This window comes from Gymnodraco acuticeps, unplaced genomic scaffold, assembly GCF_902827175.1.
Source record: "Gymnodraco acuticeps unplaced genomic scaffold, fGymAcu1.1, whole genome shotgun sequence".
NCBI lineage: Eukaryota > Metazoa > Chordata > Actinopteri > Perciformes > Bathydraconidae > Gymnodraco > Gymnodraco acuticeps.
The window spans coordinates 168455-240543 of NW_022991117.1; the positions used below are offsets into that span (position 1 = coordinate 168455).

Here is a 72089-nt window from a genome sequence, read left to right on the forward strand (position 1 = left end):
CAGAGTCTTCAGTCTGTGCTGCTGAGATACCCTTGAAGCCTGAGACATGTTGGTACTCAGGACCAGAGTCCAGCCGATGGGGAGAAAAGACAACATGACTCAATTTAAAACAGGCTTTCTGTTAGATTTGATCTAAAAATGTGTTATACGTTTAATAAACCACCTTTCATGATTCTCTAACCTTCACACTGTACACAGGGTCATTCGATACGATACGATATACTTTATTGTCCCCGTAAGGAAATTTGTTCTGGGCTCCGTCCTGCAGTTCAGCATACATGTACATATACAAACATAGTGGACATTAAGAGACATACACATATCATCAGTCATACACCGTTTGAACAAACACAATCCACATACTGACAATGGCGACCTATTGCACGACCCCTCATCGCTTCATTGGGGGAGTCCAGAGTGTTCTTCTTCCTGGATTTAATTTGTCACAAACAATTTATGATTTAGAAATCTTGAAAATAAATCTATCTTAGTCTTACAACGCTATTAATTGCCTTACAAAAAAGGACAGAACTGAGGTAGGTTTTACGTTATGTCCACAAAGACAAATTATTTAAAGGTGAAATGATTTACCTCCTGCAACAACACAGAAGAAGAACAGCTATCAGGATCAGAGCCAGCAGCGTCACAATTATGACTACAATAATAATTAGTATTATTATAGGTGTATCTAGAAATGCAGAAAGACATGCATTAGTTTAATGGTTGCCTTAATAAATCATTTTTTCAGTAAACCCTTAAGATTCTGACAGAAAATGTTAAATCTTCTTATTCATTTTCAGATCGGTATAAATCAATCAATCAATGTTTATTTATATAGCCCAATATCACAAATGTTACATTTGTCTCAGTGGTCTTCACAGTGTGTACAGAATATCAGTAGGACAATACGACACCCTCTGTCCTTAGACCCTCTGTCCTTAGACCCTCACATCGTACAAGGAAACACTTCCAGAGAAAACCCACAGTTTAAAGGGAACATGGGAGAAACCTCAGGGAGAGCAACAGAGGAGGGATCCCTCTCCCAGGACGGACAGACGTGCAATAGATGCCGTGTGTAATAAACATCATTGGTGTTTGTAATGTCCTTCAGAAATAATGCATTAACAAAAACTGGACCACTTCAGGTATAAAGAAGCATTTCAGAGTTTCTAACCGTTAAGATTCTGACTTTTTCTCAGAATCACATTTTTCTAAAAAGTCAGACTTTCACTTCTTTCACAAAATTCTGAGTTTTCACAATTTTACTTTTTCTTGGAAAAAAAACGTTTTCCCCAAATGATGACTTTTTCTCAGAATAACATTTTTCTAAAAAGTCTGACTTTTTGGGGAATTCTGTGAATTTATACTTTTTCACAAAATTCAGACTTTCTCAGATTTGACTTTCTTCAACAAAAACAACTGTTATCCAAATTATGACTTTTTCTCAGATGAATTCTGAATTTTCTTAACATTTTCTCAGAATTCTGACGTTTTTTGTCAACCAAAAATGTTCACATGATGTCCTTATCCTCTCCCATACAATTTGAATGAATTATTAGGTTTATTTCTTTGCTAACTAAAAATAAGTACATCAAAAGTTGTTTCAGGTTGAATTCTTTTTTTTGTATCCAGCTCTGTTATTCAATTTTACAAAAGAGGATTAGGACCACACGTGGCATGTTGTCGATATCTGACCAATAGTGAGAATTCAGATGTTTAGCTCAGTTTGGAAGTCAGAATATTTTCTCTTGGGAACATTTTTCAAAATTCTGAGTTTTTCCTCAAAATTCTGACTATTTGTCATTCTTAGAAAACATTTAAGCTTTTTTAATTTAAAGCTTAAATTAGACAGATAAAATACATTTATAAAGTTACAGTGCTGTGTAAGACACAAATAGTTAATTGGACTGAGGTGATCGTAAAAGTGTTTAAATATGCCACATCAACAAAAATGTATTAATAAATGTTCAGGAGCCGGCGCTTGAAGAGTTTCTGCAGAAAAATTAAGCGGAGGCGAAAGCAGGCAGAAAAGTGTCTTCACTGTAAGAAAGCAGGAAGTATGACTAAGTTAGACTTTGTGCAACACACCGACAAGCCTCTCTTGAAAAAATGAAGCCAGGCTGAAAGATTTGCAAAAATATTTGTATTCATAACAATAATTTTATTTCCAATGTTGCTGTGGGAATAAAAACTTTTCTCAAATCGATGAGCATTCAGCACGCCAGCGTGTACGACTGATACGGGTCAGGTGATTGGTCAGAGCAGAAAACACTGTGAGGACAAACTGAGGGCAGGTGAGGGGCGGCAGGGTCTGAAACAAGAGAGGTATAATGTTCACAGTGTCTACCATCACAGTTTAGCAAGCTAGCATGCATGTAAATCCCCCTGAGATAAATGTGTAAATTACAATATAGTGCTATATAAATACAATTGATAAGGCAAGGCAAGTTTACTTTAGCACCTTTCAACACAAGGCAATTCAACATGCTTTACAAAAATGAAAGACAAAAATGGCCTTTAAAAACAGTCATTAAAAATCAAAGATAATCAAATAAACATTAAAAGAAAAAATACATGAATAAAAGTTACAGTGCAGTGTAGAATATGAACAGTTCAATTAAATAGCTAGAGTACGGTTTCAGAAGATCAGACAAATTACAATTAATTGCTGAGATATGTGATTAAAACAAGAACCTTATGATGGCGCGACAGAACATTTAAAATAATGTATTTTCCGACTCAGAGCAACCCAGTAAATGTTCCACCCTACAGCCATTGAGCTAGCATAGCATAGCATACATCTTTCAACTCTTCCTCTCACCTGTGCCATGCTGTTCAGTCTCTGTCTGAGCTTGTGCCGTTGATTGGTCAAACTGTATCTTCTTGATAATGGTGGTGAAAAAATACAATTAAAACATTTTATTATAATTGCTGAATTGTTAGTGTTAGTTAGTATAGTCATAGTAAAGCTCACCTAGTCCGCAGATAGGCAGAGAGGATGATGATGATGATGAACAGGAGGAAACCGAGTGTTATCCCAATGTGTGACCTCGATGCATCTGTGCAATAAAAGGAATTTCAATACAGGATGTTTAAGTCCGTTAAACTGTTCTGCTTTAATGCAATTGTAAACCTACCTTCCGGATGGTCTGGATGTAAACTGGAATTATGACTTCCTGGTTGCTCTCTGCTTTCATGGTCAGAAAGGCTGCGATAGGCCTCTCTAACTGGATAGAAAAGGAAAAGGGTACTAAATGGCTGTTAAACGTCCCCTGATACTCTTTTCATCAATATATTATAGGTCTCAGATATATACAAAACATGTCTCTGATTGGCTGAAACACCAAACAGATCATTACAGCATTACCCATAATCCATTCTGTTTCAGCCCTGTTTCAAAAGTGCTGATTCTCTGTCTGTTACTTTAGATCAGTGTTTCTCAAATTTTTTCATACCAAGGACCACTTAACCAATAAAAAAACACTCGCGGACCACCTCACTCCACAAATATCCAAAAACACATCGTTTTTTACAAATCGCCTGAAAATGGTACAAACAAGTGGCCACATGTGTGATGAAGGTGTTTATCTGGGCTATATCATGCAATCGAAAGTGAAACTTAAGCTCGCTCCATTGCGGAGATATTCCCGCGAGAGTGCGAAAAACTTTAATTAATTAATTAAAAATGTGAAATGTTACCAATATACTCACGGACCACTAGGGGGCGCTCACGGACCACCAGTGGTCCGCGGACCACACTTTGAGAAGCACTGCTTTAGATCAGGGATGGGCAACTTTGATGGTGGTGGGGGCCACATAATTGATGTACTGGCCACCAGGGGGCCGCAGATTCACTTGGAACACACACACAAATTCCATGTGTTGTATGTAATTATTAACAAATATACTAAGTCTGACATCTTCATTGACATTTTACAATCAAAGGGAACATCCTCTACTAAGCTCACTAAACAAATATCAGTTCACAGAAATGTTATTTAATTTTTACAAGTGGCATGTTTGCATTGAACAGGTTATTAAACAGTGGAATAAAACTATTTTACATTATTGGAAAGCACGGAAAATGTGTGTGTATTGAGAGATTAACCATTAGATGACATACACATGAAGTCATGAACACTAACCCAGACATTAGTTTTTTTTGAATTAATTACGTTGTTTATAAATTAATCTGAGGGCCGCAAAAAGAGGAGGTGCGGGCCACTACCCACGCCCCTAGGAGGAGATTCAGGTGATAGGGGGTATCTTGGTTGCTGATTGGCTAATGGTTACACAAGCCAAAAAAACATTATGACATCACAAAGTGGCCAAAATCTGAACAGCTCATTTTCAGACAGGTTTTTATAGAAATGGATCAAAAAGAGAGAGAATCTTTGTTCCTGAAACTTTCAGAGTCTCTTTCCACAGAGGGGACACATGTTGATGTAGAAGAGACATGAAGAAGAGGGGACACATGTTGATGTAGAAGAGACATGAAGAAGAGGGGACACATGTTGATGTAGAAGAGACATGAAGAAGAGGGGACACATGTTGATGTAGAAGAGACATGAAGAAGAGGGGACACATGTTGATGTAGAAGAGACATGAAGAAGAGGGGACACATGTTGATGTAGAAGAGACATGAAGAAGAGGGGACACATGTTGATGTAGAAGAGACATGAAGAAGAGGGGACACATGTTGATGTAGAAGAGACATGAAGAAGAGGGGACACATGTTGATGTAGAGGAGACATGAAGAAGAGGGGACACATGTTGATGCAGAAGAGACATGAAGAAGAGGGGACACATGTTGATGTAGAAGAGACATGAAGAAGAGGGGACACATGTTGATGTAGAAGAGACATGAAGAAGAGGGGACACATGTTGATGTAGAAGAGACATGAAGAAGAGGGGACACATGTTGATGCAGAAGAGACATGAAGAAGAGGGGACACATGTTGATGTAGAAGAGACATGAAGAAGAGGGGACACATGTTGATGTAGAAGAGACATGAAGAAGAGGAGACACATGTTGATGTAGAAGAGACATGGAGAAGAGGAGACACATGTTGATGTAGAAGAGACATGGAGAAGAGGGGACACATGTTGATGTAGAAGAGACATGAAGAAGAGGGGACACATGTTGATGTAGAAGAGACATGAAGAAGAGGGGACACATGTTGATGTAGAAGAGACATGAAGAAGAGGGGACACATGTTGATGTAGAAGAGACATGAAGAAGAGGGGACACATGTTGATGTAGAAGAGACATGAAGGAGTGGATTTAGCATAATATGTGACCTTTAAGTTATGTTAAATACATGACTCCCATGAGTATGACTTACCTTTCACAACACTCAGATTTAAGGTGGAGTTGCTACATCCTAACTTGTTCTCGGCTCCACAGGAATAACTCCCACTGTGTTCAGCTCTGAAGTCAGTGATGTTGAAGATCTGTCCTGAAGCCTTTGGAGAGTCTTCATCCTCCTTGTACCAGGTGTAGTTAGCTGCTGGGTTAGCATCACTGCTACAGGTCAGAGTCACTGAACTGCCCTCCTTTATCTCAGCAGAGGGACTCACTGACACAGAGGGGAGCTTTGGAGCATCTGGAAGATAAATGCTTAAATGTTATGACAGAAATTCAACTGTTTTAAGACACTCATAGTTCTGTTTTACATTTAAAAAAGGTGCTGTTTCTCTCACATTTTACATTGATAAAGACGTGTTTAGAAATCCTCCCCAGCTTGTTCTCAGCTGTACAGAAATACTCTGCAGAGTCAGAGGACTGGATGGAGCTGAAGACAAGCTGTGGTCCTTCATTCAGAGATATAAAGTTTCCATCCTTCTTGTACCAGGTGTAGTTAGCTGCTGGGTTAGCATCACTGCTACAGGTCAGAGTCACTGAACTGCCCTCCTCTATCTCAGCAGAGGGACTCACTGACACAGAGGGGAGCTTTGGAGCATCTGGAAGAGAAGAAGTTAACATTAACTAACATAAACACGATCATATAATGAACAAAATATATTTTAACATTGTTATTAGTTCATAATTTGTGGATAAAACGTTATCATGGCCTGATCGTTCCCAGTAGTCACAGTCGCTGTCCAGATTGCTGATCCCGAAACTCTGGGATCATTTCACTTCACATAGGAAGTGTTAAAGTTTAATATCAGCAGGAACATCTTTCTAAAGTGTTCATAAGAAGGCATGCTGTCTCTGTCCATAGCATTGCACTAATTTGTCAGTTTTTCTAAATTGGGGGCATGCCGAGCCGCCATCTATCACTTCAGGGGACATTACATTGACTTACATGCATTTCCTGGAGACTTATCCTAACCTTAACCATAACCAACACATGCCTAACCCTAACCAAGTCTTCACTCTAAAATTAATGATTCCCCTTATGGGGACCTCCATTTTGTCCCCATAAGGGAGGCGAGTCCCAGATTTAGGTCCCCACAAGTATAGTAATGCTAGGACACACACACACACACACACACACACACACACACACACACACACACACACACACACACACACACACACACACACACACACACACACACACACACACACACACACACACACACACACACACACACACACACACACACACACACACACACACACACACACACACACACACACACACACACACACACACACACACACACACACACACACACACACACACACACACACACACACACACACACACACACACACACACACACACACACACACACACACACACACACACACACACACACACACACACACACACACACACACACACACACACACACACACACACACTTAATTTCCTTGCTGTGCGACAAGTAAAGGATTTCTGATTTTGATACAACCCCACTTCAAAACATCTACTTTAAATATATCCTATCATGCTATTTTTGGGCATTTATTATCAGCTCCGTTCTACCCCCGTTTTTAGAGATGTGGGTACGGAGGAAAAGAGAGAGGGTTTTATTTTCACTTTGTGAGTCTCCTGACACACATTTATGTATAAAAGACGTCAAAAAGTGCATTTTGCATGATAGGAGACCTTTAATGACTGTGTTTAAACTCACACAGTGATGGAGAGCGGGAAGCCTCGTGTCCTTTGAAAGCACAGGAGATGTTGTCTCCGGAATAAAAGAAATCTGCATAATTAGAAGTTTCCTCCGTCGTGTTTCTCTGAAGGTTCTTGAACCAGACGTAGAGACCGGCAGCCGGACTGCAGCTGCTGCGACAATGCAGCTCTGCATAGGTGGAGAACTGGTGCTCTGTCACTCTGATCACCTGCACCTGCAGAGCTGAAGAAGATAATCAAAATAAATGGCAAAGAATTATAAAAATAATACTACAAAAAAATTAAATAATAATAGAAATAATAGTAATAATAATAATAATAATAGATAACAAAATAAATAAAAACGCATTCAATTTATAAAACCCATTTATAAATACCGTAAAGCACTAATAATAATACAAGTTAAGTAACTCTTTAATAAATACTGTAGGATGCTTTGTAATAAAACAATAATGCCAATAAACATATAATAAAATAAAAACCTAACCAAAATGGAAACAAAAGCCTTAATAATTGAATTCAAACACCAACTCGTATTTAACCGAACATCATCATAAGGTCTCATTTTTCGAACATGTTTTAAATTAACTGTGGTTTTCTGAATCAGTGTGTGTTGGTCAGTACCTGTGACAGTCAGAGTTGTTCCAGGTAAATCACTCCTCCATTCAAAGCTTGGTGTTTTGAATGTGAAGAGATACTGAGCTGAATCTGAGTCTCTCAGGTCAGAGATCCTCAGAGTGGAGTGTCCTCTCCATGGTGAAAAGATCTGAACACGACCTGCATACTGGGAGTCTTTACTAAGGTCCTCGGGTTGAGAGGGATTCTGTCCCTGATGACTACGTTCAGGAATGAACCAGAACTTTGATTTAATACCTTCACTACTGCTGTACGTGCAGTAAATGTCCACTGATGATCCTTTGGGGGCGCAGATGCTTCTCTCAGTGTAAATCACTCTGTTGCAGGTTTGACTGTTGACACCTGAAATATAAAGTGATTTTTAATCAGTGAAAACTGTGACAAAGCTCCAGCCGATGGCCTCATGTCGATAAAAGACTGCAGTAAACTCACACACTGAAGGAGCAGGGAAGTCCTCATGTCCTCTAACAGCACAGGAATAACTGTCTGCAGGAATAAAGTAGTCTGAATAAGAGGAAGATGTTTCCTCCTGAATCTTCTGTCCGTTCTTGTACCAGATAAATGAAGGACGATCAGGTAGATGACACGAGCTTCTGCACTGCAGCTCTACCCAGGAAATATACAATCTGCTCACTTGCACCTGCACATCTGGACCTGTGGAGCAGGATAAACACACAATAATTAACATCATTCAGTGATTCAAGATGCAAGGCTTTTATTGTCATTTGTACATAGCTACAGTGTAGTTATGACAATGAACATCTTACTTGCAGTATCTTATCTGTTTTATTGTGTTGCACTGTTGGAGGAGCCTGTGACCTACGCTTTTCATTGTCATAACTACGCTGCAGCTATGTACACATGACAATAAAAGCCTTGAAACTTGAAACTAAAGTTAAGGTTTCCTAAAATGTTTCCTAGATGGCGCACATTTTACAAATACAAAACGTGTTACCTGTGACAGATAAAGTGACTCCTGATTGGGTGAATCTCTTGCTGGGTTTGTCCTTGAATTTGAACTTGTACTCAGCTGAGTCGCTCTCCCTCAGGTCTGAGATCCTTAAGGTGCAGGTGGTCTTGTCGCAGTAATACTTCACTCGCCCTGCATACTCCGAGTCTGAGCTCAGGTCCACAGGTCCCTCCTCCTGAGTGTCAGTAAACCAGAGGACGTTCTTCACTGAGACAGAGCTTCTCTTCCCTGTGGACGGAGCCCTGTAGCTGCAGCGTATGTCCACTGTTGATCCTCTCACTGCACACATCTCAACAGAAATGTAACCCTTCCTGCTTTGTACCACTGCAACACAGAGCGAAGCAAACGAGATTCAAAGGTTTTATTGTCATATGCACAAAGCTACGGTGTCTTCCCATTTCGGCCCTAAATTATTCCCATTTCGCCCCTTCTTCATTTTGCCCCTTTCCCATCTCACCCCTTCCCAATTCGCCCCATTGCCACATCGCCCCTTTCCCATCTCGCCCCTTCCCAATTTGCCCCATTGCCCCTTTTCCATCTCGCCCCTTCCCAATTCGCCCCATATCGCCCCTTCCCAATTCGCCCCATTGCCACATCGCCCCTTTCCCATCTCGCCCCTTCCCAATTCGCCCCATTGCCCCTTTCCCATTTCGCCCCATATCGCCCCTTTCCCATTTCGCCCCTTCTCCATTTTGCCCCTTTCCCATCTCGCCCCTTCCCAATTTTCCCCATTGTCAAATCGCCCCTTTCCCATCTCGCCCCTTCCCAATTCGCCCCATTGTCACATCGCCCCTTTCCCATCTCGCCCCTTCCCAATTCTCCCCATTGTCACATCGCCCCTTTCCCATCTCGCCCCTTCCCAATTTCCCCATTGCCACATCGCCCCTTTCCCATCTCGCCCCTTCCCAATTCGCCCCATTGCTACATCACCCCTTTCCCATCTCGCCCCTTCCCAATTCGCCCCATTGTCACATCGCCCCTTTCCCATCTCGCCCCTTCCCAATTCGCCCCATTGTCACATCACCCCTTTCCCATCTCGCCCCTTCCCAATTCGCCCCATTGCCACATCGCCCCTTTCCCATCTAGCCCCTTCCCAATTCTCCCCATTGCCACATCACCCCTTTCCCATCTCGCCCCTTCCCAATTTGCCCCATTGCCACATCGCCCCTTTCCCATCTCGCCCCTTCCCAATTCGCCCCATTGCCACAACGCCCCTTTCCCATCTCGCTCCTTCCAATTTGCCCCATTGCCACATCGCCCCTTTCCCATTTCGCCCCTTCCCATCTCGTCCCTTCCCAATTCTCCCCATTGCCATCTCGCCCCTTTCCCATCTCCTCCCTTCCCAATTCGCCCCATTGCCACATCGCCCCTTTCCCATCTCCTCCCTTCCCAATTTGCCCCATTGCCACATCGCCCCTTTCCCATCTCCTCCCTTCCCAATTTGCCCCATTGCCACATCGCCCCTTTCCCATCTCCTCCCTTCCCAATTTGCCCCATTGCCACATCGCCCCTTTCCCATCTCCTCCCTTCCCAATTTGCCCCATTGCCCCTTTTCCATCTCCTCCCTTCCCAATTCGCCCCATTGCCACAACGCCCCTTTCCCATCTCGCTCCTTCCCAATTTTCCCCATTGCCACAACGCCCCTTTCCCATTTCGCCCCTTCCCATCTCGTCCCTTCCCAATTCTCCCCATTGCCATCTCGCCCCTTTCCCATCTCCTCCCTTCCCAATTCGCCCCATTGCCACATCGCCCCTTTCCCATCTCCTCCCTTCCCAATTTGCCCCATTGCCACATCGCCCCTTTCCCATCTCCTCCCTTCCCAATTTGCCCCATTGCCACATCGCCCCTTTCCCATCTCCTCCCTTCCCAATTTGCCCCATTGCCACATCGCCCCTTTCCCATCTCCTCCCTTCCCAATTTTCCCCATTGCCACATCGCCCCTTTCCCATCTCCTCCCTTCCCAATTTTCCCCATTGCCACATCGCCCCTTTCCATCTCCTCCCTTCCCCAATTTTCCCCATTGCCACATCACCCCTTTCCCATCTCGCCCCTTCCCAATTCGCCTCATTGCCACATTGCCACTTTCCCATTTCGCCCCTTTTTTACATTAGGCCACAACAATTATACTTGTTTTGCTTGGTCGTGGGTCTTAGGGTTAGAGTTTATAGATCTAATGATGCATCCCATGAAGCATTGCATGAAGTCTGTTGACGAATCAGAGGCTGTTGTTGGGGCTGCATGGGACAGGGCGCGAGATGGGAAAGGGCGCAAGATGGGAAAGGGCGCGAGATGGGACAGGGCGCGAGATGGGAAAGGGCGCGAGATGGGAAAGGGGCGAAATGGGAATAGATTGGGGGCGAAGCGAGAATAAACCCAAAGCTACAGTGTAGAAATGGCAATGAAATTATTTAGACCTGAGCTCCTCCAAAAATGCAACATATAATAAAATACAAAATTAAAAGTAGTGCAAGAAGTCTATATACATGTAAATAGAATATGATATGTACAAGAACAGAATATGAAATTAAATAATGTAAATTAAGACAAAATTAAATCCGGTTTATTGCATTGATAACTATTTATATAGATAAGAAAGTAAACACATCAGAAACCACAGTCACATTTAACATATGTAACATTAGATGCCTATCGAAGTATACCAAGATGATTTGAGGTAAAGACATTTTTTTTTGATTTCCTGCCACTGTCAATCTTTAAAAAAAAGGTAATGGATGTGCTATATGTTACTTTTCAGCATTAAAATGTCTAAAATCCCTTCACCTATGCTATGTTTTGTTGAGCTGTGTACTAACATCATCCCAAAGGTTTCCTATCATTTATAAAACCTATAGAAATCTGTGTTTTTAATCAAAATAACAGTTTGTTTAATTGTACATTCTGTAATATCGGCATTTTCACTTTTAAGCATGCATCAGCGTTGTGGTTGTCTACCAAAAGAGGTCATAGATTTGCTTTTTATCCAATTTTAGGCCACATTTTTCTGATACACTTTACACTACATATACATTACACTATTTTAATCAGATGAAGGATTTTAGCAATCGGATGTCTGGATCTTAAAGTGTGAAAAAGACTGGCTGTAAACTAACAGGGTGGGAGGTTTATAAAATAAAATGAAAACTTAAAGGTCCCCTATTATACTGTTTTTCATCAATATATCACAGGTCTCAGATATATCCAGAGCCTGTCTCTGATTGGCTGAAACACCAAACAGATCATTGTAGCATTACCCATAATCCCCTCTGTTTCAGCCCTGTTTCCAAAGTGCTGATTCTCTGTCTGTTACTTTAGATGAAAATAAGGAGCCCCTCCCCACGCCCCTCTGAGAGAGATTTGGTTACAAAGAACTCAATGGTGCTCTAGGAGGAGATTCAGGTGATAAGGGGGGGGGGGGGTTACCTTGGTTGCTGATTGGCTAATGGTTACACAAGCCAAAACATCGTTATGACATCATAAAGTGGCAATTATTCTACATTTGGTTTTGCGTACCATGAGCGGGACAAATAAAAATGAAATGAAATAAAGTGGCCAAAATCTGATCAGCTCATTTTCAGACAGGTTTTTATAGAAATTGATCAAAAAGAGAGAGAATCTTTGTTCCTGAAACTTTCAGAGTCTCTTTCCACAGAGGGGACACATGTTGATGTAGAAGAGACATGAAGAAGAGGGGACACATGTTGATGTAGAAGAGACATGAAGAAGAGGGGACACATGTTGATGTAGAAGAGACATGAAGAAGAGGGGACACATGTTGATGTAGAAGAGACATGAAGAAGAGGGGACACATGTTGATGTAGAAGAGACATGAAGAAGAGGGGACACATGTTGATGTAGAAGAGACATGAAGAAGAGGGGACACGTGTTGATGTAGAAGAGACATGAAGAAGAGGGGACACGTGTTGATGTAGAAGAGAAATGAAGAAGAGGGGATACGTGTTGATGTAGAAGAGACATGAAGAAGAGGGGACACATGTTGATGTAGAAGAGACATGAAGAAGAGGGGACACATGTTGATGTAGAAGAGACATGAAGAAGAGGGGACACGTGTTGATGTAGAAGAGACATGAAGAAGAGGGGACACGTGTTGATGTAGAAGAGACATGAAGAAGAGGGGATACATGTTGATGTAGAAGAGACACGAAGAAGAGGGGACACATGTTGATGTAGAAGAGACATGAAGAAGAGGGGATACATGTTGATGTAGAAGAGACATGAAGAAGAGGGGACACATGTTGATGTAGAAGAGACATGGAGAAGAGGGGACACATGTTGATGTAGAAGAGACATGAAGAAGAGGGGACACATGTTGATGTAGAAGAGACATGAAGAAGAGGGGACACATGTTGATGTAGAAGAGACATGAAGAAGAGGGGACACATGTTGATGTAGAAGAGACATGAAGAAGAGGGGACACATGTTGATGTAGAAGAGACATGAAGAAGAGGGGACATGTTGATGTAGAAGAGACATGAAGAAGAGGGGACACATGTTGATGTAGAAGAGACATGAAGAAGAGGGGACACATGTTAATGTAGAAGAGACATGAAGAAGAGGGGACACATGTTGATGTAGAAGAGACATGAAGAAGAGGGGACACATGTTGATGTAGAAGAGACATGAAGAAGAGGGGACACATGTTGATGTAGAAGAGACATGAAGAAGAGGGGACACATGTTGATGAAGAAGAGACATGAAGAAGAGGGGACACATGTTGATGTAGAAGAAACATGGAGAAGAGGGGACACATGTTGATGTAGAAGAGACATGAAGAAGAGGGGACACATGTTGATGTAGAAGAGACATGAAGAGAGGAGACACATGTTGATGTAGAAGAGACATGAAGAAGAGGGGACACATGTTGATGTAGAAGAGACATGAAGAAGAGGGGACACATGTTGATGTAGAAGAGACATGAAGAAGAGGGGACACATGTTGATGAAGAAGAGACATGGAGAAGAGGGGACACATGTTGATGTAGAAGAGACATGAAGAAGAGGGGACACGTGTTGATGTAGAAGAGACATGAAGAAGAGGGGACACATGTTGATGTAGAAGAGACATGAAGAAGAGGGGACACATGTTGATGTAGAAGAGACATGAAGAAGAGGGGACACATGTTGATGTAGAAGAGACATGAAGAAGAGGGGACACATGTTGATGTAGAAGAGACATGAAGAAGAGGGGACACATGTTGATGTAGAAGAGACATGAAGAAGAGGGGGACACATGTTGATGTAGAAGAGACATGAAGAAGAGGGGACACACGTTGATGTAGAAGAGACATGAAGAAGAGGGGACACATGTTGATGTAGAAGAGACATGAAGAAGAGGGGACACATGTTGATGTAGAAGAGACATGAAGAAGAGGGGACACATGTTGATGTAGAAGAGACATGAAGAAGAGGGGACACATGTTGATGTAGAAGAGACACGAAGAAGAGGGGACACGTGTTGATGTAGAAGAGACATGAAGAAGAGGGGACACGTGTTGATGTAGAAGAGACATGAAGAAGAGGGGACACGTGTTGATGTAGAAGAGACATGAAGAAGAGGGGATACATGTTGATGTAGAAGAGACACGAAGAAGAGGGGATACATGTTGATGTAGAAGAGACATGAAGAAGAGGGGACACGTGTTGATGTAGAAGAGACATGAAGAAGAGGGGACACGTGTTGATGTAGAAGAGACATGAAGAAGAGGGGACACGTGTTGATGTAGAAGAGACATGAAGAAGAGGGGACACGTGTTGATGTAGAAGAGACATGAAGAAGAGGGGACACATGTTGATGTAGAAGAGACATGAAGAAGAGGGGACACATGTTGATGTAGAAGAGACATGAAGAAGAGGGGACACATGTTGATGTAGAAGAGACATGAAGAAGAGGGGACACATGTTGATGTAGAAGAGACATGAAGAAGAGGGGACACATGTTGATGTAGAAGAGACATGAAGAAGAGAGGACACATGTTGATGTAGAAGAGACATGAAGAAGAGGGGACACATGTTGATGTAGAAGAGACATGAAGAAGAGGGGACACATGTTGATGTAGAAGAGACATGAAGAAGAGGAGACACATGTTGATGTAGAAGAGACATGAAGAAGAGGGGACACATGTTGATGTAGAAGAGACATGAAGAAGAGGGGACACATGTTGATGTAGAAGAGACATGAAGAAGAGGAGACACATGTTGATGTAGAAGAGACATGAAGAAGAGGGGACACATGTTGATGTAGAAGAGACATGAAGAAGAGGAGACACATGTTGATGTAGAAGAGACATGAAGAAGAGGGGACACATGTTGATGTAGAAGAGACATGAAGAAGAGGAGACACATGTTGATGTAGAAGAGACATGAAGAAGAGGGGACACACGTTGATGTAGAAGAGACATGAAGAAGAGGGGACACATGTTGATGTAGAAGAGACGTGAAGAAGAGGGGACACATGTTGATGTAGAAGAGACATGAAGAAGAGGGGACACATGTTGATGTAGAAGAGACATGAAGAAGAGGGGACACATGTTGATGTAGAAGAGACGTGAAGAAGAGGGGACACATGTTGATGTAGAAGAGACATGAAGAAGAGGGGACACATGTTGATGTAGAAGAGACATGAAGAAGAGGGGACACATGTTGATGTAGAAGAGACATGAAGAAGAGGGGACACATGTTGATGAAGAAGAGACATGAAGAAGAGGGGACACATGTTGATGAAGAAGAGACATGAAGAAGAGGGGACACATGTTGATGAAGAAGAGACATGAAGAAGAGGGGACACATGTTGATGAAGAAGAGACATGAAGAAGAGGGGACACATGTTGATGTAGAAGAGACATGAAGAAGAGGGGACACATGTTGATGTAGAAGAGACATGAAGAAGAGGGGACACATGTTGATGAAGAAGAGACATGAAGAAGAGGGGACACATGTTGATGAAGAAGAGACATGAAGAAGTGGATTTTGCATAATACTTAATACATGATGCAATATTGGCAGGAAATATTTAACTACACTTCACAGACTTGCCTTTATTCTGCTCATAGTTGGGTTGTACAGATCATTCGGTTGTCTGCACTGTTATGGTTATGCATTGAATAAATAAGGGACATTTCCATAAAATGCATCACTTAGTCAAGAGTGGACAGTTTTCTCAGTGATAGGATAACGGGTTGGGATCACTGATCTAAATGACGCTTGTTTATTCCCTCTTACGTCAAAACTTATCACAACAAAAACAAATAAATATCTTAGCATGCAAATAATCTTTTTGCACCACAGCCTGTTTCCTGTCTGTTCCTCAGCGTAGACTCAGACAGTGTGTGGTTTGCAGGCTTGACGTCACTTTGATTTCCGCTGAACTGTAGCTAGAAAGCAACACGGGGATTTACGTTGTCGAATTAAAACATGTATTATAACACAAACTATACTTTGTTTCTTAAAATGTTCTCACTTCACACATCAGTGACTATATTCTACAAGGAATTGTCTCAGGTTGGGCTGTGATGACGACATCTAAACATTTCTAAGCTCTATTCATCATTTAACACCGGATATCATTGTGTTATTGGAGGATGAAGCACTGACATTCTTAGATCCTTATAACTAATGAGGTGACACAAGTGTAAAGCTTGTTGTTGGCGACTTTGGGCTGAAGGTCAGACTTTTCAGACTATATTGTTACATTTTAATCAGTAAGTTAAACCAGTTTACCCAATACTAAAAGTGCAATACCATATCCTGCATACCTTACAGATAAGGCAACCTTTAAAGCAGAGCAATTGAATATTTGTCATAGATTGGTTCTGTCTTTGAATAGTTTGGTTTCCATAAATACAACATAACATTTGAAGGAAGACACTGCATGTGTTCTTAATCCAGTCATCAAATTGGTTTACATCACGCTGCTGCTTTCACATCGTATGGAAGTTGCTCTAACATATGTTACATAACACTTGGAAAGAGGCCCATCTTTATGGATCAGAAAGGATCACAAAATCCACTTTTTTAGTTGTTGTCTATAGTCAAAATGTGTAGATTGACCTTTTCCAGGTGAAAGGATACAGTGAGGTGTAAAACACTGAAACAGAAGGACAAGTGCAACACACTTCATCTCATTGCACATTAAATCTAGAAAGTTTGATTTCAAACCAATCCTCCTCTAGACATCTTCAAATGATCAGAGTTAGTGTGATAAATGCTCTAAAGTGTTAGAGTCGATGTACAGTACCTGACACGGAGAGAAAGAAGACAACAAATCCACCGGTTGCTGCTGACGGTCCCATAGCTGCTGCTCTCATGTCTGTTAAAACACATTATCAGGTATATCGTGTGGAGGGAAGCGAATAATGTGCATCAACGTCTGAAGGATGTGGTCGGGGTGTGTTGATTGTGGTTGGCAGTGTTTTCAAACCTGGCACGGCTTTCTGTTTCAAGAAAACAAAACTTAAGAGATCTTTCTTGGCCTGTAGGCACCTGCAATGAACAAACTGTATATAAACCACCCTAAAACATGGGGACAATACTATTTGAAGACGTGTTTTTTGTCAATCCGGTTCCTGTTGTGAAGTTTCAGATTAAATGTAAAACCATTTCTATACGTTGTTAATATTTATATGTAGAATAGCAAAGCATCAAATTATAAAACACAACAAAAGGACGGGGAGAATACAATGTCTGTAAGTACCACTGGATTAGGTGTTATTGTAACTCTTTGACAAATCAACAAGAAAATGTAAAGAAAAATGGCAGCCAGAGGTAATAAATGATCTAGCATGCTCATAGCGGCATTTAACTTCTCTTGATCCTCAGACTGAACGATAACTCTGTCTGTGGTCTCTCTCTCAGCCGATTGAAGCTCCTTCTTTAAGGGAAGCGACACGTTTTGGGACAAATTCCACCCAATCAAACAGTTAAACCAGGGGTGTCCAAACCTTTTTCACCGAGGGCCACATATAGAAAAATACTAGAGGTATACTGCCTCATAAGTTCAGTTATAAGTTAGCAAAATCAACCAAATGAAGGTAAATTATGCTTACTACTTGAATATGCTTTAAGAAAAAAAACAGCCTCACAGCTCTCCAGAGGGTTTACTTTATTGTGTTGGCAGCTCATTCCTTAAAACAGAAGCCTCAGATTTATTATCATAAGAGGAAATATGAAGGGTTTATTTCAAGCTTGATATGTAAATAAGTCATTAGGCTATTTTCTTATCAACTTAGATTTAATAGAAAACTATTTCAACTTGAACTGACTGAATTTATTTGAAAAGTGGTCTTCTTAACATATGAATACTGTGTAATATCTGTTTTCATCTATATGGAAGAAGTACAAGACAAGCACAAGTTTAATCTGTGGGCCATATTCCATTATACTTTTTGAATTTGCTGAGGGCCGATTCAAAATGACCCACAGGCCGCATTTGGCCCCCGGGCCATAGTTTGGACACCCCTGAGTTACAGGAACTGTCCCAACTATTCCTAACCAGGTTTTCCATTTGCCATTTCTTGGACCAAGAAAATAAATAATAATAATTGTAATACAATTCAAAAATGTTTAAGTCTTTTGTAAACTTCATCAAATTAACCGTTTTCTAGACTAGACACGAGTACATACATAATAATAATAAATGCAACCTTTCTATTTGTTTACATCTGTAGGGCAATATAACAATTCTTTCACGTTTTGCAGTTTACTAGTACTATTAACTTACTGTTTTTACACAGCTGGTTAATCCGGACGGATGCAGACTTCCTGTTGGAGGGTAACTTCCTGTTGGAGGGTAACTTCCTGTTGGAGGGTAACTTCCTGGTGGAGGGTAACTTCCTGGTGGAGGGTAACTTCCTGGTGGAGGGTAAATTCCTGTTGGAGGGTAAATTCCTGTTGGCGGGTAACTTCCTGTTGGCGGGTAACTTCCTGTTGGCGGGTAACTTCCTGTTGGAGGGTAAATTCCTGTTGGCAGGTAACTTCCTGTTGGAGGGTAACTTCCTGTTGACGGGTAACTTCCTGTTGGAGGGTAAATTCCTGTTGGCGGGTAACTTCCTGTTGGAGGGTAACTTCCTGTTGGCGGGTAACTTCCTGTTGGCGGGTAACTTCCTGGTGGAGGGTAACTTCAGCCCAATTCCAATCCACCCCCTACACACTACCTCTCCGTTTGCGCTCAGGGTCCTCCACATTAAGTGCTGTTCCAAACCAATGAGTGTGGAGGGGGAGTGGGTTATCAAGCCCTCTAACAGCGAGTCTGCATTGGTGCTGACTTCACCTGCTGCCCTACCTGCGGACTCAACGCTGTGTGTGTCCGTCATGAAACAAGCTGTGTACAAGTAGTTCCAGCAAACATCCGCTGATAAATTGCGATGTTAAAAACCTCATGATAACCTCATATTTGTTAACATAGGATCATACCTGTGCATTTTTATTATAAAGTTGTGTATATTTACAAACGGTTGCAAAAACTAAGAAGCTTATAAACATCAGGTTTAAAACTAAAAGAGCTTTACAAAAAAGTAACACAATTAAAGATGTTTGGAGTTTTATTTGAGTTATTAATTGTATTTTGTTGTCTAAGAGATGCTGATTTGAAACCGTTGTTACACACAGTTACGGCATTTCCTGTTTCTGCCGGAGAGAGGGGAGTTTGCCCCAAAGCTTGCCGCTGTATTTACTCCCTCCATCTGACAGGAGGGAGCCTCGTTGAGCTGCGAGTGTCACTCCACGGAGTTCACTCCGTCACGGAGTGGGAGTGGGTAGGGTATGGTTTGGAATTGGGCCTGAGGCTCCCTTCTTTCAGGTGGAGGGTGCAAATACAGTGGCAAGCTTTGGGACGAACTCCCCTCTCTCCAGCTGAAACAGGAAATGCCATAATGTTTGTAACAACGGTTTAAAATCAGCATCTCTTGGATTGAAAATAACAAAAATAAAACTCTAAAAAAAAATGTATGGCATGTTTTCTGTAAACATATTTTTGTTTTAAAATCTGATGTTTATAAGCTGCTTAGTTTTAGAAAAAGTCCATGTAAATATACACAACTTTGACCATTTTCTAGACTAGACATGAGTAGATGATCCTAAATTTAAACAAATACAAGGTAACCATCAAGTTGTTAACATCTGTATGAAGATATTAAATAGCTCTTGCTGTGCAGTTTATCAATGAATGTTTCCACGGAACTGTTTGTAAACAGCGTGTTTCCTGACGGACACACACAGCGTTGAGTCCTGTCAGGAAGAGACCGGTCTCAAGTCAGCACCGATGCAGACTCGCTGTTTGAGGGCTTGATTACCCACTCCCCCTCCACACTCGTTGGTTTGGAACAGCACTTAATGTGGCGGACCCTCCTCGCGAACTTGCAAACGGAGGGGTAGTGTGCAGCGGGTGGTTTGGAATTGAGCCTTACTGGTGGAGGGTAACTTCAGTTGGAGGGTAACTTCCTGTTGGAGGGTAACTTCCTGTTGGAGGGTAACTTCCTGTTGGAGGATAACTTACTGTTGGAGGGTAACTTCCTGTTGGAGGGTAACTTCAGTTGGAGGGTAACTTCCTGTTGGAGGATAACTTACTGTTGGAGGATAACTTACTGTTGGAGGGTAACTTACTGTTGGAGGGTAACTTCAGTTGGAGGGTAACTTCCTGTTGGAGGGTAACTTACTGTTGGAGGGTAACTTCCTGTTGGAGGGTAACTTCCTGTTGGAGGGTAACTTACTGTTGGAGGGTAACTTCCTGTTGGAGGGTAACTTCCTGTTGGAGGGTAACTTCCTGTTGGAGGGTAACTTCAGTTGGAGGGTAACTTCCTGTTGGAGGGTAACTTCCTGTTGGAGGGTAACTTCCTGTTGGAGGATAACTTACTGTTGGAGGGTAACTTCAGTTGGAGGGTAACTTCCTGTTGGAGGGTAACTTCAGTTGGAGGGTAACTTCCTGTTGGAGGGTAACTTCCTGTTGGAGGGTAACTTCAGTTGGAGGGTAGCTTAACACTTAGACAAAGCACCAACAGATTAGTATGTGACTCTGCATTAGTTAACGTTAGTAACTCATTTTGTTCCACATTCATTGCAAGAATCATAACAACAGCTGCGAGATTCTTGCAATTCCTGATGTAGAAGTTAGGATTGAAACTACTTTAAACTATTGAAGATGTTGAGTGAACACGAAAAACATATAATTCATTTTTTCATTTGTTTATTGCTTTGTCCACATAATTAAAACCATTTATTGAAAAGCTAAGAAAATACCTGTCTTGACCTTAAAGCAATGCAACCGTGGTGTACAGGAGATAAAGTCACTGAGCTTTGTGTTGATAGTGTTTCCAAAATGCTCCAACCAAACTCAGTTTTCCTTTTGAAGATCCTCTGGATGAAATATTCCTCACAGAGCAGGGTCTCCGTGTTCATCATCGCATTTAATCCCTTCAAAGAGTTCCTCACATCAGAAGTGTTGTGTTGAATTTCAGCAGGTTTGTCTCTGTGAAATTCTTCAGTCACCTGTCCCTGAACATACCATAATGTGTTTCTCTTCCTCACACATTCAGCTGTCAGTGTTCTCCTCCTTCTCCTCCCTGATCCTCTTCCTTCTTTGGTTTAGGGTTGTGTTGGGACAGTTACGGTTGCCATGTCTTTTTGTCTCGACCTTGATGGTCTGGTATGTGTTTTAAGCGGCACTTGTCGCCATAGAAACAGCCCGTGGTCCGCCAGTAGAAGCACTCGTCTCCGGCGATAGGGACACACTGTCTGGACCTGCATCACGGTCACAGAAAAATTACATTTATTATAATGCTTTTGGGGGTTTTGAGCATGTGAATGGTCGGCAAAGGCTACAATCTCAATGTTCCCTCAGAGTGAGTTTGTATTGTATTAACATCTGCTTGCCTCTTTATTTAACCCTCCTGTTGTCTTCGGGTCAAATCTGACAGATTTACTACTTTCATCAATCATAACTTTTTTGTTTTACATTCGATGCATTAAGGCTTTTTGATATCCTTCACGTTAGACATTTACACACACACACACACACACACACACACACACACACACACACACACACACACACACACACACACACACACACACACACACACACACACACACACACACACACACACACACACACACACACACACACACACACACACACACACACACACACACACACACACACACACACCACACACACACACACACACACACACACACACACACACACACACACACACACACACACACACACACACACACACACACACACACACACACACACCACACACACACACACACACACACACACACACACACACACACACACACACACACCACACACACACACACACACACACACACACACACACACACACACACAACAATTTGATACATTTCCCACTCTTATGTGCCCATCCCCCCACATGGATCACACCCACATGGATCAAACCTGGCACACACAATACATGTTCAGTGTCTATTCTTTGTATATTTACTGCAGTGTTTCATGTATACCAGTAGTCTGATACAATATTTACAGTTTGAAAGGGTGTTAAATGAAATTTGGTGATGATTAATGGTGTTTGTGTTAATGTAATAGCAGTTAAAACAGGACCGGTCTAATTTGACCGCGAACACCAAAGTAAGGGGAAAACTAAGACAATAGGAGGGTTAATATGTTGTGACAATGTTAATGTCCCCGCTGTGGGACAAGTTAATTCGAATGATTCTGATTAACATTCAGGCTCCTTGAATGTAGGAAAGACTTGAGGAACGTCTCCTGTTATATCCACATGTATATTTTTTAATGCTATTTTATTTCTATTTGAGACAGTTACATTTTGGATTGTTTATTTCTTTACATTTTTCCAATCTACAATGCCTTGTCTTTTTATGCTGCTGCGACGCAACAATTTCCCAAATTGGGATCAATAAAGTATCTTCTTATCTTATCTTAAACAGTTTAGTGCTGTCCTTCTGTTTAGAGTCAGTTTCGTGTTTCATCGAATTGGACCTGATCCTCTTTGGATATCTATCTTGTAAAGATCATCAATGATCACAATACATTTCCTAAACGTCACCTTCTGTACCTCACACAGACCTGTCAACTAAAATCTTTACCCTCACGTTAACCAGGACGTCATCTCTTTTCTCTGAACCTTTAAGGCCCTGACACACCAGGCCGAAATCGGCCGTTTTCGTTAGTCGGACGACGAAGCGTGTCCTGTCGCCCAAACTCAATTTGGTGTGTCCCGCACCGTCGGCCGTGACACGCCTTATTTGGCCTTTCATGGCCGACGCACGGCCACAGGCAGTCGGACAAAGAAATCACTCTGATTGGCTGTTCAGCTAGCGAATCAGTGCATGAGAAGCGAAACGGTTGCTTGAGAATGTCATCCACAAGCAACACTCCAATGGCTGATAGCTCCAGTACCGCACGAAACATGTTTTCGATAGACGAGAGTGAAAATGGAACGCACACGCTATTTGTTGTTTGTTTATATCACGCAGTCTGTTCTTCTTCTCTGTCTTCCGGTTGTTGCCTCTTTTGAATGACGAATACACACTACCGCCGCCTGCTGGTAAGGAGAGTTATTGCCTCTCACGCATGGGCAGTTCGTACGTGCTCGGCTGAAGTCTTTGCGGTGTGTTCCAGTGAGACACATGGCCAAGACGCAGGAGAACACGCCGACGCAGCAGTCGGCTTCGGCGAGTTCTCTGGTGACTGCTTGGTGTGTCAGGGCCTTTAAACGACTCTAAAGGGGCCTACACACCAAACTGACACCACAGAACACGTCCCGACGGAACACGATTGTTGTGTCGCCTCACGTCTCCTGCGTCTCGGCCATAGACTGTATATATAAATGGACGTAGTGTCCGTGACGTCACCCATAGGATTCTGCAGAGTTGACGAGAAGCCCTTAGTAGGCGGAGTCGGCCACTAACGGCTCGACTGTGACGTCAGAGTCTAATCCCGCCTGCTCCAAATAAGGACAAAGAGGCGGGACCTGCTGCCTCCGAACTGGAAGTAAACAGAGCTAGCTCAGGCTAAGAAGCTAAGCTAACATGAAATACATGCATACCAAGTTACTGCTAACAGTGTAGTTCCCCTATATAAACGTTACATTCATAATCAAATGAGACAATCTGCAAGAGAATTAGCTATATTTTGTTATTCTTAATGCTTGTCATTCACACGTTAAGAAAATAAGTACCGATACATAGCAGAACAATTGTGGCGATGTTCAGCTTAATAAGCCTTGTTCAACATGATTTATTTAGCTAATACTACAGCAGGCGAACCAAGTCTGCGTTTCGCTGCATTCCTTGATCTCCAGTTATAACGACGGACTCCACCGCCCGGACCTAACGGAGCCGCAATGGGCTAGCTCCGGGACGCCGGCTGGAGCTAGCCCCCTGCGGCTCCGTTAGCTCCGGCGGCCACTACTGGGATAATTGGGTCCCCTATTAACATTTGCTCCCGTTTAGCATTATGGGCGTCATAGCCATAGACTATAAAAGTCTTACCCAAGGCTGAATCATAAACTAAAATGTATATGTATGCATAAAGGGTTACGTCCTTAGCTGGCTAATAAGTAACAAGCTAAGCTACCAAGCACACAAACACCTGCGAACGGGGTTAACATGTATAATATTATCATTTTAGACTTCTTGGAAGTTCTGTTAGTACATTCAAGCGCACAGCACGACATTTTAATTGTCTGGTATTTGTAACAATATTCCCTAAAAGGCACAATCACCACGAACACGGCTAAAGCTAAAGGGTCAAGTACAGTACTATGACTAACTAACGTTGTAGCCTAGCAGAGTGGACAAGTTGCTGTTAGCTGTCAGTGAGGAATGCACGTGTCCATCAAAGTGACCACGCCCTAATTTATGCAAAAACGTTAAGACCTAATATAAATAAAAGGGTCGTGTTAGAAAATAATTCACTCACAGATTCATAATCATGAAGGTGGAATCTAACTATATCGATAATAAAATGTATGGAGCCAGGGGTAGAAACATGTTTTTTTCTGCTGTAAAGTTGGGCATTTTAACATGGGGGTCTATGGAAATTGCTCCTTTCTGCAGCCAGTCCCTAGTGGCCCATGTATGAACTGCAGTGTGTGGCACTTCCGTATTGGCGTCCCGGCTATTCCCCAGAGTTTGCCGCTTGGTCTCGGCCAACAGTCGCACTGGAACACACCGCAAAGACTTCAGCCGACGGCCAATTGGCACGTACGAACTGCGCATGCGTGTGTGGCAATAACTCTCCTTACCAGCAGACGGCGGTAGTGTGTATTCGTCGTTCGAAAGACTCAACAACCGGAAGACAGACTGCGTGATACACTGATTCGCTAAGCTGAATAGCCAATCAGAGTGATTTCTTTAGCTGACAGCCTACCAATTCAATGTCGAATCGGCGGCCGAAGGTGTCGGCACGGCCGAAAAGACACGACGGGGCGGGACACACCAATCTGAGTAGGGCGACACGACGCTCATCGACATCTATCGACGGCCAAAATCGGCTTGGTGTGTAAGGGACATAAGGATCACTGGCAGTGAACGTAGGGGATTACTTTAGTCGTTGTTATTGTTTGTTTGTGTTTTTCTTGTTGTTGTTTTTTCTTTTTTACATACAATCAGCACAGACCAATGGCTCATTTGTATTGGCATATATTATGTTTACCATTACTATATGACAAACACTGCTTATGCATTGTCGAAACTAAATAAAAATATTTTTGATTTGGAAAAAGAAAATTCAAAAACCTTGAATCTTTGGAATCAGAGTGGGGGTGCCTTGCTACATGCTATGAGTCAGTTGTTTGTTACCCTGTGGCGGCTAAGTTCAGCTGAGGTTCTGAGCAGTTGGAGCTGAGGCTGCTGTTGGTCCTCTGTGGGGGGGGCAGGGTGCGCTGGATCCAGCGGTCGGGGTACCTCATCACCAGCCGGCTGCCCCCCATCTCCACCCCCTGAACGGGAGGAAACAGACCGTTAGGACACAGACACATCACCATGATGAGTGTGTCCTTCTGAAGAAGAGCCTTCTCTCACCTGCAGCTTCTCCAGAGCTCTGGTGGCCATGTTGGCATTCTTGAAGTTAACGAAGGCACAGAAACGCTCGTGAAGAACTCGGATGCTCTCTACCTCTCCAAACCTGTCACCATGCAAAGAGAGCATCAAACCTATTACTATTGCTACTACTACTACTCCTATTATTACTACTACTACTCCTCCTACTCCTATTATTACTACTACTACTCCTCCTCCTACTCCTATTATTATTACTACTACTACTCCTCCTACTCCTATTATTACTACTACTACTCCTCCTCCTACTCCTATTATTACTACTACTACTACTCCTCCTACTCCTATTATTATTACTACTACTACTCCTCCTACTCCTATTATTACTACTACTACTCCTCCTCCTACTCCTATTATTATTACTACTACTACTCCTCCTACTCCTATTATTACTACTACTACTACTCCTCCTACTCCTATTATTACTACTACTACTACTCCTCCTACTCCTATTATTACTACTACTACTCCTCCTACTCCTATTATTACTAGTACTACTACTACTACTCCTCCTACTCCTATTATTATTACTACTACTACTACTCCTCCTACTCCTATTATTACTACTACTACTACTACTCCTCCTACTCCTATTATTACTACTACTACTACTACTCCTCCTACTCCTATTATTACTACTACTACTACTACTCCTCCTACTCCTATTATTACTACTACTACTCCTCCTACTCCTATTATTACTACTACTACTACTCCTCCTACTCCTATTATTACTACTACTACTACTCCTCCTACTCCTATTATTACTACTACTACTACTCCTCCTACTCCTATTATTACTAGTACTACTACTACTACTCCTACTCCTATTATTACTAGTACTACTACTACTCCTCCTACTCCTATTATTACTACTACTACTCCTCCTACTCCTATTATTACTACTACTACTACTACTCCTCCTACTCCTATTATTACTACTACTACTACTACTCCTCCTACTCCTATTATTACTACTACTACTACTCCTCCTACTCCTATTATTACTACTACTACTACTCCTCCTACTCCTATTATTACTACTACTACTCCTCCTACTCCTATTATTACTAGTACTACTACTACTCCTCCTACTCCTATTATTATTACTACTACTACTACTCCTCCTACTCCTATTATTACTACTACTACTACTACTCCTCCTACTCCTATTATTACTACTACTCCTCCTACTCCTATTATTACTACTACTACTACTCCTCCTACTCCTATTATTACTACTACTACTACTACTCCTCCTACTCCTATTATTACTACTACTACTACTACTCCTCCTACTCCTATTATTACTACTACTACTACTCCACCTACTCCTATTATTACTACTACTACTACTACTCCTCCTACTCCTATTATTACTACTACTACTACTACTCCTCCTACTCCTATTATTACTACTACTCCACCTACTCCTATTATTACTACTACTACTACTCCACCTACTCCTATTATTACTACTACTACTACTCCTCCTACTCCTATTATTACTACTACTACTACTACTACTACTACTAGTACTACTCCCACTACTACTATTAAATACAGCTCTATCTTCCCTAGTGACTGTACAGCTGTGATGCATCATTCAGATGTCCTTTGTTCTGATTATTAAGATGTACTGTTTCTGAAACACAGAGTATGAAAACAGTTGGGAGTAGAAACATTGGTATCTGCATCTACTGCTGCTCTTACAGTTTGTGCTATTTTACCATTAATGAAACATGAGTACATGAGTCACGCATGTTAGTGTAGCTGAACTGATTTAACTAGATAGCACTGTTTTTCAAAAGAAAAGTGTGCATAATAAAAACAATTGATTACTATTATTATTACTTTAGTTGACTGAATGTTGTTCAATAGTCCTAAAAGCTGAATTCCTTCATTTGCACAGTGTTTTTACATTTTGAAGAGATCCAAGAGGTCTTTCTCAGTTACTTCCACCGTAACGTTCCCGACCCACAGAGAGTGACAGCTCCTGGAGGGAAGGGAAGACAGCAGAGAGAACAGGACGTTAAACAGAGAGGATAATATGAGACAAGTTCAAAATACATAGTTTTTTATTTTCAAAATGCCATGTTATACTAAAAGATTATAGATGCTATATATATGTCCTTTTAACAGAAAGCCACACAACATACCCACTCTGGTCCTGCTGTGATTGTTGCTTCAGAGCTGAATTTAAGAGAAACAGGAAGTAGAAATCACGTAATTATTCATCAAGACTATGCAACAAAAACATTTCTTTAAGAGTTCATGGTAATTCAGGGTGGGACATTTAAAAAGACATTATTATTTTGTGGTTAAAGTAAATAACTTAAAGTCTTGATGTCACTACGTATGTACTGTCAATGTGTTCCTGCTATTTCTGTCTGATATATAGACTTCTTACACTATTTTTATTTGTATTATATAAAAATATATGTTGCATCGTTGGAGGAGCTTCATTGCCATATCTACACTGTAGTTTATGTGCATATAACAATAAAACCTTTGAATCTTGAGTCTTTGATTATTAAATCTTGATATGAGTGAAACAGAGCAATGCTGCCCAGGTGTGGACAGATGTGGTACTGCAGCTCTTACTCTGGGCCTCAGGTGAGGTGGTGACGGCCTGAACTGTGGTGAACTTCTCCAGCAGCTCTTTACTCTGATCTTCCTCAAAACCCAACTCCTAGAGTAAAAAAATCAAATAATACATTGAAATCTCAAATTGTCAGTGCATTGAAGTTTTCTCATGTTGTCAAATGACCTGAAAAAAGATACAACATTTGGACAAGGATAACACTCAGCTCTCACCAATTGGTAATGTAACCGGTTTGAGATTGTGAAAATAAATCAACTCCACGCGAAACACTCAGCAATGGTGCACTAATCTGTAGATCTAAACTAAAAAGCCTGATACTAGTTATCAAAGCTACAAAACAATCTATGCTCTTGACATATTAACAGCCACATGTCATGTTTGCCACAGTAAATGTTGTTTTGATAGTGTTCTTACATCACACATCTCAATACCACACACACAATAAGTACAGGGCTGATTGTTGGGCCTCCTCACCATGAGCTGCAGGATTCGACAGGTGAACAGTTTACTGGAAGCTTCCTTGCAGTTCTGATCCAACTTCAACACCTGCTCCATGGCCACCTCTGCCTCAATGTACCTCTGCAAACACACATATACACACATCAGCGTCTAGAAATGTGACAAGACAAACGACATACACCACATCGTAAAGGATTACAGTGTGCTGTATTTATACCCAGGTTTGTTTATAAAAGAAAAATGTAAGGGTCACTCAGACCTAAATGTCTTATCTGCCAATGTAAACAAAAGCGAAATATAATGGGTTTATCTTTGCCATGATTCAAATGATGTCCAAAATGTATTCGGTTTTTACGACAACCAGGAGAGTAGTTTTGATACTGCTGACAAACAAGACAATGAAACAAACAAAAACAAAACCTCCTTGGACGAGGTAATAAAATACAATTTAGGTCCAAATGCTAAATCACAGAAATTCAATTTTAAGTTTTTTGTTGAAACTTATATGTGTGTTAAACAGCAGGTGCTGACCTTTAACCCCATCAGAGCACACCCCTTACGGAAGTACCCCTTCGGCCAATCAGGAGCCAGCTGAATGGACCTCCAAGCGTCTGAGAGGGCGGAGGAGAACTCCTCCTGACACCAGTAACAGTACGAGCGGTTTCCATAGAACCTGAGCCAGATACAGACAGACAGGGGAGATGTTTGTTAAAAGCAAAGTGAATCTGAAGGGGACAGAGGACAGAGACGTGATAGGGTTAGTGTGTTTGAGTTCAAAGGTCAGACCTGTGGTCGTTGGGGTCACAGTAGATGGCTTCTGTAAACATGTCCACCGCCCGGCTGTACAGAGCCTGCCCGAACATCTGGATGCCCTGCACTGGAGAGAGTACACACAGGTACACATTTACACTCTAACCCAGGGGGGTCAAACTGAAACACACAGTGGGCCAAAATTAAGAAATGGGTACTAGTGGAGGGCCGGACTGGTTCAATGTTTATTGCAGAACGTATTGAAATGAACTTATTGCACATATTAAACCTGGAACTAACAAAGCTTCAATGATTGCCTATAAAAACAACATTAAACATTAAATAATCAGTTGCATTCATTTCTTATGGCTCTATCTGCAGCTTCATTTCTTATGATTACATTTTCCCACAGAACAACAACAGCTTCAACAAAACTATTCCCCTCAAAGAGAAAACCAAACATGCCCTGTTGTCCTGAGAGAGAAAGTGCAGAAGGAAACATCCATTGAACTCAGTGAGCTGCTCTGAGTTGGTCCCCAGGCCTTGAGTTTGACACATGTGCTAAACTATGAGGGACTTTCACTGGCATCATATATTTCCTCACCAACGTGTTTCTACCCAGGAAATATTCTCCAATTAATTTCATAGAATCATTTGCAAAGTCATTTTTAGTATGCAGGACACAGTTTTTGAATATAAACACTTTGAAACCTCTAGAATGTATTTGTTTTCCCAGCACACAAATACAATATGTTACTACGTTATGCTTTCTTGACTTATTTCCACTCTATGATTTTACTAAACATAATTCTACACATTTTAAGGGGGAATGCAAAATGGGATGAGGTATTAAATGTGCAATATATTGGGTAAGGAATTTACCTCAACATTTTGATGATGTGAATCTTCTCCACGAGAGTTACAGTATGAAGAGAACAGATACACAGTGTGTGTGAGGGATAGTAAGAACATGGGTTAACCTGTCAGAGACTCCCCCTTCCTCTTCATTTCTTCTGTGCTCTCCACCTGCAATTACAACACACAGTTTCGTCTCATATTGTATATTTTGCTGGTTTAGATCGATTTATACATCGACAGCAACAACTAACATCAGACAAATAAATAAAATATGCTGAAGAATAACATTTGACATAATACCCCCAAAACAGAGGGAAGAAAGGGTGGATAAATGGCCTCTTAACAGATGTGTGTGTGTGTGTGTGTGTGTGTGTGTGTGTGTGTGTGTGTGTGTGTGTGTGTGTGTGTGTGTGTGTGTGTGTGTGTGCACCTGGATGCTCCTCGCCTCGTTCTCCTTGTTCTCTCTGGAGATGGTTCTGCTCTTCAGAGTTTTCAGTTTGATGTGGCTCGCAGCGTTGGCCACGAACGCACTGCTGGCGTCCCACTCTGGCTCCTGAGAGAACAGGAAGTAACACAGTGAAGTTTGGTTTATCCACACAGGTCCACGATAACTACATCATAATATTTTTGCTGACCTCACTATTGCTCGTTGTGTTTACCTGCGTGTTTGTTTACCAACATTTCAGCAAACATGATGCCAGAAGAAGAAGGGTTTCATAGAGCCATAGAGACATTTCATTTATTGTTTTGAATGTGTGTTTTTATAAATGTATTTAGGATTTTATTATACTTTCTGCACTTTCCATTGTGAAAAGTGCATTGTTGTTTATAAGGGTGAACTTCCTAACTATATAAGTGACACAAAATGAGGAGTTCTTTCATAATATTTGACCATGAAAGAATATCTCGTTAACAACCAAACTGATCTATCATCATCTTAATCCACTGTTGCCTTGGTTCTCAGTAAACATTTCAGACTCGACACAAGACTCGTGTGAAAGGCGTTGGCTATCATTCCTAAACATGACTGAATCCTACTAAGAATTTAGATTTGCTCAATGCTCAGTAAGGGTGTGTTCATACAGTGTGTAGAAATGTATAAAAGCTCTGCAGTGTTAGCTTATCTTGTTTGGACAGTCAAGTAAGTCAAATGTATTTATGAAGCGCTTTTCCCAGACATAGTCACAGAGTGCTCGACAAAGCATGAAAACATCATACGAATCATAACAAATGAAATGACCACACGTGTTAAAGGTGGGGTAGGTAATTCACGCCAGAAACTTTTTGTTATATTCCATGGAATGCTCTTAACATCCCGATAGCAATGAATACATGAAATGCTTTGACAATAAATACATACAAATATTTCATCTGTGGAAGCCGTGGCGCTGTAAAAAGCACGACCAATTATTTGCCTTCGGCCCGCGGCACATAACTGGATGGCCTACCTGCCTGTCAGCCTTCCATCTCGTGCACAAACTTATCTCGTGCCCTCATTGGTCATGTGCGCGTTCGTGTGTGTTGGAGGAGGGGCTCTGTAAGGAAGTGGCAGATTTTTTTCGGTTGTGTATTTTCAAATTCTAGCGCACTCGAGCTGCTTTCTCCATTCTTTCTTACCCTACCTTTAAGAAGTGCTAAAAACACAATAAAAACATAGAATAAAAGCACACAAGTTACCCAAACAGGAATGTCTTTAGATGACATTTGAACCCTGGCTGAACACTTTGCAGGAGTATCTCTGTTGTTTCACAGGCCTTGCTCACTACTTAATTATGTCTTGTATTTTTAAGGAATTGATTATATAATAAGCTCCCCCTCACCTCCTCTGAGGTCCGGTGGGGCAGCTGGCTGAGGCTCCTCCCCCCCGCTGTCTCGAGAGCAGGGATTGGCTCGGAGTGGCTTTTGTTTCTGGGGCGTACGGCGGTCCATTTCTCCTCCTCCTGTTTCAATTCCTCCTCGCTGTCACTATCTGACCCCGCGCCAGCCGCTTCCTCTTCCTGTTCAAAAGGAGAAGCATTGCTGCAAAGTCATCCCAGAAGGAGAAGTCCGGGGTTGATAGTGGTGTTATGTAACAACATGGGCAAAAGCTAGAGCATGAACATTGGGTTTTCAAAAGAGAGGGTTTGGAAATGCATTTCAAGTAACAAGCAGAGGAGTGAGTGATTTATTGTTAGTAAAATGTACTTAGACACCTGTTGGAAGAAACCCCTGTTGGATGTGTAAGAATGTTTTGATATATTTGTTTTTAATTATTATTTCTCTTGCCTATTTTACCTCCTTTTATTCTTTGAAGTCTTATGTACATATTCTGTTCCATTTAAAGGTCCCATGTCATGCTTTTCCGGTTATTACCCGTCCTCTGCAGAGTCACAAACCCTCAAAGTACACCCTGTAGGGCAGGGGTGCCCAACCTTTTTTGAACCGAGAGCTACTTTTAAAGTTGCCAGTCTGCCGCGATCTACCAGTCCAAATAGAGAGGCGTAGCCATTACTGACAGCCTACTACCAGGTAAATACACACTTCTACTTGTATAAAACTGACCTTTGTACGATGAATACTTCATAAAATACTGCAGATCCTTTATCTTACCTCTTTCTAATCTACACACATACAAGTATTTAACTGAAGTTACACAACAGTGTTGTTGATACAGAGTTGGAGTTTATTCACACGTCACTACAGTGGGTAATGTTTTCAAGAAACATTGAACAGTGCTACCACATATGACACAGGAAAAAAGAAAAGACTCTGAACCCTTTCTTTGCCATTATATAACAATAGTTTTGCTACAAAAGTATAAATGAGGCTTACTAATAAGACAACTCAGATCTGAAGCTACACAGGAATCTGCTGCCAAAGTGCAATAAAAAAGACAAAATGAATAGAATCAAACCCTTTTTTTGTTGCATTTTAGTAGAGTATAAAAATAAATAGGATGCAAGCAACACTAGTTTCTTAACCTGAATTGATAATAGACTATAATCAATTTAAGTTTACATTCTTATACCATTTTGTACAATAATGATAATGAATAAATTCAGACAAACTAAAACTTACAGCTGATTAATAACGGTATCTAACTTGAGATTTTATTATATCAAAAACCTGTTGAAATGCTACTGTTATTTTTACAGTCCCCCAAAAGCGTGTCGGCAGCCTCCAGGAATGCTTCTTACACAACTTCGCCGTCTTTGAAAGACTTCATGTGTTTCGCAAGAACGTGACTGACACGATAAGATGCTCTGGTAGCAGCCTTGCTCTTGTTGTTGGGCCTGGTGAAAATGGACTGCTGTGCATTTAGCTGTCCTTTCAGGCCCCTCCCCTTTTGGGAGCGTAGGGCAGAATTAGGAGGGAATTCCGTCTCGTAGCGTTTGTGCACTGTTTTGAAATGCCGCTCCTAAATTACCCTTCTTCGATAAAGCCACGCTCGCATTGCAGATGAGACAGATGGACTTTGAATTGGAATATACAAAAATAATCATCCTCCCACTCGGAGTGAAAATTATATATTTTGGGCTTTTTTGCTTCTGCCATAATTGCGGTCTTGTGTGTGTGCGGACTGTCACTCCTGTTGACGGTTGACACGGTTGACACGGACAACGTCAGCGAAATAGCCACGCCCCGACACATGGGGTCATGCCAACCAATCACAAAGCTTTGATGCGTTCAAGTGCATTATTCTGGCACAGGAAGATTATGTTATAGGACATTAACGATAAAACAGAATATGGTTGTTCTATTTTTAGACACATCTCGCGATCGACTGGGAATCTCCCCGCGATCGACCGGTCGATCGCGATCGACTGGTTGGGCACCCCTGCTGTAGGGTGTAAAACTCTAACACAGAAAAGACCTGTCTATGCTGCCCCAGAACGCCTCGTTGGAGATTTCTCTTTTTCTTCCTGGGTCCAGTGACGTATTTGGGTATAGTGACTTAACGTAACGTCCGCGGAGTCTCACACACACACACACTCAATCTTTTCTCAGCTCCGCCTGAGACGGCGGGACGCGGCGAGGCTGTGAGTCACATCAACTCCCAGCCAGGCTGCGGGTGTGTGTGTGCTCGGGCTGGGTTTCGCTGTGTCTCGGGGGCAGGAGCTCCCACAAGCCGTTTAGGACAGAGAGTGAATACACATACTATACAGAGATGCTGTATGAGAAACCAATATGAGTTTGGAACAGTGAACAATGTAAATCTATTCTAGTAGACCTCCACAATGGAATTATAATTAGTAGAAATGGCCATGACATGGGACCTTTAAAGTTTGACATGTCCTGAATTTCTTGTTTTCTGTTTATCTTGTGTTGTTGAACACTTGGAGCTGCACCTTGTGTATGAAAAGTGCTATACCAACATGTCTTTATTACAAAGTAACTTCATGTTGCATTTGGTTTTTCAGAAGACACACATTTTTTTTAAATTGACAGGAAGCTTTTTTCACTATATCTTCTGTCAAAGATAGTTAAAAATGCACTGAATTCACACTTTATTTTGAAGAAATATCAGGAAAAACTTGCGTAATTTGTGCAAACTTAATTTGTGAATTGAAAGTATATGCAAGCAGGCATTAATACAGTACACATGCACAGAAGAGAGAGAGTTTGGCAATGCCTTTAAAACATATTTGCATTCAGATTAGTGAGTAATCGTGCGTTTATTGTTAGTGAGATTTACATAATTATATTTCCTAAGAGTCACCTGTTGGTAGAAACACCTGTTGGATGTGTAAGAATGTTTTCATGCTGCATTTGTTTTTACTTCATCTTCTGTTAAAGTCATTTATTAAAAACCTACACTGAATTAACATTTTATTTTGAAGAATTATCAGGAAAAACTTTTTTTCGGCAAACTTAATTTGTGAATGTAACGTATACATAAGCAGACATTCATGCACATGCACAGTCTCTCTCTGTGTGCACTTTATGTTCCCACCTGCTCCGAAGCATCCTCCATCCTGTCGCCTCTCTCCAGCTTCTTGCGTTGTTTCTGCCTCTGAAAGGAGAGCATGGACATGGTGGCTGTGGGATGGTTTAAATAAACATGTATGGACAAAGGTGTGGAAGTCAGGTGTGTCACAAAAGGTGAGAACCGGGTGTGGTGAAATTTTTTGAAGAAAGGGACACACTGTAGCAGCTGTGAAAAAGGAGTGAAGACAGGTGGGTGACATGAGTAAATAAAGGTGTGGTGGTGTAAGAAACATTACAATCAGTTAGTAGAGCAATTAGACATGAATGCAACATATAATTATCATTATATTTTAGGGATGTAACGATATACCGAATATCGCGGTGAATAAACGTCCCAATACCGTTGTGAGCCTGACAAAATCTATTGCGATTTTTTTTTTTAAACACTTTTTTTTGTTTTAAACCTTTATTTAACCAGATGGTCCCATTGAGATCATCGATCTCTTTTGTCATGCCTAAACAGCGACATTTTACACGATAAATACGGGTTTAAATAGCAGCATTTGCCACGGAAGGCGAGTGGCAGCTACAGTAAATCTTCTCTTACTCTGGCATCTTGTGGCAACTCCCGTTGAGCAGCAGCAGATGCCTCGGCAAGTTGTGGCATCGGTGGCATATGCCGGAAGTACTTGCCACAGATACCACAGAGTAGCGGCCTCTGTGGCATATGCCGGAAGTACTTGCCACTGCCTGCAGATGCCACGAAATGCGCTTGCTGTCTCTCCTCGCGGGAGCGCACACAGCGTAAAGCAAAACCTCCCAGACATGTATTGATCTGTATGGCAAAGTACGGTTTGGAAACTATATCATTTCCTTTTGGAGGGCATGCATAACACGGCATAACACCAGAGCCTCGCTGCGGGGAAACGTTGGCGCTGTTCCGAGTTTGTTCTAATCTGTCAAAATGACAGACTGCTTTCAGATTTTTCCGTCATTGATAAATAAAATATTCGGTTAACGCGACCACTGCTGACCCAGCAACATCAGTACCAAGCGAGAGGGTTTTTTCCAGAGCAGGGGATATTGTAAATGCCCAAACATCCCAGCTTATAAATACCTGGAAATGTGGACATTCTCATATTCCTAAAAACCTGTCTGATGATGAGTGAGTGACTAGTGAGTTTGAGTTGAGTTACTTGAAAAACTAAAGTGAAACTTGATTTATTTTATTGCAGGGTCTGATTATTAAATGTCCTTGTTTATTTGTGAGATGCAGTGGCACAAAGAAAATGCCTACTTTGTTTGGTAGTACTATAAGTACAAAAACACTTTTCTTGTTCCAGTCTGTTACTGTCACTTTGTTTTTGACACTTTAAAATACTGCTATCCTACTAAAATGCTGTACAAATCAGATTTATTATTTAATAAAGAAACATTTTCCGAGTAAAAAAAAAGTTTATTGAAAAAAAAAAAATTGAATTATTATTTTTTTCTTTAATATTCAATATCGCGATAAATACCGTACCGTGGACTTGTTATCGCGATATTATCGTACCGTGAGTTTTTGGTATCGTTACATCCCTATTATATTTCCATTGTGTTACTTGTTTTGTACGTGTTTATTATAGAGCAATCAGCCCTGAATGCTTTGCGTGATCAAAGTAGCAGCAAAACAATGGTGTTGTTGGAGATGTGTTACTGTATTTAATTGACGATGAATCGCACTATTACTTCAAATATCCCTTTCCTTTGAATACAAATTATACAGGATATATCTATCCGTCTATCTATCTATCTATCCATCTATCTATCTATCTATCTATCTGTCTATCTATCCATCTATCTCTCTATCTGTCCATCTATCTATCTATCTATTGTACACACTTTTTTGAATCTTCAGCAGCCAAGTGTTAAGTTAGACTTGAAGTGTTTGGTCGTGTCAGTCGTGTTTATTTCTCGTCACTCACTTTCCTTTTAGCTTTCCTCCTCTCGGCTCTCCTTCTGGTTTTCTCCTCATCATCCAAACCTTCCTCACTGCTCAGCATCTGTTTGAGAAATAGTTTCACAGACCGGGGAAAGTCAGCATAGCTGCCAGTGACTTTTAAACTGTTCCACACAAAACGATTTAGCTTACAGGGATAATTCAAAGAGATAGAAGAACGTTTTAGAGACAAAATATATTGGAGATTTTTTTTTATGGCATCAAATGTTTTTTTTTTTCATTCAACATTTTGCGACCTTTACAAACTCTTTGCAAAAGAAAAGAAATAAGTCCAATATAGTATTTTTTTGTTTTAATAACAGTGATCGTTCAGCCTACCTGTGATGAGCCTTGGTCTGTTCTTCTGTCTTTCAGGTCAGAAGCTCCATTCTGGACCTCCATATTCTCCTCACATGGCCCTCCTACACACAAACACACACATACCATCTATACATCACTTCAGGGGACATTACATTGACAAGCATTTCCTGGAGACTTATCCTAGCCTTAACCATAACCAACACATGCCTAACCCTTACCCTTACCCTAAACAAGTCTTCACCCTAAAGTTCATGATTCCCCTCATGGGGACCTCCATTTTGTCCCCATGAGGGAGGCGAGTCCCCACACGTGACTGTGTAAACAGATGTAGGTCCCCACAAGTATAGTAATGCTAGGACACACACACACACTAGGGCTACTCAATTAATCGTATTTTAATCGCAATTACGATATTGGCTTGCAACGATTATGAAAACATAATCGAAATAAAACGATTATTTATTTTATTTTAATTTGTTGTTATAATTTTTTTTTTATTGGTTTTTCAGTTGAATTATACTTAAAGTTCAGGGTAATCAACTGTTAAAAACATACTGTTTAAAAAAAATGTTTTCAATAAATGGATGTTTTCAAAGAAAATGGATAATCGTTTTTTAATAATCGTGATATCAATTATTGACCCAAATAATCGAGATTATGATTGTTGCCATAATCGAGCACACACACGCTTTATAATTGTGATTTGCTGCATGGGATGAAACACATGGTATAAAATGGAAAGATACACCTTGTTTTTATTCGAAATGCGTTGGTGTGCGTGTGTGTATTGAGTATTACATTTCCTATGCAAAGCTACACAGGTGAACTTGTGGCAGCTTGTGATTGGACGATGCTCACAGAGAGGGAGAGTGTGAACTTCATCTCAGTGTGCTCGTTTCCCCCTCGTATTTTTAAAGAATGCAAATGTTCAGATTGTTGTGCAGCTGTAGTGAAACAAGTTAACTTAAATAAAAGCCTGCTTATTCAAATCATGCAAACAAATACTGACTTTTAAACAAATATCATCCAGATGGTTCATAATTTATCATAGATAAAGTCAGGGTAATAATAGGTACGAGTACTTTAAGATAACACGTTTATTCAGCTAATCTGCAGCAAATATGAGCTGTAGCTGTTTTAATGCTGTAATTTCACTTAAATCTGAGGTCAGTCGATAAGGAATATATTGAAAGATATAGTCATTGTTCAGTGATTACTCATTCCAAGTTAAATTCTATAAGCAAACTATAATGGCAAGTTTGAAAAGTAAAAAAAGTCATACATCATCGAATATCAAAATAGACTCATAAGTCAGACCAAACTATTTTATGTTGCCTGTTAACTAAAGCACCAGCAGGCGTAAGAGTTAGAGGGAAACCTCCTCCCTCCCTTTATAGTAAACTAAGAGGTCTCCATGCCAAAAATATCCGCGGGCGCCTGGACAGAAATAGCGCTCAGGTACGCAGAGGCCCTCTACAAATATTTCACCCTCGTATTCAAATATCAACTGAACCAAGTTATCCAAAAGAGATTCAGTCTAAAAATAAACATTTACAGACCAGCCTTTGGTGAAACCCAGATCCATTAGCACAAATTGAATGGTGGTAAATGTTCACTCCGCTGATGATACTCTCTCTGCAGAAACAGATCAGTGACCATGAACTCCCAGCAGCAGAAAGACAAACAACAGCTGTGCCGGGAGTCTTTACTTTCGTGTTATTATAATAATAGTAGTATTTCAGACGCCGCCGTCTATTTACATCAGTCCTCAGTGAACAAGCAGGAGGACGACTTCAGAGGCTGCAGGCAGGATTAACAAAAAGCTTAGACTGATGAATATCAACGAGAAAATAAATAGACATAAGATATTTTTGTAAAATTAAAGTGTCACAGGAGAATTAATGTATATATTGGTCCATTAAGGTTTGAGGCAACCACAGAAAGTAGTTTGCATTGCGATGCATTTACACCTGTCGTCATTACATAGTTGGCCCAATTTAAAGCGCTGACAAGTATATTCTTCACCTGTAATATGTCCAGCTCCAGTGTCAGTTTCTAATAACAGTGAATACAGCTAGAATATACAATCAATCTATTATGGTTTACTACAGACAGTCCAGATGAACACATTAAAGAAGAATGGGTGGAAGTGGTAACGTTTTTTGACCCCAAGCCCTTTCGGTTATTGTTGGAATAAACCACTAACACTTTCTGTAGATTTTTTAATAGAGGATGTTTATATTGATCCTTTATATGTGTAAACTGCCCACCACGATTGCACGATCTCCACATTTGTTTGGAAGGACAGTGGCTTTTTTACTTACATTTGTTTTACTAAAATGCCACTTACACTTAGGAGGAGATAGTATCAGAAATTCTTCAGATCTGACATCCAATAATATAAAGATTGACCATGTCATTCCGAGGTTGATGAAAACATAACATGTTATGGGCCCAATGGACTGTAAGAAAACATCCCAAAGACTTAGGAAAAAGAAATAGATCCCAAAGTTCTTTCCAGGACAATAAAGACAGGAACGTTTGAGAACAATACCCACATTTAAAATGAAGCACATTGTATCAGATATTATTAAGATGTACATTTCCATGATGGACACAATCTTGTCAGGTACTGAGTTTCCCAAACTTTACCAGGAAGAACAAAAGAGCCTCTATCTCCAATTTGCTCCAAAAGGAACTGAAAAGGCCATAACTTCCTTATAATCTGTCTAACCACAGAGATAGTTTACCAGCGTTTCCGCCAGGGGGGCGTCTTGCCGTCATTTGACGCCCTTATTCAGCTCGGAACGCCCTGAACTCGAGCCGAGGACGTCCACATTTTTTTTTAGAATTCGAGAGAAGATCGAGAGTTTTTATCGCTTGAAATGACGAAAAGGAAAAAGGACAAGGACATCCCTCTGTTGGAGGGGCAAAGGAGTCTGGTGGGATTCTTTTCGGAGTATTGAAGATCGTTTCCCCGACATCGGCGGTGCCTGCCACAGGACAAAATGGAACGTGCGCGATTTGGACACGATGAGCGTGGGGGGGGGGGGGGGGGGTGCTAGTGGAGCACGCGAGTGAACTGCGAGCGCCAGAGCATCGCCGCGGCGAAACTGGCTCTGTGGTAAACTGTGGTAACATGAAGAGCTCCATTTAGAAAACACGCATTTTAAAAGGGTTTTTCGCCTGCCGTCTGTCTGCAGACTTGTCAAAGCATTAATTCATGGTTTTTACTAACCGGTATCAGTATGTTGTTACTTCGGCATCATTTTGAAACGTGTATTACAATTAAATCACGGTCAAATATGTTCATCTTGTTGTAGTTGTAGTTGTAGCCCCCTTGCCAGCGATTCTCTCTCTAGTTTAGCATACTCAGCCTGTTCCTGGCCCTAGAACCACGATTTTATGGGGCCAGAAAAACTGTGAATTAGGACCCGCTAGCCGGTACTAGGCCAAGTGGAAACGCAACCAAAAACGGGCCCCGCACGGCTCGGCACGCTTAAAGCGAGCTACCCGCTGCAGTGGAAACGCGCCATAAGAGAGCCGAGCCAAATGATCCGGCTCACTAACGTAAAGAGATAGTATCTATAAAATTCAATTAGAGTAAGAGTTTTATGATCAGCTGTTGATTCCTCTTCTTTTGTACGTTATTAGTCTCGCATTTAAAACTCAAAGCCTCCTATTCCCTCTGGCTGTAATGACTTTGGTTCCTAAAAGGAAAGCAGTCCCGATACATTGGTTTTCCTTTTCGGCCCATTTCTGGATTCAGACTATTAGTTGATCTCTCAAGCTCTGACAACTAAGCCAAACCCTTTCCAAACTGATAAAAAGACAACAGACGAGCCTCAATTTGAAACAATCCTCTGCCAGTAATCTGTGCCGGCTCTTTAATATCATCCACTTGGCGGGCAGGGTTGTTACTCTCGATGCTGAGAAGGTTTTTGACAGTCTCAAGTGGTCTTATCTGTTCAGGGGTCTTGGCTAAGTTTGGATCTGGCCGCTACTTTTATCAATTAGGTCAACATGCTAAAAAAACTCAAGCTAGAATGATCCCTTATTTGCACAAGTCAAACGTTCCCCTGGTAGGATGTAGCATAGAGGTTTGCAACTTGTTTTAATGAGCATTTCTTTAAATGACAAAAGTGTTTAACTATTCACTTTTATTTCTCAGATGACATTTTGGCCATAGGACCTTCTTCCACATGAAAAAAAAAGCCTACTGTCTATTCGTAAGTCTACTTTCAGTAATCAGAAAATCACTACCAATCTTGATTTGCATTACAAACTCTCTCTCAGAAGGTGATAGTTTGATCCCCTTCCCCTTAGTTCTACATGTTGAGGCAAAAAAGAGTTCCTTCAAAACTCTTAATATACACATTCAAGAATTCCCATGAAAACTCCTGTGTACACGTCCATATATGGGAATATTTTTGAATAACCACCACATGTCGAATGCAACATGTGTAAATCCATTCATCAGAACATGTTGCATTGGTTTTTCTCAAATAATACAGAGGTCGTATGTTTTCAATCAATAACAGATCAAGAGTCCTTGGAGAGAGAATGCTGTTCAGTCTCCAGACAATATTCTTCTCTCTCAAACACAAGATGACGACAGGCGGAGAAAACTCTGTCCAAGAATAGTTCCTCTTCCTTTCAGAAACTTCTGGAATGAACAGAAACTAAATATGTTTGGCATTAAGAGCCACAACACAACCTGAGCCACAGAAAGACTGAAGGCAGATGAAAAGCAGGAATAACTACAGACCGAGGAATATGCTTGTTTTGGATAAACACATATAGCCAATGTCAAATTATAGGTTTGAGACTGAGACAAGTTTCCCATCCACACAACTTAAAAATACTAACAGAAGCCTATAGAATACTTGCTATTGTGTATGGAGATCTTGAGCATGGCGATTTAAATTGTGACGGTGAATATTCTTCAACAGGTGCAACAAAAACACTGAGGGAAGTGAGGGGGGTGTCAAACAATCTGCACACATTCACACGGTCTACAGAGGTGTTATCACGTGGAAAAAACACCTGTGAAGGTTTGAAGGTTTTTCTCCTGATTTTTTATCAGTCTTTTCCCAGAATTATTAGGATTTCAGGCCATAAATGAAGTTAAATGTTGAACGCAGAGCTGCAGACAATCATAAAACCGTTTTAATTGAAATAGTCTGATGTGGATGCATTATGTTGCAATAAAACAATAAATGTATACTCATTTGGAGGTCTACTTAAAATACACAATTTGAAGACATCGATGACCATTTTGAAAGTTCAGATTTGAGGGCAATAGAAATGTGTGATTTGAGAAGCAGGTTTATTGTTGGAGGTTTTAATCTTATCACTATCTTTACACTCTAAGCTTCACCCAAAATAGTTTCATTTACACGTTTTAATACTCAGTCCTTCCCATACACCTAGTCTTAAATTAAGTTATTATATAACAGCAGACTGACATGTTAGCTTGAGTAAAGATTGGAAGAAACTGCAGTTATTTTTTCTGAAATGATGGCATATCAAGGTCGGACTTTAGCTACATGAATGAAGTCTTTGTTTGGATATAATATTTGTCATTGTGCAAACACCAGTAGAAATGCAACAAAAAAAGTCACAGATTTCAACATGTATCTTCCCGGGAAACAATACCAGGATCTCAATTACAAGTTCTCTTCCATGGAACCGTGAGTGGGAGAGGTTACTGTGAAGTGCTTTCAAACTTTCCTTAGCATTATTCATGAGAATTAAAAAGCTAGAGTGATTCTGCAGAGAACATCAACATGCACCGACTGTGTGAGTTAAGTGTGTGTGTGTTTGACACCTCAGTCATCTTAAACCTTTCACTTGTGTGTGAAAATTATAACCATTCACACGGCATCTATTGCACGTCTGTCCGTCCTGGGAGAAGGATCCCTCCTCTGTTGCTCTCCCTGAGGTTTCTCCCATGTTCCCTTTAAACTGTGGGTTTTCTCTGGAAGTTTTTCCTTGTACGATGTGAGGGTCTAAGGACAGAGGGTGTCGTTTTCTCATACTGATATTCTGTACAAACTGTGCTGTTGTATTTGTTGTAAAGTGTCTTTATTGTAAAGTATTTTATTGTATGTACAGCACTTTGGCTCGACTAAAAATCATTTTAAAAATGTGTTATATAAATAAAACTTGATTTGATTAATTCTGTTATTAGAACGTCAAAACTAATGTATCCTCTGTCGTCTGGCCATACTGTAATAGTAGCTCATGTAACATCAGGGTGTAAACAACTCAATTTAAATATCTGAGAGCCCCTGTTGGATGAACGTCTTAAAGTATACTTTGCTGGTCAAGTAAAACCTTTTTAAATCAGGTTGCACCCCCTACAGAAAACCAACATTTGCATACAGACGACATCCTTCTAAATTTTACACATTACTTATTAAGTCTCACTGCAACTGTATCTCTTTCAAAAACTCTCCACTTAAACCCTCACAGCCAAAAATAATCCCCAAGTATCCAGGGGCGGACTGGGACTAAAAATCATGGGTGCTAGTGAATTGTCCGACCGGCCCACTAGGGATGCATACCGGTATCCGGTATTACCGAAATACCGGTTACTGGTGGCTACGGTATACCGTACCGAAATCAGATCCGGTTTCGATACTTTCAAAAAAAAAAAAAAAAAAATTGTTCGTGGCCCGTGATGGCGGGTGTTATAAATTAGATTGCATAATCGTTTCTCATATTTTATGTATTTTTGTTTGTTCAATACTAGAAAGGTAAAAGTCCCACAAATGAACTGTGATGGGATTTGTTTTCTCTCACCAGTGAAGGCAAATGTTGATTTTAAAGATGAGATTTGTTTGTTTGTGCAATGCCGAGATCTCATGACCTTTATTCTATTATTTATTTGTTCTCTAGTCGAATCTCAGGTTTAACATGAATTATAACGGTCTGTTTGCATTGACAAGATGTGCTATTCACGCGGCACACCTGATGGCGGGTGTTATAAAATATATTCCATCATCGGTTTTCTTCATATTTTTAATGTATTTTTCATTGTTTGTTCAGAACTAAAAGGTCCAAGAAGTCCCACAATCGAATTGAATATTCATTTGACATGTTAACTATATCGTAAAGCGCTTCATGGGAGTAATTGTGGGATGATACATTTTCAAAGTATCACGGTATCGTTCAGTGGTATCGGTATCGGTATCGTAAAAAAGTCAACGATATGCATCCCTAGGCCCACTTCAGTAACGGCCCATCGGGATCGTCCCGAACATCCCGATGGTCAGTCCGTCCCCGCAAGTATCCCTGCTGACTATTACAACTCATAATGTTTTCATAATGGGAGATCGGCCCACAACCATTAACAGAATACACCAGGGAACAAATCAGAAACATTAAGTCTGTAATTGGTTGCCAGATTTAGAGTAGCTTTGCTGTCAGATGATGGCTGGTTGAAAGAAACGTCTCTGATGAACATGCACTTGATGTCTTACTGGTTTTCATTCAGTTTAGGTTCATCATATTTTATCAGCAGATGAAACACTATGGAAACTTTCAACTATGAAAGAAACAAAAAACTCTAGTTTCCCTATGCAGCACAAAGATATTTGCATATGAGCTCATACAAAAAACAGCAGTTTATTTTTAGTTCTGCCATACCGTGAGTTTCAAACAAATCAACCAAATTGTATCCGACGTTACAGACAAAGGAATGGATTAGTTTTAACTGCAAAATGTTGAAGTTAATCAAGTACGCTGCTTGATATGAAAACCACCTGTGCTATAATCTTGTTCTCAAGGCATCTAGGCAGGGTGGCCTTGACCGTTCTTTCCCCTCTTTTAAACACACACACACCCATATCAACACACACACACACACACACCCGTATCAACACACACACACACACCCGTATCAACACACACACATAAATCTTTCTTCTGTCAACATCAGTGTCTTTCTGTTTACGCAAGAAGAAATACTAGGGGTGTAACGGTTCACAAACATTTCGGTTCGGTACGTACCTCGGTTTTTTGGTCACGGTTCGGTTCGGTACGTTTTCGGTACAGCAGAATTTTTTTTCACAAAATAAAACATATATATATATTTTTTTTATTATTATTAAACTGTGAATAATGTATTCACTCAAATAAATACAAAATATAATAAAATAAACATTAAGGTGCAGCATTTCGATTAACTGAAATAATCTGTATTTGAACTTTACTGTAGGCTACTAGTACTCACAAAACATAAACTATTAGTTTTGGGTTTTTTATTTTTTATTAAACTGTGAATCTTCACTAAAAAAAATATAAAATAAAATAAACATTAAGGTGCAGCTTTTCGATGAACTGAAATAATCTGTATTTGAACTGTACTGTACTAGTTCCTAAGCAGCCAGTTTGACATTAGGACTTGCTTGTCATTGTATTTTCATGTTTTTTTAAAGAAAGATGAACTTGTCCACACTGAAAGGGCAGATCTGCTGGCACTAACAATGTCTCCTGCTGTGGAGAAAACCCTCGCTAGGGACAGAGGTAGCACAGCCAGGTAGCGCTTTGCTAACATGGCAACATAAGGATATTTGGTGTTTTGTAATAGCTTTGGCTCGGTCTGAACTCTCTGCGAGTGGTGGAGGCTTACATGCTAGTGGAGTTGGGTTTTGCACTTCAGTCTGTTTTCTTTTGGTACCGGTGATATTCACGTTCGGGTGATGCCTTTTCAATGAGTGTGCTAGCTTGATGTATTGCCAGCCGCGTAACCAATTTTAGTTGAACAATGCCGACAAACAGCTTTGGTTCGGTCCCACCTGTCTTTGTCCTTCATCCTTGTACGTAACTGCGAAACCAAAATGTTCTCAAACCGGAGACTTCAATGATGCTGGAGGATTTTCGAGCTCAACTTTATCTGCGTTCGCCATTAATTTTCGACAGTTCCTCAAATTACTGACTACATTTGAACGCATCCCTCTGACCAGCTCTCATAGTATGCCTCTCATCCAATTAAATGACTTGCTCGCTCTATGACGCGTTGAACCCAATGTGAGCAAATTACTCTGAATGCTGCGACGCAGCACCTGAGATTACTTCCAAAAAGTTGTTCACGTTCTCAATTTTTTACGTTTAACGTTATATTCGTTCGGTACACTTCGGTACACACCTGTACCGAACCGAAGGGCCCGTACCGAATAATTTCGGTACGGGTACGTGTACCGTTACACCCCTAAGAAATACTCAATAAGAGTTATGATTGAAATAATGGCTGTTCTCCCACACGTTCTACTTTATTCCAACTGGTTCTCTTTTGCAGTTTTTCTCAAAACAGTTATTAATAAAACACAACACTGACCGTCTGTCTCACAGTCGAGTACAGGAATTAGCCCTGTGAACAGTTGGAAGGTGTTCGGTTTCCCGAGAAGTGACTGGAGATGAGAACCCGCTATGCAAGCACTACAACTGAGACTGTGGTGAAGTGTCAAAAAGGCTTTATTTTGTCCACGACACTGACAAGGAGTTGACGAAGCACACGTAGAGGGAAGACGTGGAGCTGGGCTGATCAGGAGGGGAGGCTGGACGTGGCAGCCAGAGCGGCTGGAGTATGTGGATCACTGAAGAATAAACGAAGAACTGGCGAAGTCTGAAGATGGGAACCAGGGTTTTAAGCAGGTGCAGGTGAGTAGTGGCAATCAGTGAGATGAGCAGCAGCTGAGGAGGTGAGTTGGCGGGAATCGGAATGTAGGTAGCCACGCCCAGCCAGGGAGACAGACACATAGCCAAACAGACAAACAAACTAACACAGACAGGGAAAAAAGAAGGAGGAAGTACTGCAGATCCTCACAGAAGGGGTTTAATGTAAGAAAAAAAGATTACAGAAATGTTGATTTATGGTACCATTTCAGAAAACATAAAAGCTTCTTACTAAGCTTTTACAAATTAGAATCATAAATGTTTGTCTCTGAAGTATCCTGAAGGGATTTCCATAGAGCGTATTTAGCCGGGATGTTAAGCCACCACATCTCATCTTGTGATCAATTTGGTTCCAAGATATTGGCCTTAACAATAGCCACTACTATTCAGGGTTCATACACAGATTTCTGCTCAAACTAAGAAATCATTTTAATGACCCACGAAGGCTGTTTTGCAAAAATATTTTTGGATGCTGCGATAAAATACAATAGTGGCTTGCATCAATAAAACATAGGGTAGTAAATAGGAAAACATAGAAATTATTTGGACAAGTAAAAATGTACTGAAACAAGATATACATTTGTTCAGCTATCAAAGACATTGCATTCTGTTTTGGTTACTATCATATCCCTTGGAGTATTAAAGTACACAATTATTGGCAATGCTGACTGCATTAGGAGAATATTGGATATTTGATTGTTGTGTTAAAATTGTTTTTTTGTGTAGCACTAGCCATATGTACGGAAGAGGATTAGGGCCACATAAAACATTTTTTTTGTGAGGATTTGAAAAAAATATTATTATTTTTTGTTCTGACTTTAATCTCAGAATTCTGACTTTAATCTCAGAATTCTGACTTTAATCTCAGAATTCTGACTTTAATCTCAGAATTCTGACTTTAATCTCAGAATTCTGACTTTTTTCTCAGAACAAAAAAAAAACATTTTATTTGGGAGAAAAAAGTCCGAAATACCGGTAACTGTAGAACCAGCTTCACTGCGATTTACACATTGCAGTAGGCAACAATGGAGGACGTGAGTGAATTTCTGCGCGCCAGAGGGGTCCAAGAGGAAACCATAATAAGTCATTTTACAACCATCTGCAATGTGTAAATCGCAGTGAAGCTGGTTCGACAGTTACCGGTATTTCTGACTTTTTTCTCCCAAATAAAATGGTTTTTTTTTGTTCTGAGAAAAAAGTCAGAATTCTGAGATTAAAGTCAGAATTCTGAGATTAAAGTCAGAATTCTGACTTTTTTCTCAGAACAAAAAAAAAATGTTTTTTTTCAAATCATCACAAAATGTTTTTTTATGTGGCCCTAATCCTCTTCCGTACATATGAATTTACTTCTGTGTGGTTATTTTATTTAACAATTTCTAAATAGATTTTTTCTGCGACTTTTCTGCGATACGTCCCTAATAGTATTAGGATATTTTAGGGTATTTTCTATGATATATTTTCAGTGATATCTTATGAGAAAATAAGTTTCTATGTGTCACAATAAACTTAACAGTTTGCCTTTAAATAAATGTGTCAAAACGTTTGGAAGTGTGTGTCTGGCCGATTGTTTCTCGTTATTTGTAAAGGTTTTGCATCATATCTTACACCATCTGAAAGACTGTTTACTTCCCTTTATAATGGTGTCTTGTGTTGTCAGTGATCTGATCTCATTTACAAGACAAAACATAATTAGATTTCCATTAATAGAAACTATGAAAACAGCATTACCATTGTGGTGGCCTCTGAGTCTCTTTTTCATTAGGAAAATAATTCCAAGGAACAGGAAACACACAGCTAATGAGTGTCTGCGGCGAACACTGAATCGTCTGCCCCTCCTTTCACCAAACAGATCTCACACACACATACTGTACACACACACACACACACACACACAGGCACACTCAAAGACAAAGTCAAATACATGAACAATACCAAATAAAAACACACTTGTGAAAGTATGCAGCCCAAAGTAAAGTCCTCTTCCCTCTGACTCATCCACATTCTTGTTTGCTGACACAATACAGAAACACCACTGTGGTGAGGTCACATTCAAAAGTACACTTCCACTGAAGGCTACATTTACTCGCTTGTTTCTGATTCACTTTACACAATTTCAGGAAGTTAGTTGAGTTAGTAAAGACGAGTTCAGTCAGCACCGCATTAACACCCTCTCAATGTCATGGCAGCACAGTCTGCATATCTTTCATCGCAAACAGAAAACACACCTGTTTCAACATTACAATGGCCATTAAATAATAATAACTAAATAAAGCACTTAAAGAGTTTGCCATTTGAGCAAGCACTTACAATGGTTTGGCTTACTTAAAGTATATTTCCAGCTTCCTTGTGGTTCTGAGTTTGTATCGTTATTGTTTATTGCACTTATTGTGGAGTCGCTTTGGATTATAAGTGTCAGCTAAATGCAATGTGATGTAGTGTTCAACTCATGGTCTACCTAATAGCTATTTTCTAGGATGTCAACAGTATGTTTAATATAAAGCCTTTGGCACGTGTAACTGTGCTGTTGTTTTGTGAAAGGAGAGAGATATAGTTTGATACTCTGGAAAGAGGAAGACAAGTAGAACAAGTACACTTTGATTAGAGTCGGTTGAGCAATGAATGAGGTAAAGCAACACATCTTTCTTAACTTAGTGGGTTTTTTAATAACTATCAAGCCTTTGTAAAGTTATGAGGAACACAGAGAGAAGTGCTGCCAAAAGTTTGTCCTCTTAAAAATAAACAAGTTCCGACTTGAGGAGATGAAGTGAAAGCAGAGGTAGGAGCATGGAGTTCGAGAGAGAGAGTCCAAGGACAACAGTATGATGAAGACGGTAGGAAACTCACACTGACTGGAGATGAACTTAATTCATGTCTGGAAGAAATAGATGGCAGGAAGAGACCGGAAGCAGCAGCCACTCTGGTGGCTACCATTAGCAGCTAACTTTGCTCTGCGATTTTTACATAAAAATGGAATTATGGATTATAAATGAAATAATTTCTTTATACAGAGACGTTTAAAAACCTATGGATTAAACGATTCAGCCGTGTTTTTTCTCGTTTTAATGCCATTGAACACGTCTTTTGATCAGATTGACAGCTACGGTGAGACGATCTTCCTAGAAGCTCCGTAAAAGGTACGTGTTGTGATGTCTGTGTTTGCTTCCCCTTTCGCGAGTCCGGATCACTCAGTGATGATACTATATACCTAAATAATCTGTGGAACCTCAGCTTTAATCGGATATCTTGTATGTGCAGCTACGATAAGTAATAAGGGTACTTTTATCTTGAGTTCTGTGCCAAAGACCGTTAGCATTTTTCGCTCAGGGGTCATTGCGATGCTTCTTATGAGACTTGTGTTTTGTTTTTGGTAAAAATTGTTTGTATCGTCAGTTAGCTGAGATTATTTCCGTTAATCTGGTATAACACATTAATAGGTTCTTAAATATTAAGATCCCCTGGGACACAGTGTCGTGAAAAAAAAAGTAAAGTACCCACAGGGACCTTGGGGCTTAACAGGTTAAAAAAACGCAATATATATCGCAGGGGAACAAAAAACCGCAATGTCAGTTTTTTTCAATATCGTGCAGCCCTAGTCAGCATGATAAAGTATGTATAACGAGCATTATCATGGACATGGACAATGTCAAGGTCCTGTTCTCTGTAACCAAAGATTGTGATTAAAATGTCAAGGATAGGATCTATTAAAGAGAAGCATTCAGTTTTGTTTCAGCCAAGAATCATATCCAAAATGTCTTTCCTAATTCTCAGTGTAATATTCAACTTTACAGTGCTTTTGTTACACTAAATAGTTAGTTGTACAGCTGTCTGGATGTAGTAAGTGTCAGTAAATAAACATGGTTTATGTAATATTGACTTTTGATGTGTCTGAGATTCCAACAATGCTTTAATTCAACCTTTTAAACATGAATGAATTATATCAGATGTGTCTTTATGAGAGCTGCAACTGTGGTCAAACCAGTTCCTGTGCATTCTTGTGGGGTAGGGATAACTTATTTCCCAGTCAAATGTTTTTTTTGATGGGTTTATGGCTTGCTGCCTGCTGAATCTAAACATCAACAAAAACTATTTAACGCCAGGTTGTAGATTAGAAGTGAAGATATGGCATGTGAGGATTAGAGCAATACTGGGCTGATGTTAAGCGTGAAGGAGAGGTTGCTTGGGGACAACGCCAATGACAAGTGTCATGTCACACATGGGATGTAAGGTAACAATGGGAAAGAATCACAAGTTTTGAAGTCACCAGACATGGTTACATAGCTGCAAAATGAGTTACATATACAAGTTTGATTGTGTTACTTTTGCAAAACGTTCTTTTAACAGTTCTAAAAATCTCTTGACACTGCTTTATTTAACTCCCAGCTAAAGCTAGCTCTTACACAAATAGAATAAGCTTTTTATTGTGAATTACTGTGTGTCTATATATATTATACATATGTTTTAATTATAATAATGTATTCTTTAATGTGTTCATCAAAGCTGGTGAAGGTGCAGCTAGTTTGAATGACTTTGTATACTGCAGGGTAGCTGGTGGATTTACTCCAGGTGGAACTAAAGTCTGATTTAACACTTGATTAGATTTCACATCATTCATCCACATCTGTAAAGTAACTAAAGGTATTAAATACATGTAGTGGAGTAAAAGTACACCATGTACCTCTGAACTGTAGTGGAGTAGAAGTAGCATAAAATGAAATTCTCAAGTAAAGTACAAGTACCTCAAATCTGTACTTAAGGACATTAATTGAGTAAATGTACTTAGTAACTTTACAACAATAGTTACCAGCTTTCATAAACACTTTAATGCATCAATAATTATAAAAACATATCATATATATTATTCTGAAATGGACCAATCTTCCCAATGACTACTTTTACTTTTGGTATTTTAAGTATATTTTGATGCCAATACTTTTGTTAGTTTACTTGAGAAACATTTTGAATGCAGGACTTTTAGTGAAAGAGTATTCCTACACTCTGGTACTTTTACTTTTACCTCAGTTCAAGATTTGAGTACTTCTCCTCCCACCTCCAGATGACCCTGTGTCTCCACCTCCTCTCCCCCAGAAAAAGCACCAGTTGATCGGCTGTCTCTCTGTGTTACTCACCGCCTCCTAAGCCCAGCAGTCGGCAGATATCTCTGGTGAACTTCATCAGGTTTTTCCGTCCTGCATTATCGACACAAACTAAATCAAATCTAAACTCTCACAAAGTAAAAGACGACACGTTTTCAGTCGTCATTTAAAGTTGACATTTCGCCGGTTAGGCTACCGTTTACTGTAAAAATGCCGCCCGTTGGTCCTCCTTCAAGTCAAGTCACCAACTGTCGAGCTAACGGCCGTAATGACGAACACGACTTCCGGTACGCACTTTCAAAAATAAAACAATGACGTGCGGAATTTGAGACTTCCGGTTTAATGAAAATACCAAAATAAAACTAATAAATAAAAAAGGAAATACTTCTTAAAACGGTTTAAATGATAAAGCGAGTACATGTAATAATTTTAAATACCTCTTAAGTTATTTATCTTGTGTATTTTGTATGTGTTTATACAATTTGGCCAATTCATTAATTATAATAATAAAAAAATGAATAATAATAAATGACTTGCGGAATTTTAGACTTCCGGGTTAAACAAAACATCCAAATAAATAGATACGATTTTTATTCATCCCAGTTACGGAAATTATTTGGTCCCAGCAGCATGCAGACAAGTATTGCACATTAATTAAACATTAAAAAAAAAAACAGACATAAACAGCAAATATATGTATAAACAGTAAAAAAAACAACAACAAAAAACAGAACAGTACATACATATCAACAGTGAAAGATGTTTATCCAGAGTATCTCTATTGTATATATTATTATTAAAGGGGACCTATCATGCAAAATGCACTTTTGTATGTCTTTTATACATAAATATGTGTCCCCGGTGTGTCGGGGAACTCACGCAGCGTCAGAAAATTCAACCCTCTTTCTTTTCCTCCGTACCCAAAAAAACGGGGCTATAACGAGCGGTTACAGATTTTCTGCCGACATTACGTAATTTCCATGGATGTATAATAAGAACTGGATACAGCGTAGGAGGCGGGGAGCTGCTCATTGACGCATGAGGACAAAATGGCCCAACTTTTGAGAGAGCGAAACGTCACAGATTACCCATCATGCCTGGCTGTCAGAGCAGAAGCACCTTAAACCCTGCCACCCGAGCTCACTCTCGGCTCAGTAGAATGAATGGAGACAGAAAATAAATCTAGATTCGGCTTTTAGTGCATTTTACAACTTTAAGGATCTAATGATTGTAATAAGGGCTATAAAATAGTTCATACTGGGAAGTTTATTTAGTTTTTAAAAAAGTATCCGCAGATTTACAGACGTCTCTTTCCCCATGTTAGTCAATGAGGAAAATTATTTCTGGGCACAGTGACGTCTGATACGGAAATTGTAGTACCGCCGTTTGGACACAACGAATATTTTCATCAGAGTCCGGCGCACTTCCTGGGGGCTTGGTAATTTCCGAGGGTCCCACAGAGAGTTGCTATCAGAAACAATGCCTGACGTGTTTTGGACGTAATCGCGTCTTTGTTTACATTAGCAAGCCTCGCTAACACTCAGAGCTAACCTGTACTGGAGAGCACATGTGTTTGATTGATTGATTGAAAAGTTTATTAACAGCTTGTATATTGGGTACAGTACAGTACAGCTCAAAACATACAATTGTTAAGGGGATGCAGACCAGAGAAAGACTTTCGTCTTGTTTACATCAGGGTCCCCCATTTCCAATTCATCATGTGTTTAAAAAGCAGGAAATAAAAAAAGGAACTTACCTTGTGATAAACCCGCAAGAGAAAAAGCATTTGAGCTCCATACTGTTTCAGAAATAATCCTTGATGTGGTTTAGAACAGGATGGTGTATTATCACAGCAGAATTTAACTTTATCTCCCGTAGAATTCTGATCAGGCATTAGCTCCGCCTCCTTTTTTTCTTTTTTTTCAAGCTAAGGACCCAAAATCTGCGTTTCTCTAAACAGGGCTGGAATAGAGGGGTATGAGGGATGTCTAAAATGCATGGTCTGTTTGTATTTTGAGAAAAACACATCATATTTTTATACATCTGAGACCCATAATATATGCCTAAAAATAGCATGATAGGTGCACTTTAATATGCAGATTAACAAGTAGAATTGAGCCAGTGTACTTACTAAACATGTACTATTTGCATTATAAGTTAATCATAGTTTGGAATAGATATTTTTTTTAAAGACGCAGCTGTAATTCACTTGTTAACTTGTAATGCCAATAGTAAATCAGACATTTACATTGTTACAGAGGTAATACTTCTTAAAACAGTGTAAATGATTACATGAGTAAATATAATAATAAAACACAACGATATCTCCCCCATTAAATCTCTTCTATATTTAAAAACGTAATCTTTCTTCTGTTTTTTACTGTGTAATTCCTCTTCTGGATTTGTATTGTGTTGTCATTTGTGCCAATTGATTACTTGACTGAAACTATTTGTTGGTGGTTTTTTTTGTTATATTGAACTTTATTTAATTTGTGTTCACACTTGTATCATCCAAGAGATTGCTCAAACGTCCTATAGTAGCTGGTATATAACTTAACAAATCTTCTGAATCTTCTGGGAATATGTAGTGTGGTATGGATCTGTATCAGGGACAATGAAGACTGTTGGGATGAAGCACTTAAAAATATATTTGTTCAAATTAAACAGTCAGTGTGGAGGCAGATAAGTTACATGCAAAATGTTGTACATGTCTACAGGTAAGCATAAAATAAATCAAATGGAAAGAAGAAATAGAAACTTTCCGATAATTAATCAATTACAATACTTTATTTTCAAAGACAGTCTTTTAGAAACCCAAAAGGGTCATGAATCAACACCAACTGTGTCAGAACTATATATCCGTGTTGTTTCATATAAGCAACCAATCCCCCAGTCTAGCCAAGAAATGAGAAATATCCTGCGAACAACACACTGTAAGCCATCTGGTGTTTCCTGGCAAGTTGACCCGCTTAAAACCAGAGAGCAGTGGTCTCTGGTCTGGATGGAATTCATATTTGTGGGTAAAGATAACATGTTTCACAGGAAGCAGCACGAGGAATGTAGACGGCACATTCGCCCGCTGTCTGTCACACAGGAAGTTCAACAACTTTTTATTTTTTGTGTGGCCATGCTTTTCTTCTTAACTCATAAATAAGTAACACACTGTTACTGTTACGTGCCGTAGTGGGTGTCTCTCAATGTCGAGGACGCTTCCTAGGACATGTCTTCCGAGTCAGGTCTATGGGCATAGATATGTCTCATAATTATTTGTGTGAACATAAAAATAATTCGTGTGTAAATATGTGATTTGTAAATTTAAAACAACATCCACAAATGCATTTAAAAGATTTGCAAACTCACAAATACGTTTGCAAGTGTAAAACGGATCTGCAAATACGCTAAATATGTTCACAAATAAAAAAAAGATCTGTGATTATCTCTTTAACATTTACACCTTTCGATCAGGCATTTGTGAATCCATTTTGTATTTGTGGACCAAAAATGCGCTTGCGGATCTCAAATCTCTGTTCACGGATCTCAAATCTCTGTTCGCGGATCGTCTTTTTACACACACGGAATTTTGAGACATATTTTCCGCCGGTCTCGGCTAAAATCTACTCGTGTCACTCGGTTATTTTCGGAAACCACGTGATGGCCTGCTGATGGCGACATTTCCGCATGATTTCAAAGTAAGCATGATGGTTTGTTTAATGCTCTGTTTTTGTATTATAATGAACAGCGGAACGTTGGATGTATTCTTCATCACCATAACCCTGCCCTAAATACGGTGCTTTTCTACAGATTACTTTATTACTGCACTGGTAAGGTAAAATTAGGCCGATTAATAAGATGTGAAGTGCTTTGTAACTTCGACCCGCTTGACTGAATACACAACAAACAATGAAGAAAGAGTTTTATCTGGGCTGCTTCGCTGCCAGCTGCTCCCTCGGGACCCGAAAGTGGCGTAGGCTATAGCCTGCACTTCAACATCAACGAAAGTGCTCGATATATGCTATATTGAACCAATAACACAAACTAACTGTATCACTATAACATGATGATGATGATGGTGATGAAGAATGCATCTAACGTTCCACTGTTCATTATAATACAAAAACAGAGCATTAAACAAACCATCATGCTTACTTTGAAATCATGCGGAAATGTCGCCATCAGCAGGCCATCACGTGGTTTCCGAAAAATAACCGAGTGACACGAGTAGATTTTAGCCGAGACCGGCGGAAAATATGTCTCAAAATTCCGTGTGTGTAAAAAGACGATCCGCGAACAGAGATTTGAGATCCGTGAACAGAGATTTGAGATCCGCAAGCGCATTTTTGGTCCACAAATACAAATTGGATTCACAAATGCCTGATCGAAAGGTGTAAATGTTAAAGAGATATTCACAGATCTTTTTTTTATTTGTGAACATATTTAGCGTGTTTGCAGATCCGTTTTACACTTGCAAATGTATTTGTGAGTTTGCAAATCTTTTAAATGCATTTGTGGATGGTGTTTTACATTTACAAATCACATATTTACACACAAATTATTTTTATGTTCACACAAATAATTATGAGACATATCTATGCCCATACAGGTCCTTCAGAAGCGAGGCAAGAATCCTTCCTAGCCTCGGAAAACGAAGAATGGTGGAACAGGCTAACAGGTGTGCGTCATATGCGAGGCCCCGCCTTAAATGGAGCGTGTTTTCAGCCAAAGATTTTGGAAATTGGTTCGTGCGCAAAGCATTGTAGGGATTTTAAGACCGCGGAGGATACACATGTGCAGCCTCGAAATTTCCCGCAACGAAGTACGCCGGCCTCGGTAGAATTCCAAGGATCCTGGACATAGAGAACCGCAGTGACGCATCCTAAAACCCGGAAGTAAGTTAGCATTTTTACCACGTCCAGTTCCTTCGATAAAAAGCAATGAAATTTCTCCATAGGATTTTGGAAAATAGCTCCAAATAAGGTCTGTGTTTGACACAAATTGAAGAGACAGATCACGTTTTGTTCTACGACATTAAATCAGCAGTGACCCCGCTGGTGATTTCTGAAGAGTTGACGTGTCTGAAAAACGATGGTTGTTAACATGTGGCTGAATATGACTACAGAAGTTGTCCAGGCCGTTGTACGTCATTACACCGAACACGTAAACACTCCTCTAAGTTTGTTTGCCCTGCTCTGCTTGAAAGCAAGTGCCTGCCTTGTGCAAACTGTTCAAACAAACACTTCAACTTGTACCATTTAGAATCTGTGTGTTTGAATATGGATCTTAAGTTGGCGTGACGTTGAAGCAGCCCTGCTGTATTCGTTTATAGCATAACGTTAGCATTTAGCTTCTTGCGACTAGATTTATGATTCGAAAAGTATAAAAGTAGGATAGACATGTGGAGATTATCCGGCTGAACAAAACGTGATCCGTCTCTTCAATGTGTTTCGACCACAGACCTGATTTCCAGCTATTCTCCAAAACCCTATGGAGAAATTGCATTGCGTTTCTCTTTCTGCAACTCCCTCAGGTGTAGGCATTCAGCAATCAAGGCCTGCTGCATAAAAGGCTGAGGAAGGCTGCAGTCTCTCTCCCTCCCCTCCTCCAGTGAGCTGCATGGAAGGCAGTGGGTCACCTGTGCAGCAGTGGCGTTCTCTCCCTGTAGTCTTTGTGCTAAATAGTGTGTTGTTTATGGCTGTCGCTTTCTTTAATAAGACAGTTGTTTTAGTTTGACATTAGTTTACTTAGCAAATTGGCTGGTGAGCCCTCTTTACTTCTTGATGAATTAAAACCTCACCTTGTGGCTTCAGAAATCAGTTTCCTCTCTCTGTTTCTCTCTCTCCCGGTTATTTTTATATTTTGTTACTTCCCTTTGTGTCCAGGAGGGAACGTAACACACAGAGAACACAGGACTTTACAAACTATTGCAGCCCCAAGACTGGAACAGCATCCCCCTCCCTATCAGATCGGCATACAAAAACATACTTTTATTCTCTAGCGTTTCACTCCTTATCGGGCTTAATTAGTGCGCTAATGAGCTTTGTGTATTATGTGGTGGAAATGATCATGTGATGACTGTTGCTGCTTGTTACTTGTAGTCTTGTCAAAGTCAACTTTAATGTCAATCTTTCAGTTTGTGTTTCCAACAATCCCGAATACAAATAAACAGATGACTTTGTGGAGGAACTTGTCCTCTGGTTGAACTCATGACACCAAGGATGTACTTGTCCTCTGTTTCAACTTGTGGCCCAGACGATACATAATTATGCATGACTAATCGTCACAAGCGTACGATGCAGGCAGAAGTATAACCCAGTTCGTCATTCATTTCTTTTCCTGTGTACTATGACAAGAGTGGGCCTTTATTTTATGGAAAGCCCCTCAAAGCAAGTACTGTTGGCTCTCTGTTCTTTAACAACTTGTCCTTTCTTACGACTGTACTTGTTAATTGTTCCCTGTCATATGATTTAATCTTTGAAACTCTTGATCATGTGTACTAATACATATCAAACCCTGATGAAAGTGTGCTCGGCATCGATTTCTTTGGCAGTGACTTGCTGTTGCTTGCTGAGTTCGATCCTTCTGCGCAGAAGCCTAATAAACGTACATAGACAAGTCTCATTTGTTTGTTCCCTTCATTGACAGATTTCCACCACATCTTAATGTTTACTTTCATTTATTTATCTTATGAAAGGTTGTGTTGGCTACCTGCTCTGTTCTGTACAGCACTTTGGTCAACGTGGGTTGTTTTTAAATGTGCTTTATAAATAAATGTGATTGATTGTTTGATTATTATTTACACCCAGATTATATAATGGTCTGTTGTGCATCAGTATGGGAGATATATGCAAAATGTTGGAGAAAATACAAGTTGTCTCCTCTTATGGGTTGTAATGCACTGACACTGTGTGTGACCTGGCAGCTGCCTCTTCTGAGATAGGAGAAGGCAGAGCATAATTCATGTGGTTGATACAGATGAGCGGACACTTCTTGTCTCCTCACTTCTTCGAGGGGCAAAGAGCAACAGTGGCGCGAAGGAAGTATGTGACTTTCCAGAGATGTCCCGACACCTTCCCGACACCTGCTGACCCCAAACCGATTTACGACTTTGTTGTTACCTTCTCCCTTTAGAGCACATGTGTCAAACTCGAGGCCCGGGCGCCAAATCAGGCCCTTGGTGGATTTAATTTCGGCCCACAGGATAATTTCTAATTACTATTAGATCTGGCCCGCCGGTATATTGCACGCTAGGGCTGCACGATATTGGAAAAAACTGACATTGCGATATTTTGTTCCCCTGTGATATATATTGCGATATGAAAAAATACAGGAATTGAAGAAACGACAGTTTTTTTTTGTCCGCAAACCATCCTTCCTGAACTTTCATGCTATACAATTGGTATTTTTTTAACAATATTTAACCGGATGAAGGATTTTAGTCACGGACGTCTGGATCAAGTTATCAGAGCAACAACCTGAGCTAGCTCGGTTATCCTGCTGTGATCTGATCAAGAATGGTTGTGATTGGTGGTTTGCTGTGCATGCAGAGCTGGCATGTCACTCACTCATTTGCCTACTTAATATCGCACGTCCAAAAAAATAAATAAATAACGCGATTATCGTCACAACACGATATCGTGCAGCCCTATTGCACGCACATCTTCACTCCATCCTGAGGGTCTCCTCAGCTCAGAGCCTGAGCCCAAACATTGATGAACTTGCACCCAAGATGAGATGCCAAGTATCTGAACTAGCATCACAGAGCAGCAAGCTGAGTTCTATTTTGTCCCTACTGACCGCCAGAGGCAGAGGCGGTCAGTAGAGGCGGTCCTTCCTAATAAGTTCTGCAATAAACATTGAACCAGTCCGGCCCTCGAATAGTGCCCATTTTTTTTATTTTGGCCCACTGTGTATTTGAGTTTGACACCCCTGCTTTAGACTATATAAGCTTGATGTTGTTTCCTGCTCCCTTGAGCAGCATACCTCATGTGTGTGAGTTTAACCATATCCTTTGTATGTGACTTAACACTGCTCATTCTTGCAAGAATAAATTAGTACCTGACCATTGATTCTCATCCCGGTGTCGAGTGATATTTTCCTAACATAATTGGTCCTTCGAACTGGATCCAAGGCCTCCTTTCTTCTCCGGATAACGAGCCCTGTACACAACATCTTGTTATTTTTCAGTCAGCAGCATATAGTTTTGTGCAGCACAAGTAGATTTTTCAATGGAACAAGTATTCAATACATCTGTGTTAAATGTAGTTTTGGATATAAAATAAAGAATTAAACTTGTGTAAATTGAGTCTGAAGTTTTAAACCTCATCCTACTAACCAGGGTCCACACAGATGACCAAATCTATATATTTGTGTCATATCTCACAGGAGCTTTATACTATCACTTACATTTTTCATGACCTTTTTCAATCATATTCTTCCTGATGGCTTCATATTATTATTCTCTGTTTTTGTTTAATTAGAGTATTTTTTATTAGTACCAGAAGTTAAACCAATGTGTTGGTGTCCTGGAGGACCCCAGTCAAAAGTATCCAGTTGCTATGCAATGTATTTATATTTTGAAGACACATTTCCTCCTGTGCTCTTAGAAATGTTTTTGACACATTTTTTAATTAAAGGTAGGGTAGGTAAGAATGGAGAAACCAGCTCGAATTTGAAAATACACAACCGAAAAAAATCTGCCCCTTCCTTCAGACTTCCTTACAGAGCCCCTCCTCCAACACACACGGACGCACATAAAGGAATGGAACTCATTGCCAAACTACCTTACTGAAATAGAGTCCAGAGCCTCTTTCAAGAAGAGATTGAAGGGCCATCTACTAATGACCATGTACCCTTGTGAGCTGTGAACCCTAATTTAATTTGATCGCATGTTGTTGATGATATTGGTGATGTTTTTAATGTTTTTAATGTTATTAATGATGTCAGGACTTATGTCCTAAATGTTGCTGTATTATTGTTGTATTATTGTTGTATTGTTTTAAGTGTCGGACCCCAGGAAGAGTAGCTTTTGTTGAGAGCAAAAGCTAATGGGGATCCTTAATAAACATAAACATAAACATAAACACATGACCAATGAGGGCACGAGATAAGTTTGTGCCCAGATGGAAGGCTGACAGGCAGGTAGGCCATCCAGTTACTTTAGCCGGGCCGGCTCAGATGATTGGTCGTGCTTTTTACAGCGCCACGGCTTCCACAGATGATATGTTTTAATGTATTTATTGTCAAAGCATTTAATATATTCATTGCTATCGGGATGTTAAGAGCATTCCATGGAATATAACAACAAGTGTTTCTGAAGTGAATTACCTACCCCACCGTTAAGGAACATTTTGCCTAAAATGATGTAGTGGGCTTCTGGTGACTTCAACTACATTCTTGCAGAATACGTTGATATTCTGCAGAACAGACCATCAGAAACTAAAACAACAAACGGAGAGCCACTCTGATCAACTTTTACGACGAGGGTTTACGACTCTCAAACTTTCCTGAGACCCTGATAAGGGACCAGACCCCTAATCACAGTCCTGTTTTATGAACGTTTGGGGACTGTTGGAGAGTTTACAGCTTCAAACCCCCATTTCCCTGCTTCCCCTTTTGTCCTCTTATCAGCATTGATGGTGCGTATTTTACTGATTTACTATACAAGGAGATAAACAAATGCATGTGTAGACAAACACAGTATATGCACCTATGTATAAGTGTGCGTCGTTGTAAAACAAGTTCACTTCTATTCAGAATCAGAGTTTATTACCAGGTACATGTACGAGGAATTTGACTTGATGTCATGGTGCATAAAAACAAGAATTAAAAACACAGAGAGAACTAGAAAAATATTAAAAATAATTAAATACATAATCAAATATAACAGTATTTACATTGTAATGGAATGGAATAGAAGGAATACAAAATGGAATACAAATCAGCAGTAATACAAAATATTGTTGTGCATTGTGTGCATTAACGCAATGCATATTCGGGTATGTTATGGTTTGATTCCTTTTTAATTCAACAGATCAGGTTTCGTTCAGTGATTGATATGAAGTGATTGGTACCGCTGTTTAGCTTACATAGTCATACCTTAAAAAAGTCAATGATTGATTATGTGAGAAAGCAACATCAACTCTTATCCTTTGAAAAGACAAAGAATCAAATCAGATGTTTCTAAAGATGGAGGGCTTAGCTCTATAGAGAACCTTAAGAGTCGCATCGCGGCTCAGTCTTTGCTCAGTTCCTGCTCTCAGTTCCTGCTTTAGCCTCTTGGTCTTTGGACCCTTTTTTGTTGCAGTCCTCTGGTTTCGAAGCACCATACTTGTACTTTACTTGAGTATTTCCATGTTATGCTACTTTGTACTTTTACTCCACTACATGTATTTAATACCTTCAGTTACTTCACAGATGTGGATGAAGGATGTGAAATCTAATCAAGTGTTGAATCAGACTTTAGTTCCACCTGGAGTAAATTCACCTGCAGTACACAAAGCCATTCAAACTAGCTGCACCTTTACCAGCTTTGAGAACACTTTCATGATCAATCATTATAAAACATATATATATATTATTCTGAAATGGACCAATCTGCACAACGACTACTTTTACTGTCGCTACTTTCACTATATTTTGATGAGAATACTTTTATACTTTTAGTAAATGAATGCAGGACTTTTACTGTAACAGAGTATTCCTACACTCTGGTACTTTTACTCAAGTACAAGTTATGAGTACTTCTACTTTTACTACAAGATCTGAGTACTTCTACTTTTACTACAATATCTGAGTACTTCTACTTTTACTACAAGATCTGAGTACTTCTCCCACCACCAAAGTATTCCTGCAAACGTGCTGAAGTCCGGTCTCCAGTAACTTTGAATTGACAGAGGCGTTGAGGAAGGACACTCTGAATTGAATTTGGCCGACTGTCAGAATCAGAAATACTTTAGTTTCAGGGGGAAACTGTTTTTTGTGACAGTAGTTCCATTTTTGAATACAATTAAGTAAAACATAAGAAGTAAAAATGTGCAACAGAAGATAAAATAAGATATAAAAACATTCAAATGTAAGGACAAACGTTTTGTTTTAAACAATGATTTCATAATGATAAAAGTTTTTGTATTGTTTGAGTTGTTTGGTGTACATATGTTAATTGTTTTACTGCTGAATGAAATGAATTGAATAGGGTTATTTAGAGAAAAATACTGTATTTTTGTCGAAACTGCTGGATTCTGAATTTAAATAGTTGTATTATCTTCTTCCTGATATGTAAACACAGTATAGATCCACATTGTTTGGATGAAGATGAAAAAAACAAACATTTGCCTGCAATCTGCTGTCCACAAACATCCCTCCAATCCTTCTCCCTGTAATACAAATAGACATCCAGCTGAACCAATCAGACTCCACCATCTCCCCGATCTCCACCAATCAGGGAGCGTTTAGGCTTAAGTGGGCGGAACACCACAGAAGCGACTGGCAGTGTCAGCAGCCATTGATGCGCTTTATCTCCAGGAGGACATATCGACATTAATTCTTGTTAATTTGCTGTTTTCTGCGGACAGGAGCCATGGTGTCTCACTCTCTCGCGCTGCCGATGATCTGCTTCACCACGTTATGGGCGCTCGTGGGGATCGTGGCTCCGTTTCTGGTACCCAAAGGACCGAACCGGGGGTAGGTGGTCGAGCGGCCGTTCATTTGCTGCAATTAACACCGACTAATAAAGAGCGTTTTCTTTCATTCTATACACACACATTTAATTTCGGATATTAGGAGTTTTTATTAGGATTCAAAATCAATGTTATCTTTGCATTACGCTGCATGGCATCTCTATAAATACACACAGTATAGTGATGGAGGCCCTGCGCGTCATCCTGCATCCCATCATCCTCTCCTTCCACACAGTAAGGTTAAAGGGTCAATTCAGGGATAAATAAGCATCAAAACATCATTTAGGGGGAAATATTAAAAGAAAAATGTGTTATTGCTGGTGTTTAATGTTGAAAAAGTCAGAATTGTGAGGCCTGGTATATGTGTAAATAACAGTGAGGCTGAAGCTACCGGTTCACAGGCTATATGCAATCAAGCTAAGTGCTTTTTGTTAATTAAAACATCAGAAATGCTTCAACAGTACTCAAGTATTTGATTTGATTTATTTCGAATGTGTAAAATAATAATACAAAAAAATAAATAATAATAATTAAATGAAACACGATCATTATTGTACTATACAAACTAAAGCAGTGTCACATTTATAAACAAAAATATTACTGACTTACAAATTATATATGAACAAATTACACATCAGAAAAGTAGACACATGATATAATGATACATATATTTTTCTCGAAGCATTTCGGTTTTCTCAACACACCAAATGACATGTATACATATTTTAACTTTATTTATCTAGACACCTTGCATTATTTAATTAAACATTGGAAGAGAGGAAGGGGTGATATGGATGCATGCCATGGGGGGGTTTCTCTTTCATTTCACTTAAATAATAACATTTTACATTTATGACACGAACCATTAACATGTATTCAGTTCTGGAATTATCTTCATGTGTTTATTGCATTTTATTGATTTAAAAAAACATGTTATTTGCCTTCTGTAAACAGTAAGTGCTCTGTTTATTACTTTGCACTGCACCTGCTAAATGTTTTGTTAAAAAAAAATCATATTTGATTACAAAAATACGTGTTTTAAAAGGCTTGAATGTAAAAGACTTCATTCGACCCATTAACTGTCAGTTTGTAAGGTACCTGAACGCATCATCACATTAACAGTGAGTGTCACATGAGTGTGTGCACAGAGCTGCAGATATGTAACCCCCCCTCTCTGTTTTCTTTGCAGTGTGATTGTCACCAGTCTCATCCTCACAGCCGTCTGCTGTTACCTGTTGTAAGTAAACACTCTTCTTCTTCTATGGTGTGAAGCGGCTGTCATTTTGCATGTTGCACGAGACTCTGCTATATTCACATACAGCTCTGATTACAATGAAACCTTAAAGAGGCCCTGATCTGCTTTTTGGGTTTTTCCCTTTCCTGTAGTTTGTTAAACGCCTCCATTAATCTCCTTTGTTTACTTTATTAACATTGTGACATCACTATGTAACACTCGCGCTCCTATTGGCTAGAGCTCCAACACATTGTACGTTATAGGCTAAGAGGCGGGACATCTCTAAGAGGTTGACCAATCACAACAGAGCCTGCCAGCTAACCAATCAGAGCAGACTGGGCTCTGGTTTCAGACAGAGGGTGAAAAGAGGTGCTGCAGCACAGGAAGTACGAGAACAATAAAGAGCTCTTTGAACTTTAAAGCATGGAGACATGTAGAGACACTACATACTGATATACACCTGAACATCAGCAGGAGAGGACTCTTTAAAGTAGAGACACTACATACTGATATACACCTGAACATCAGCAGGAGAGGACTCTTTAAAGTAGAGACACTACATACTGATATACACCTGAACATCAGCAGGAGAGGACTCTTTAAAGTAGAGAAACTACATACTGATATACACCTGAACATCAGCAGGAGAGGACTCTTTAAAGTAGAGACACTACATACTGATATACACCTGAACATCAGCAGGAGAGGACTCTTTAAAGTAGAGACACTACATACTGATATACACCTGAACATCAGCAGGAGAGGACTCTTTAAAGTAGAGACACTATATACTGATATACACCTGAACATCAGCAGGAGAGGACTCTTTAAAGTAGAGACACTACATACTGATATACACCTGAACATCAGCAGGAGAGGACTCTTTAAAGTAGAGACACTACATACTGATATACACCTGAACATCAGCAGGAGAGGACTCTTTAAAGTAGAGACACTACATACTGATATACACCTGAACATCAGCAGGAGAGGACTCTTTAAAGTAGACACTACATACTGATATACACATGAACATCAGCAGGAGAGGACTCTTTAAAGTAGAGACACTACATACTGATATACACCTGAACATCAGCAGGAGAGGACTCTTTAAAGTAGAGACACTACATACTGATATACACCTGAACATCAGCAGGAGAGGACTCTTTAAAGTAGAGGCACTACATACTGATATACACATGAACATCAGCAGGAGAGGACTCTTTAAAGTAGAGACACTACATACTGATATACACATGAACATCAGCAGGAGAGGACTCTTTAAAGTAGAGACACTACATACTGATATACACCTGAACATCAGCAGAAGAGGACTCTTTAAAGTAGAGACACTACATACTGATATACACCTGAACATCAGCAGGAGAGGACTCTTTAAAGTAGAGACACTACATACTGATATACACCTGAACATCAGCAGGAGAGGACTCTTTAAAGTAGAGACACTACATACTGATATACACCTGAACATCAGCAGGAGAGGACTCTTTAAAGTAGAGACACTACATACTGATATACACCTGAACATCAGCAGGAGAGGACTCTTTAAAGTAGAGACACTACATACTGATATACACCTGAAAATTAGCAGATTATGTCTTCTTTAATACATTTCACATTATAAGTGTTTCCTCTATGAATGTGACTAATGGCAGTTTTTTCCCCGGCTCTTTTTATTAATATAGCTGTCAGCGTAATCACACTCTGCTTCAGTCGATTTCTAAAAGTATTCCGCTCTTGAAGTTTGACATTTGTATGCATGTACATTTGTATGCCTTATATTAATGGGAGGCGAAGATCAACAAAAGCAGGGCAATTGACATTTAACAACTATGAAAAATGTCATAATAACCCCTGGAAAAACTCACAATGGTTTTCTTGCTGGAGAAAATGTTGCTGGGAGACCCGAGCAATTAAAAGCAATGGCCAATGATTTGCAAGAATTCAAACGGGGCATACAGCCTGTGTCAAGTGGTTCGTACAAGGAAAATCTAATAACCTGAAAGAAGATATTCATCTCAAGGCCATCAGACAAGAAAAGTACTACCAGAAATAAAAAGACAGCCGCATTACTGCTCCTAATGAAACAACCTGCAGGAGAACGAGATGGATCTTGACAGCAAATGCAAGACAAAGGTTATCTTTATGAGCTATTAGGGTATACAATTTGGCATTATTGCTTGATTGTGTGGTGAAGAAGAAAAAACAAACAAACAACACTGATGTCTATCTCCAGCATATTCTGCGGTTTTACATTGAAGAGTTCCTAAAACGGTCTGGAAAAACTATTGCCATGCAGATGATATGATGAATGATGAAGATAGTGTTTGGAGCAGGAAGTAGGAGGTGCAGGAGTATCACTCTGCCACTAGAGGGCAGTGTAGTCCTTTAACATCAGAGTGGATAAACAAAAGTAGATTTCCAAACATTAAAGGTGGGGTATGTAAGAATGGAGAAACCAGCTCGAGTGCGCTAGAATTTGAAAGTACACAACCGAAAAAATAGACTTCCTTCCAGAGCCCCTCCTCCAACACACACGAACGCACACATGACCAATGAGGGCACGAGATAAGTTTGTGCCCAGATGGAAGGCTGACAGGCAGGTAGGCCATCCAGTTACTTTAGCCGGGCCGGCTCAGATGATTGGTCGTGCTTTTTACAGCGCCACGGCTTCCACAGATGACATTTTTTTATATATTTATTATCAAAGCATTTAATGTATTTATTGCTATCGGGATGTTAAGAGCATTCCATGGAATATAACAAAAAGTGTTTCTGAAGTGAATTACCTACCCCACCTTTAAGTCAACAAAGGTCTTAGGTTACATTTGGAAATGATGCAAGGATGAGTTGGAATAATTTGATCAGAAGCAGAGTGATAAAGAAGACATTACTTACTCATGAGTAATGTTACATAATATCGATCATTCGTGTAGCATCTTGAAGACCATCATATATAACATACAGTATGACTTATTATTTAGAGTGGTGCAGGAAGGAGTCCTAAAACAGGGGAATCAGCATTTCAGCACTTCCTGTTCACTTGTCTCGAAGCTGATATTTTTTTCAATCTGTTCTAGACTTCTGATTAGAAAAAAATGATGTGGTTATTTCAAGCTAAAGAGATTTTAACGTTTTGTTCTACAACATAAAATACATCAGTAAAACCCCATTGGTGAATTTTAAAATGGCGGTTGCTAACAAGTGTCTAAATGAGACTACTAAACGTCATCACGCCCAACATTAGCCACCTTTAGCTTAGCGGTGGTGACGTGAAGTCATGTGACCTTGCTGTAGATTCTTTATAGCCCAACATGAGCTTTTTACTCAAAAATTCACAAAGTAGTGTTAAATGTGGAGATGATCCTGCTGAACAAAACGTGTAAGTATCATAAAGGTGTGCATGCCACAGATCCAATGTTCTGCAATATTCCGAAATCGAATGGGATTTGATGTCGAGGGAACCAGGGAGATGATAATTTATGGGTTGGCCTACATAAATACATCAACACTGCACCACTCTAATCGGTGTATTGATTTAAGAGTGAAGCTGCCAGACCTGAGCTGTAAAATCAAAGAAAGCTGCATTTACCAAAGAAAAGGTAAATCCTTCATGTGTTGGAGACCAGTGTGTTAATCATGTTTTTCTCTCTTTGTATGCAGCTGGTTGGTAGCCATCTTGGCTCAGGCTAACCCTCTGTTTGGCCCTCAGCTGAAGAATGAAACTATATGGTACCTGCGCTACTTCTGGGAGTAACATGGTGAGTAATTCAGACACACTGTGAGAGATACAACCTGTGATGAGGGCTAAATCTAAAGCCTGTGTGTCTGGTTTACACATTACAAATACAAAATAGCCAAAAACAAGCTGTGTTTTCATACACAATAATATGTGTTTTAGTGTTTTTCTGTTATTGTCTATTTTGTAATTGACTTTGAGAGTCAGGTAGTTACTGACTAGTACGCTTTCTTCAGATTGTTTGGTAAGAACAAAATAAATAAGAATGTATTGAAGGTAAATCAAATGAATACACCCTCCTTATGCACAACTTAACTCAAGAAAATCTAAATGTTTCTGTGAGTTTGTGGATCTATACATACATTATACAAGTGTGCAAGTTGCATATCTTCTAAGTAAAATTCAACAACGACAATGTAGACATGTAAAGATTAAATACACTATACCTTTTATGATGTCTCTAAAATATGTCCTTCTGAGATATTTACCTGCTCTCACGCACTGAACAAGGCTCTCCATAACCAAAGCTAAAAGATAGCCAATGGTGAATACAATTTTAAAAAACAGTCATTTTATTATGGCTCTGAGAATTCTCAGAAACATTTGCAGGTTGACAATTAATGAACATTTAACTTAACAAAAAAACATAATCATTCTCCACTAGAAAACTGAATGTAATCCACATGAGGCTTTGGATTATAATAAACACATTAACCCACATTGTGCTGGGTTCACCATAGCCTACTGAATGGAAATGAAACTCTAGAGCAGTGCTTCTCAAAGTGTGGTCCGCGGACCGTGAGCGCCCCCTAGTGGTCCGTGAGTATATTGGTAAAATTTCACATTTGAAATAAATAAATACATTTAAGTTTTCCGCACTCTCACGGGAATATCTCCGCAATGGAGCGAGCTTAAGTTTTTGATTGCATGATATAGCCCAGCGCAACACCTTCATCACACATGCTGCCACTTGTTTGTACCATTTTCAGGCGATTTGTAATCTGTTCTAGAAAAACGATGTGATTTTGGATATCCGTGGAGTTAGGTGGTCCGCGAGTGTTTTTTTAGTGGTTAAGTGGTCCTTGGTGTGAAAAAGTTTAAGAAACACTGCACTCGAGTAATAGATCTGATACCGTATAAAAAACAATTAGTGTCCTGATGTAATTCTTGCTTTCATAAAAACGACCCGTAGCAAAAGGAAAATATCAAAAGGAGACAAAAGGAAAATATCAAAAGGAGACAAAATCGTGAGAAGAAGATTTTCTTTCTGTTGGCTTCTTGTTAGCAAAGGTTTCCCTGAAGGCTGCATACTGTACTCGCCTGTTTGCAATTCAGAAACCTCTCCATTCTTCTCCTCCAGTGAGGAAGAAACGCCTGCACCGAACAGCCTGCAGTGACTGAAGTCAGCTGAGAGAAAAGCAGAGAGAAAAGCGTTTTTATGATTTCTGTAAAGCATGTTTGCTCGGAGCCACTCGTGCTCTTAAATCCTGCAGAACTAGAATCTACTGAACAACATCTTGTTTTGATACTTACAGTCATAGTACTGCTCGTAAGTAATGCTCATATTTGAGGAAATGAAGGAAATACTTCACCCACAAAACAAGTATTAACATATCAATTACTCCCCATGTGGTTCCCTTGAATTCTTCTTTTCTCACATGCCTCCACAGCGAACAAAGAATCAAAAAGCATAGAAAGGTTTTCAGCGATTGATTTGAATCGAGGCAGAAAAACATCTGCTGCGTATCAGGTGATATGCTCTGGACTTCCCAAACACATTTTACTATTAAATATATTTAGTATTTTTCCTGAAATCGTTCTTTGTTTTTAACATAACACTTTTGGATGATCTGTTTTCCTACAAAGGTTTCAGACTGTTTATTTAGGAGTGTTTTAAGGCAAGGCAAGTTTATTTATATGGCTTTCAACACAAGGCAATTCAAAGTGCTTTACAAAAAATGAAAGACATTCAGAAAATGGCCTTTAAAGACAGTATAAAATAAACATCACAAAAAAATACATCTTACAAGTCTAAGATGTGAATAGTTCAATTAAAAGCAGCGGCTAAAAGAAAAGTCTTCAGCCTGGATTTAAAAGTAGTCAGAGTTTAAAGAAGTCCAATTCTGCTTTTTGTGGTTTCTCCTCTCCTGTGGTTTGTAATAAAGGTTTTAGTGCATGTCAATGGTCTGCAAGAAATTAGCACAATATGTCCTCTCTAAATAGTAACATTTTGTCATGTCAAGTAATGGGTTTCGAGAGTAGAGAACATATTGTTTATTTGTTTATATATAAGCAATATACACACACACACACACACACACACACACACACACACACACACACACACACACACACATGCAATGGGTTTCGAGAGTAGTGAATAAATACAATTTGGATTATACTGTGAGCAAGTTTGGATGTTTTTATATTGTGTTCTGTTGTTAAGCACGGCCCCAATTCCCTTCTATTCTCCAGGTCCCCGTGTCATGGCCATTTCTACTGATTATAATTCCATTGTTGAGGTCTACTAAAATAAATTCATATTGTGCAATTTTCCAAACTCACATTGGTTTCTCACAGCATCTCTGTATAGTATGTGGATTCACTCTCTGTCCTAAACAGCTTGTTGGAGCTCCTGCCCCCCCCCCCTCCCTGTGAGCCCAGTGGTCGTCAGCGAGACACCGCGGAACTCAGCCTGGGCACACACACACACACACACACACACACACACACACACACACACACACACACACACACACACCCACAGCCTGGCTGGGAGTTTGTGTGTGTGCCCAGGCTGAGTTCCGCGGTGTCTCGCTGTCTCGCCGACCCCACACCAGTGAGCCAGCTCACATTGTCCCGCTCCTCGCAGCAGCGAGCCTCGCAACGTCCCGCCGAGTGTGTGTGTGTGAGGAAGTCTGCGGATTGGTCCAAACGTCACTATACCCGAAATACGTCACAGAACCCAGGAAGTAAACAATGGAAAAAG

At 40.1% G+C, this 72089-nt stretch overlaps 3 protein-coding genes across 6 annotated transcripts in view; 1 reads left to right on the forward strand and 2 right to left on the reverse strand.

Moving 5' to 3' along the window:
• Positions 1–2140: 2140 nt before the first annotated feature.
• LOC117560220 (B-cell receptor CD22-like) lies at positions 2141–18652 on the reverse strand. 2 transcript variants are annotated; one of them, XM_034237064.1, is made up of 12 exons: positions 18430–18652; positions 16948–17143; positions 8683–9021; positions 8160–8381; positions 7965–8069; positions 7090–7314; positions 5704–5964; positions 5346–5606; positions 3138–3227; positions 2975–3059; positions 2822–2882; positions 2141–2311 (listed from the first exon to the last, which is right to left on the reverse strand). In XM_034237064.1, exons 2-12 carry the CDS (start codon positions 17015–17017, stop codon positions 2198–2200), a joined length of 1833 nt encoding a protein of 610 aa, XP_034092955.1. In that variant the 5' UTR covers positions 17018–17143; positions 18430–18652; the 3' UTR covers positions 2141–2197. The 2 variants fall into 2 exon arrangements, with proteins under 2 accessions (XP_034092955.1, XP_034092954.1); XM_034237063.1 differs by having other exon boundaries at positions 7716–8069.
• A 2220-nt stretch (positions 18653–20872) lies between these two features.
• Positions 20873–52694, reverse strand: LOC117560215 (stress-induced-phosphoprotein 1-like). Of its 3 annotated transcripts, none has more exons than XM_034237057.1 (16): positions 52468–52694; positions 37679–37761; positions 37326–37403; positions 35384–35443; positions 32271–32447; positions 30881–31003; positions 30573–30618; positions 29629–29719; positions 29374–29515; positions 28858–28962; positions 28383–28470; positions 27938–27971; positions 27700–27774; positions 25743–25845; positions 25521–25660; positions 20873–21443 (listed from the first exon to the last, which is right to left on the reverse strand). In XM_034237057.1, exons 1-16 carry the CDS (start codon positions 52511–52513, stop codon positions 21308–21310), a joined length of 1527 nt encoding a protein of 508 aa, XP_034092948.1. In that variant the 5' UTR covers positions 52514–52694; the 3' UTR covers positions 20873–21307. The 3 variants fall into 3 exon arrangements, 2 of the variants coding, with proteins under 2 accessions (XP_034092948.1, XP_034092947.1); XM_034237056.1 differs by having other exon boundaries at positions 37326–37406; XR_004571130.1 differs by having other exon boundaries at positions 21344–21443; positions 25458–25660; positions 37326–37406.
• Positions 52695–63901: 11207 nt separating this feature from the next.
• Positions 63902–72089, forward strand: part of atpv0e2 (ATPase H+ transporting V0 subunit e2) — a 12412-nt gene continuing 4224 nt past the window's right edge. Inside the window, exons 1-3 of the mRNA XM_034237066.1 lie at positions 63902–64110; positions 65296–65343; positions 69025–69122. Coding sequence (XP_034092957.1) covers positions 64007–64110; positions 65296–65343; positions 69025–69118 — 246 coding nt within the window. The 5' untranslated portion in view covers positions 63902–64006 and the 3' untranslated portion in view covers positions 69119–69122. The remainder of the gene's footprint in view (positions 64111–65295; positions 65344–69024; positions 69123–72089) is intronic.

Coding starts and splice junctions, on each gene's coding strand:
- LOC117560215 (XM_034237056.1), bottom strand. CDS start 52,513: ATGAAGTTCACCAGAGATATCTGCCGACTGCTGGGCTTAGGAGGCG. Junction 31,004..32,270: donor CCCACCGGACCTCAGAGGAG/GTGAGGGGGAGC, acceptor CTGTTCTCTCAG/GAGCCAGAGTGGGACGCCAG. Junction 27,775..27,937: donor TCACAGCAGGACCAGAGTGG/GTATGTTGTGTG, acceptor CCTTCCCTCCAG/GAGCTGTCACTCTCTGTGGG.
- LOC117560220 (XM_034237063.1), bottom strand. CDS start 17,017: ATGAGAGCAGCAGCTATGGGACCGTCAGCAGCAACCGGTGGATTTGTT. Junction 9,022..16,947: donor CTTCTTTCTCTCCGTGTCAG/GTACTGTACATC, acceptor TCTGTGTTGCAG/TGGTACAAAGCAGGAAGGGT. Junction 2,883..2,974: donor TCTGCCTATCTGCGGACTAG/GTGAGCTTTACT, acceptor ACCATTATCAAG/AAGATACAGTTTGACCAATC.